Source organism: Bubalus bubalis, chromosome 10 (assembly GCF_019923935.1).
Source record: "Bubalus bubalis isolate 160015118507 breed Murrah chromosome 10, NDDB_SH_1, whole genome shotgun sequence".
NCBI lineage: Eukaryota > Metazoa > Chordata > Mammalia > Artiodactyla > Bovidae > Bubalus > Bubalus bubalis.
The window spans coordinates 91340116-91411585 of NC_059166.1; the positions used below are offsets into that span (position 1 = coordinate 91340116).

Below are 71470 nucleotides of genomic sequence, written 5' to 3' on the forward strand. Positions count from 1 at the left end.
GCTCAGCCTTCTTCACAGTCCAACTCTCACATCCATACATGACCACAGGAAAAACCATAGCCTTGACTAGACGAACCTTTGTGTAGTAGCTAACAATTCTGAAACCACTGTTTATGTAATCTGGAAAGTTACAATGCACAGATAAATGGCAGATAGTGGGAGCCTGGTTCCTCACTGTGGGAATGGAAGTTACAGAGAAGCAAAGGGACATAAGATATATAGATAAGCCCTCCACATCCTGGATCTAGACTTCCTGGGAGGATGGTGTGGGGAGTTGACTACCTAGGGAAATGCACAGATCTCAATACCTGGAATGCCATGCAGATGTAGTAACCTCACACCCTATCCTTCCACCCACACTAGCTGGAAATGAGGCAGAAGAGAGATAGGCCCCAGACAGAAAACCTGGAGTCTCTACTATGTGGATATATACTACAAGATGAAGACAATAGCAGGAGGAAATAGGACCCAATCCCTGTCCAGATAACAGATAAAAGACCATAGAGTTCTCATTCTCAAGGTCAAGGAGACCTTTTCCACTACACATGTGGAGAAAAGTTCCCAAGGGTCAAAGACGAGTGGGCGCCACTCTACGGTCAGTAAGTGACATCAACTACCCTTAGGCTTCCTTGCTAGAACCTGACTTGGCTAAGTGATGCACACACATGGGAAGGATCCTGAGATAAATCAAATACGGACTCAGAACCAGACAAAGCAAGATGATTGATCAAAAAACCTGAAAAAAACACTGCATATAAGTGATTTAAGCCACCACAATGGTGAAACCTCTTTCAGAGTGCACAGTTTTGTCTATTCACACATACCATTTTTTGACTTAATAAACACTTTACTTGTTTCAATACTTTCTGCTTCTTTGCGGAAATTCATTTCCACAAAGCCACTCAGCCATGGCCTTGTCACTGACCACTGGTCTAGTGGTTAGGATTCAACTCTTTCACTGCCATTGCCTGACTTCTGTCTCTGGTTGGGAACAGAAACCCTAATTCAGGCAATGCTGGTACAGGCTTCCCAAGATCAGAAACACTCAGACTCTTATAGATATGCTCATGTCCAGGCAGATAAATGAGTATGAGGGTCTTTCTACCCCAAAACCATCCCGAATTCAGGCCCTGGGGGGTTGAATCAGGATGGGGCTGTCTGGGCCTCTGATCAGCAGGTGAAAAGAAGGATGTGGGCCAGTCCGGAGGGCAGAGGTTCCCTAATGTATGTGAGCCATGGTGTCCTGATGGGACTTATTCCTGGGGTGGACACAGGCATAGCTACCTTGGTTCTCTTTTTAACCCAAGACCCTCTGATAAAGCCATTGGAGTGCTAGGTCCAGAAATCTGGTGGTGTCTCAAACTCTGACACAACAGCTTTACAAGGAACAAGAGTATATGCTTCAGAACCTTCTAAAATGACGGTGAGAAAAGTGAAATTCAGAGAGGTGAACCTGAGGCGCTTTTTCTACAAAGTACACTTTTGCACTCAGCTTTCTGTTTTTTTGCTTGTTCTGGGCTTTCTCTTTGGCCATGCTGCTTGCTGGATATCAGTTTTCCAACCAGGGATTGAACTCTGGTCACAACAGAAAAAGAGTCAAATCCTAACCACTATGCTACCAGGGAACTCTCTCATCATTGGTTTTAAGCATTGCTCTGGCCACCGGGCAAAAGTAGATTTTTAGCAACAACTAAGACACCATTTCTCAGATTACATCATGAGAAATGCTGGGCTAGATGAAGCACAAGCTGGAATCAAGCTTGCTGGGAGAAATATCAATAACCTCAGATATGCAGATGACACCACCCTTATGGCAGAAAGCAAAGAAGAACTAAAGAGCCTCTTGATGACAGTGAAAGAAGAGTGAAACATTTGGCCTAAAACTCAACATTCAGAAAACTAAGATCATGGCATCCGGTTCATCACTTCATGGCAAATAGATGGGGAAACAGTGGAAACAGTGGCAGGCTTTATATTTTGGGCTCCAAAATCACTGTAGATGGTGGCTGCAGCCATGAAATTAAAAGACGCTTGGTCCTTGGATGATAATTTATCACCAACCGAGACAGCATATTAAAAAGCAGAGACATTACTTTGCCAACAAAGGTCCATCTAGTCAAAGTTATGGTTTTTCCAGTAGTCATGTATGGATGTGAGAGTTGGACTATAAAAAAATTGAGCTCTGAAGAATTGATGCATTTGAACTGTGGTGTTGGAGAAGACAGTTGGGAGTCCCTTGGACTGCAAGGAGATCCAACCAGTCCATCCTAGGAGATCAGTCCTGAATATTCCTTGGAAGGACTGATGCTGAAGTCCTCAATATTTTGGCCACCTGATGGGAAGAACTTACTCATTGAAAAAGATAGCAATCCTGGGAAATATTGAGGGCAGGAGGGGAAAGGTACGACAGAGAATGAGATGGTTGGATGGCATCACCAACTCAACGGACATGAGTTTGAGTAAACTCTGGGAACTGGTGATGGACAGGGAGGCCTGGCAAGCTGCAGTCCATGGTGCGGCAAAGAGTCAGGCATGACTGACCAACTGAACTGAACTGAACTGTTTATAATAGTTTTACTTAAAATAGTCAAAACTTGATGGGTAAAGAAGCAAGTGCCCAACAGATGGACAATTTATGTCTAAACAATGAAGAATTTGCTTAATAAGGGAATGAAGTGCTGATACACTTAAAATTCATAAATATCAAAACATTATGCTTAGAAATCAAAGATGACACAAACAGATGGAGAGATACACCATGTTCTTGGATTAAGTGAATCAATATTTTGAAAATGACTATACTTCCCAAAGCAATGTAGAGAGCCAATGCAATCCCTATAAAATTACCAATGGCATTTTTCACAGAATTAGAACAAAAATTTTCACAATTTGTATGGAAACACAAAAGATCCTGAATAGCCAAAGTCATCTTGAGAATGAGAAGTGAAACCGGAAGAATCAGCCTCCCTCACTTCAGATTATACTACAAAGCTACAGTAATCAAGACAGTATGACAGTGGCACAAGAACAGAAATAAAGATCAATGGAGGCTGAAACATAAAAGACGACTTTGATGTCTTCCAAAGAAGACATGCTGCTAAGGCGCTTCAGTCGTGTCCGACTCTGTGCGACCCCATAGACAGCAGCCCTCCAGGCTCTGCCGTCCCTGGGATTCTCCAGGCAAGAACACTGGAGTGGGTTGCCATCTCCTTCTCCAATGCATGAAAGTGAAAAGTGAAAGGGAAGTCACTCAGTCGTGTCCGACTCTATGCGACCCCATGGACTGCAGCCTACCCGGCTCCTCTGTCCATGGGATTTTTCCAGGCAAGAGTACTGGAGTGGGTTGCCATTGCCTTCTCCATAAAGAAGACATACAGATGGCCAAAAACCCATGAAAAGATGCTGAATACACTCACTATTTTGTCAGTATTAGAGAAATGCAAATTAAAACTACAAATGAGGTATTATCTCACACAAATCACAATGGCCATCATCAAAAAATCTACAAACAATGCAGGAGAGGATGTAGAGAAAAGGGAAACCTCTTGCACTCTTTCTGCGAATGTAAACTGATATAGCCACTATGGAGGGCAGTATGGAGGGCAGTATAGAGGTTCCTTAAAAATCTGAAAATAGAACTACCATATGACACAGCCATCCCACCACTTGGCAATACCCTGAGAAAACCATATTTTGAAAAGACACATGCACCCTATTCTTCATGGGGTTGCAAGGAGTCAGACAGGACTGAGCAACTAAGCACAGCATATGGAATCTAGAAAAATGGTACTGATGGATCTATTTGCAGAGCAGAAAGAGAGGTACACACATAAAAAACAAACTTGAGGACACAGCAGGGGAGGGAGAGAAGGGGACGAACTGAGAGAGTAGGATTGACATATATACACTACCATGTGTAAAATTAACACAAATTACTAAAGGTAATCAATGAATATAGTAAAGTTGCAGGATATAAAATTAACACACAGAAATCCCTTGCATTCCTATACACTAACAATGAGAAAACAGAAAGAGAAGGAAGTTAAGGAAACAATTCCATTCACCATTGCAACAAAAAGAATAAAATACTTAGGAATATATATACCTAAAGAAAAAGAAAGACCTATGTATATAAAACTATAAAACACTGGTGAAAGAAATCAAAGAGGAAACAAACAGATGGAGAAATATACCATGTTCATGAATGAGAAGAATCAATATAGTGAAAGTGAGTATATTACCCAAAGCAATCTATAGATCCAATGCAATCCTTATCAAGCTACCAATGGTATTTTTCAGAGAACTAGCACAAATAATTTCACAATTTGTATGGAAATACAAGAAAACCTTGAATAGCCAAAGCAATCTTGAGAAAGAAGAATGGAACTGGAGGAATCAACCTGACTTCAGGCTCTACTACAAAGCCACAGTCATCAAGACAGTATGGTACCGGCACAAAGACAGACATATATATCAGTGGAACAAAATAGAAAGCCCAGAGATAAATCCATGCACCTATGGACACCTTATCTTTGACAAAGATGGCAAGAATATACAATGGAGAAAAGACAATCTCTTTAACAAGTGATGCTGGGAAAATTGGTCAACCACCTGTAAAAGAATGAAACTAGAACACTTTCTAACACCACGCAGAAAAATAAACTCAAAATGGATTAAAGATCTAAATGTAAAACCAGAAACTATAAAACTTCTAGAGGAAAACATAGGCAAAACACTCTCTGACATAAATCACAGCAGGATCCTCTATGACCCGCCTCCCAGAATAATGGAAATAAAAGCAAAAATAAACAAATGGGACCTTTTTAAACTTAAAAGCTTTTGCACAACAAAGGAAACTATAAGCAAGGTGAAAAGACAGCCTTCAGAATGGGAGAAAATAATAACAAATGAAGCAACTGACAAAGAATCTCAAAAATATGCAAGCAGCTCCTGCAGCTCAACTCTAGAAAAATAAACGACTTGATCAAAAAATGGGTCAAAGAACTAAACAGACATTTCTCCAAGGAAGACATACAGATGGCTAACAAACACATGAAAAGATGCTCAACATCACTCATTATCAGAGAAATGCAAATCAAAACCACAATGAGGTACCATCTCACACTGGTCAGAATGGCCGCTATCTAAAAGTCTACAAAAAATAAATGCTGGAGAGGGTGTGGAGAAAAAGGAACCCTCTTATGCTGTTGGTGAGAATACAAACTAGTAGAGCCACTATGGAGAACAGTGTGGAGGTTCCTTAAAAACCTGGAAACAGAACTGCCTTATGACCCAGCAATCCCACTGCTGGGCATACACACCGAGGAAACCGTGTACCCCAATGTTCATCACAGCACTGTTTAAAATAGCTAGGACATGGAAGCAACCCAGATGTCCATTGGCAGACCAATGGATAAGAAAGCTGTGGTACATTTACACAATGGAATATTACTCAGCTATTAAAAAGAATGCATTCGAATCAGTTTTAATGAAGTGGATGAAACTGGAGCCTGTTATACAGAGTGAAGTAAGTCAGAAGGAAAAACACCAATATAGTATATTAACACATATATATGGAATTTAGAAAGATGGTAATGATGACCCTATATGTGAAGCAGCAAAAGAGAAACAGATGTAAAGAACAGACTTTTGGACTCCATGGGAGAAGGCGAGGGTGGGATGATTTGAGAGAATAGCATTGAAGCATGTATATTACCATACATGAAATAGATAGTCACTCCAGTTTCGATACATGAGACAGGTTGCTCAGAGCCAGTGCACCAGGATGACCCTGAGCGATGGGATGGGGAGGGAGGTGGGAGGGGGCTTCAGGATGGGGGACATATGTACACCCATGGCTGATTCATGTGAATGTATGGCAAAAACCATGACAATATTGTAAAGTAATTAGCCTCCAATTAAAATAAATAAATTTACAAAAAAAATATGAATACCATGGACAGCATAAATAAGTAAAGTGTTATACATATATTTCTAATGAATGTTATAATGAATTGAGACATTTACTTTTCAGGAAAAGACCTGAAGATTAATAGAAATAAATTAAGGAAATTTAAAAACAAACAAAAAGCAACAACAGAGAACTTACTATGCCAAACAAAATACGTCAGACACAAGGAAAATACATGATCTGATCTGTATGAAATCCTTGAGAAGTAGATCTAATCTCTGGTGATCAGCAGATTATTGGCTGCCTGGGGTTGATTGAAGTGGTTGGGAAAAGGACAAGAGACTATTTCGGGTAATGGATACACTCTGTATCTCTTACATATGTAGGTAACCCTCAAACAACACAGGTGTGAACTGCACAGGTCCTCTTACACCTGGATTTTTTTCAATAAATACATACTATGATATGACCCATGGTTTTTGAATCTACAGATGTGAAACTGAGGCTACAGAGTTCTGGCTGTAAAGTGTACACATATTTTTTGACTACATGGAGGGTCTTAATACTTTTTTGCTTTCAAATAACTAAATTTTCTAAAGGGAATGGTGCTCAGAGATACAAATTGTTACGTTCATCTCCACCTGCCTACCTCCCATCTTCATGTTGATATCTAAGAGATGCCTCAAGCTCAGGCAAGTGAGTGAGTGACTTGTCATTTCCCATCTGTTCCTCCAGGGGCCTCCCCCATAGTTGTCACTGCTTCTTGTTTCTTAGGCCCAAACAACGGTGTCATTCTTGGCTAATTCCTTTCCACCAACTCCAGATATGAAGACATGAATTGAAAAACAAAGTTGATTCTGTATTTCAAATGTATCTAGTCTTATCCATATATGAGCACTTGCTTTATTACACTACTATTACCAGTCAGCAGTGAAGTGGATTTTCAATCAATGGTGCTTTATTAACTGTCCATGTAGATGAAATAAAATCAATCCAACAAAAGTCAGTTCCAAGCGAATAGTGAATCTAAATGTAAGGCAAGAAAAACTGGAAGATGACATGTGGGAATATCTTCATGATCTCAGGTAGGCAAAAATCCAAGGACAGGAAACTGTCTGCTGTGTTCATGCTGTATCTCCAGTGCAGATGCCCAGTATTTACAGAAGGAACATAAAGGAAACCTCAACAAAATCTGTAGACATCTACACACATGCAAGTACTCGGGTCATTGTGAAGATACACGGTGTTCTTAATGATCAGAATGAATGTTAGAAATGTCACTTCTTATTAGTCTAACATCTAATGTAATCCTAATTAAATAACATTCAGGCAGATTTTCAGGATAAACTGAGTCTAAGCTTCACACAGAAAAACTGAGCAAGAATACTTCAGGAAACCCCTGAGGGAAAAAAATCAGGTCAAGTGATGAGGGGTGATAACACCTACCAGGAGATAAGACAGATTTTAAAGCCATGATTATTATCATTGTGTTGAAGAATCCAGGCCACTATATAGTACAAGGTACATTATTGGCTCATGAACCACTACTGAAAATACTGCCTATTATTAAGCCTCCCCATTCAGAGATCTCAGAAGTGTGAAGACACATGTGCCTTGGACTGGCCTTGATGCATGGATTTTCAGAGAGATGAAGAGAACAATGAAAAAGCCAGATACAGACTCCCAAACATGCATAGTTTTAGTAGATTAACATAATATATCAGATAGTTGGGAAAAGGGTGATCTTTTCTTGACTGATAGTGAGAAAACTAGGTAGTCATCTAGGAAAGAATATTCTTGTCTCACACTTTATACACACACACACACACACACACACACACCCTACAGCTGGCCCAAAGGTGTGCAACCAAAAAGCAAGAGACAAGCAGTTTTGTAGAAACCAAGGGATAACAATTATTAGATCATCAGAATAGGAAAGGCCTTTCCAAATACGCCAAGAGTCTAGAAGCCACACAAACTGATAATCTGCATAAAAACAAAATCCAGTGGTGAGGCCAACTCTGTCCCAGAATTGAAGTGAAAATCCAAAAGGAAAGCTGGGAGGTAGCCTAGCCCCTCGCCCCAACCCATTGTGTTTTCAGGGTCCTCATTCTCCCCATAACCCCACCCACATGGCTGGTGCTGTTCCAGTTTATATGGGACCTCAATCAGTTCCTAGAAGGAGAGGGTCACTTTCTGTAGAAAGCAGGTTGAACGGTGTCCCCAAAATATGTGTGCCCCAGAAACTGTGAAGGGATCTTGTCTGAGAAAAGGGTCTCTGATATCAATAAACTTGCTCCAAAGGGCTGCTACAAACCATCGATTTGTTTAAAACTTTTTTTCCAAGGGACCGATGTGTGAAGGGCGATATATCAAGACTCAGTAAGCCGAGACATGCCTGCACTTAATGCAGCCTAGAAGGATGCCTCCATGCCCCCTAGCCACTGACCTCACAGAACAGGGTCATCCAGCATTGCAACATTGAAATCTTTTGGAGCTGGCCTATGCTCTGCCTCCCCTGATGACCTACAAGCTTTTCTGCTTTTAAGGAGGACTTAAAGTAACAGCTCTATTGAGATAAAATTCATATTAACATACAATTCATCCATTTAGAGCTTACAATTCAGTGGTTTTTATTATATTCAAAAATAACCGTTACACTATGTAATTTCAGAAACTTTCATCACCTCAAGATGAAAACCAGGGACTTTCCTGGTGTCCCAGAGGTTGAGAGTTCACCTTACAATTCAGGGGACTTAGGAACTGGAATCCCACATGCCATGAAGCAACTGGGTCTATGCCCCAAAACTACTGAGGCCTGCACACTCTGGAGGCCATGCGACAACTGGAGAGTCTGTGCACCACAGCACGGGATCTGGCAAAATGCAGTGAAGATCCAACATGCAGCAACTAAGACTTGATGAAACCAAATACTTAAAATTAAAGAAAAGAAACATCATAGTTAAGATTGTTTAAAATTTTATTATGTTTATAGAAAGATTTCTAAACTCTAAAAGGTGCTCTACAATTTTCAAAAGTTTCACACATGATTTCACCTTATCTCCTATATTCCTATAATAACTTTTTTTTCTCCCCACCCCTATATTGCTCTCCCCACCAATATATTTTATAGATATACAAAATCATGAACTCTGAAAAATATACGCAAAAAAAAAAAAAAAAACCAACTAATGTAGTGTGCCATCTTAACAGGGCAGGGTGATGCTTGACTTCCCTAGTGATTAGTGAGGCTGAGTATCTTTAACTTGTTAGACATTTGTGTGTCTCTGGAGAAATGTCTATTTAACTTCTTTGCACATGTTCTAAACAGCTTATGTTCAGTTTTAGGAGTTCTCAATGTTAGAGGTATAAATCCCTTATAAGATGTGATATTATCACACTAGACTTAATGTTGCTCATTATGGTCAGTGGTCATTATGGACTCAGACCCTCCTCCATGCTGACATCCCCTGTCCTCACAGAAATAAGCCTGGTTCACTACAGAGAACTTTCTGGGGCACTTGTGTATACTAGAAACCAGCAATGGCCAAATGCGAGAAGAAGACACAGAAAAGGACACCTGCCTCTGGGGTGCTCCACAAATTACCAAAGACCTGAAGTCCTTGCTACTTGCGATTTTGAAAAATGCTTCTTAATATATAACTAGAGAAAGGAGGCCCATTAGGATGATGTAGTATCCATTGGGAAAATAAGTTGTATCACTACCTGACAAAACACCACCAAAGATTAGACACATACCAAGAACCAACACTTCAAAGAAAAAGTTGACAAATTTTAGAACAATTTTTGATGAGTATCTTTAATTGAGGTATTGTTGATTTTTAATGATTTGTTAGTTTAAGGTGTACAGCAAAGTGATTCCGTGATTCAGTGTCTCAGGTGCTTCCTTGGACAAAATTCACTCCTTTTGGGAGGCCCCTGGGCCATGTCCTCTATCAGAACAGCTAAGAATCCTGAAAACAGAGGAGGAACTGGTGGCACTGGGCGGGGGGGGGGGGGGGGGGGGGGGGGGCGGGGGGGGAGGGGGGGGGTCCGATGGGGGTTTGACTGAATAAATTATTCTAATATGACACACAAAAAAACAAGCCTAGAGGCTAGCAGAGGATCTCTAAACCTATCTTCAAACAGGCCTTGCTCCCTTGAAAGTGGTTGTGTGGAACTGCCCTTGGGAAGGGAAGAGGTGTGTCATGAATATTTTGTCAGCAGAGAACAAAGTGGTGTGTGGCGAGGATGGGCAGGCACATCCCAGGACACTGAGCACACGGACACAGTGACTGGACTCTCAACCCTGCTCTTGCTGCTAAGTCACTTCAGTCGTGTCCGACTCTGTGCGACCCCATAGACGGCGGCCCACCAGGCTCCCCCGTCCCTGGGATTCTCCAGGCAAGAACACTGGAGTGGGTTGCCATTGCCTTCTCCAATGCATGAAAGGGAAAAGTGAAAGTGAAGTCGCTCAGTCGTGTCCGACTCTTTGCGACCCCATGGACTGCAGCCTACCAGGCTCCTCCATCCATGGGATTTTCCAGGCAAGAGTACTGGAGTGGGGTGCCATTGCCTTCTCCAAACCCTGCCCTTGGGGCATCGCAAAGTCTCCCACCCTTGACACAGCTCAAACGTAAGTCTTGGAGAGTATGGTCACATGACCTGGACCTGGCCAATCGGTGTGTTCCATCCTCCCTGGCCACCGTGATTGGCTCAGGGCTGGGGCAGTGACCAATCGGGGCCCAGCGCCGGGCCTCACGCTGGAATCAAGGGGAAGAAGAGCGCTCATTCTGCCGGAAGGGGCGGGGCCAATGAGATCAGGCTATAGTAGTGGGAGGGGCGTGAGGTCAGCCTGGGGCAGTAGGTGACCTTCCTGCTCCTGTCAGGGCAGAGCCGCAGGGCTGAGGATGAGGGCACTGCTAAGCCCAGGGGTTGAGAGCGCCGGTTCCTGCTGTGGTCCCGGAGCTCCACCTGAGACCTGAGGGAAGTCGTCTGCCCTTGAGTCCTCTTCTGCATGTCTGTCAGCTTTTTTGAACCTCGCTGGGTTTTCTTACAAGCTAGCTAAGTGGAGACCTTGGAAATGCAAGTGTGTGGGTTTTGGCTGGCTTCAGGGAAGAAATGCCAGATGACACTGGGAGACTCCAGTTTAATCTGGATTCAGGTGATATCTCTAAAGGGCTAGATATTAATTCTAGGATAACCCAAATTAGTCTTCACAGGATTAAGATAGCAACCTGCTAAGGTGGAAATCGATGTCCTCATTCTAGAGGATGAAACTGGTGCTCAGAGAAGGGGACATCTTGGCTACAGCAAGGAGGTGTGTACCCACACAGAACCCCCAGATCCTGCCATTTGAACTCAGGGAAGCCACTGGTGTAGTTTTTCTCTGTGACAGGGGCTAAGGCACCAGCCCACACTGGATGCTGTCCGGGCCTGACTTGGTAACTGCCATCTGGGAGCTTTGAGACTCACAAAAGCAGTTTGAACTGAAGAGAAGAAGGGCACCTCCCTACAAGCACCCCACCACACCCTCCGAATTCCCACACACCCTGACCCCTTTCTCTTGCTTTCTGAGGCAGTTACAGAGTCATGCTCATGTGACCACATTTGCTGTCCACTGTTCACGGGATGCCATCTGGAGCCACTACAGGAGAGGCCAATGGCCTTTGCTCCTGAGTACCACTCTTCCTTTGGACCTTGGGGGCCCTACTCCCCACTTGCACACCACAGGCCTTTCCAAGTATTGTGAGGACCCTCACTTAGTTTGAGGCACGTTGTATCCATTGGTGTCCTTTCAATGCTTCCCTTGAAACTCAGCTTCTGAGCTCCTTTGCAGTGTGGCCCACCTGGCTGCTACCAGATGGTCAGAGCTGACAACGAAACAACAGCTTAGAAGCTCTGTAAAAAGGGACCTCAGTCTTCACACCATAGAGGCTGTCGTGGCCTCCAGGGTTCTGGAACCAGTGCTTGGGCCACAGTGACTCCACAGGGGTGGAGTTTTAATGCCTGGGGAGGGTTCTGGCTACAGTGGGAATGGCTTGAGTCTCTTGAGGTTCTGAAGGCCCACTGTGTGCAGGTTCATGGTGAACAGAGAGGAGAAGGTGGAGGCCTGCCCTGGAGGTAGTTGCAGCTCATGGATGAGCCAGACAGGCAGGCAGGTCCCGAAAGCACCTGAGCTGCCTTCATGAGGGAGTGGTGTGGGGCAGAGGAAGAGACCCAGGTCTGCTCCCTCGTGTGGTGCCTGGGGCAGGTTGTCACCAGACCAAACACTTACCATGGTGATGACCATCACTGCTGTCTGCAGAGGGTTTACACTGGTGTGTGTCTTCCTCTGAGCAGTCAGGCCGTCTCTAAACTACACTGGCCATGTGCACTGCCTCTCTTTGGAACTTCCCGTGTGTTCTATTCTTTGTGGAACATTGATTTTCTTCAGGGATTTGGGCCACAAGGATGTTGGGTCATTCTCTAGCCTTCTCTCATGAGGAATGCTTTACCAGTTATTGTTGTGGTTTCTTTTTCCAGCTTTCTTTCTTGGCTTATTTTGTGAGTTTGTTTGTGCCACAGGAAGAGCTCAGCATTTGCCTTCTGGTTGAGATGTCACATTTACAACAGTAATGCCTGCCTGGAGATTATGACTACATTTGCCAAAAGGGCTTCATTTGGCCCATGATATCTTGAAAGTAACTACACTGTCCTTTCAGATACCCAAAGGTACTTCAAATGAAACAGAAACAAGAATTCTCAAATGTAGTTTTACACTATGTGGGGAGTCAGAAAAAAAACTACTTCTATCATTTCACTGATAGTCATTGATTGGGGACACCCAGAATATAGGAAGAAATGTAGAAAGAAAAGGATTAATGTGTGTTCAGGGACAAGGAGAGCGATGAACAGGGACATGAATATGGGATTTGTTGGAAAATGGGTGGAAAGATTGAAAGGGTCTGACACTAAAAAGTGGTGATGGTTACACAGCATTTTGAAAGTCTTCAGTGTTCCCAAACTGCAAGAATTAGAATAAATTTTATTAATAAAAACTCAATGGAAAAAAATACAGAAAGCTGAAAAAAAATAAAGCAACACAAGAAAGTTGCAGAAAAACCAAATGAAAAGACTCTCAGGGGAATGGAACCCAATCTCCCCTGGGTTGGGAGCGAGTTGATGGCGTCCATGGGGGGCAGACAGGGATAGAGGCTGCAGAGCCAACCCTTCCCTTGGACATGGTGTTTCTAGAAATGGAAGTGGAAAGGGATCTGGGTCTCTGTCCAGAGCGGGGGCCTGTTCTCCCTGCAGGGGTGGGTCAGTCATGGTGGGCATCTGGGTCTTGGGCAGGAGCCAGGGCAGGCTCTCCCTGCAGAGGTGGTGACTCATCCCCTGACTCAGGTTCTCCTGCCAAAGCCCGAGCAGGTGCAGGTGCAGGTGGAGGTGGAGGTGGAGGTGGATGTTCTCGCTGAGGGGGTGGGACATCGGTGCCTGGGGCTGGGGGTCCTGCAGGCACAGAGCTGCGATCTGCCCAGGGTGCTGGCCAGTACCCAACTGGCCCGGTGTCTTTGGGAGGGGAAGTCTCAGGTCTCGATCTCCCTTCAGTGGATCCCTGGTTCCTGCACCTGGAGCAACCACCTCTGTAGGGACAGGATTTGAAAGTGGAGCCTGGTTGACTTTGAAGGCCGGTGTTAGAGCTGTGAGAGAAGAAAAGATTAGCCACAGGCCAGCCTTGTCATTGCATATCCGAAGACAGAAACTTCCCAGAGAATCCCAAAGAATACCCAGCCTAGGATGCCTTCTCTGACTGCAGTCTGCAAGATGGGTGGTGTGAGGCCAGCCTTTGCTCCAGGCCTAGACTCAGCTCTGGAGGACTCCTCCCTGTGTGGCTCAGCACCCCCCACACACACACTCACATGCACCGGCCGCAGCCTCCTCACCTCTGTGCTCTGCTGTGCTGGGCTCCAGGTCCTCCTGCTGCCTCAGAGGCAGGGGTTCTCGGGGCTCTGGGTCGGAGCCGGGTGTGCTGAGCTCCATGGCAGCCTGAAACTGGTCCCTGGGGTGTGTCCTGGGTGGTGTCTGGGCAGCAGGCCTTGCCTGCTTCCTCTTCATTCCCAGTTGGGCTGACCCCTCTGTGGGCATGCTCACCTGGAGCCTGCACTGGGCCTCACGGGCAGGGGAATGGTGGTCCAACTCTTCCCTCAAGGAGGTGGATGGGGTGTCCCCCTCATCAGCCAGATCCAGTGGGAAGCTCTGCAATGACAGTGACGGTCAGCCAGCCCTGCTTGGAGTTTTCCAAGCTGGGCCTGCCCAGTATGGCTGCTACTTCTGCCCACTCGAACTTCTGCTCCCAACAGAGATGTGTGTCTGCTCAGATACCCACCCCAGATGAAGGAGACCCCCCTGAGAGCATGAGGTCAGCCTGGGCAGCTGGCACTGCCTGGATTCTCCCCATCCCACCCAGCCTGCTCTCCCCTGGGGTGTGGACACAACCGGCCCACAGGCTTCTGACCCACATCCGCCTGGGGTTGCTTGTGGCCGACACACCCCGAGAAACCCCCATCCACACTCACAGGGAAAGGACTCAGGGTTACCCTGGTGGGATGGGAGAGGTGGCCCAGTCCAGCCTGGGGCTCCCGTGTTACCTTCCTGTTCCTTCGGGCAAAGGGCCAGAAACCTCTTGGGGGGGCCCTGAGCCAGCGTCGACCGCATTCCCACACACTCTGCCTGTGAGCTCTCCTGAGGCGTCGGCCTCTGTGCAGGGGCAAACAGCAGAACATCTTGGCAGCAAGCGATCTGGCTGGGGGCTCCTCTCCACTGTGGAGGCCTGGATACCTGGGTTCCTGGTTCTGTTGGGTTCTGTTGCTGGGAAGTGACATCATTTCCTGGGTTCGTTGCCGAGGTCCCTTACACAAAGCTCCCCAAGGGAACCTCTGGGTTTCTGACTGTTTACCCACCCCCTTAGGCCATGTGCAGGCACAGTGGCACCCACATAGCCCTCCCCTCAGCCTTGGGAGGCCTGGGTGCAGCCAGGGGGTGAGCTCTGGGGACACAGCTGCTGTCAGACCAGGGTCCTCCTTCTTATAAGTGATGTGGCCCTGGACAAGCCATGTGCCCCCTCAGGGTTTCCCCGGTCTCTCCATCTGCAGAGTGGGGGTCATTCTCCCATCTACTGCCTAGGTCTTTTGGCCTACAAATAGCTCCAGTCCCTGTTCAACCTGTGGGCTGGTATCACATGGAGCTCATGCACTGAGACTTCACAGAGGAAGGATTCAATACAGGGCTGACATAGCACAGAATGGGGCAGAAACAGGCCTGGATGCGCTCTGGGACCTGGGTAAGGCACTCACCTTCCTGCCTATTTTGAGTGGGCAGACCGAAAGTAAGACTATGCCATCATTCTCTCCTATATACAAATTTCTGGTCCTCTTATTAGCATTCATGAAGCCTGGTGTGTCTATATATTGAATATTTAGGCTCTTTCATCTTTCCTTACAGTTTGGAATTCTTTCTTTTAATTCCATGAGAACGTCCCTTGGTATTTTAATAGGAAGAGGATGAAAATTATTAGCTTGATTTCCCGGTTTAAAACATAGCTTGAGACAGACAATTGGATTAATATTTAGAACTAGTTCTGGGATATGTGAGCTAAAGGCAAAATAAAGAAATGGGTTCCATAAAAGGAGATGTCACTCAGGTAAGTCCAGGCATGGGATAGTTTTAAACTGCAATACTAACTGTATAGATGTACCTGTTTTAAAGATTTTTAATGCTCTCTCTCAATCGCTTTATTCTCTATTGCCATGCAGAGACTGATACACAGCTTGCTTGACAAATGATAAAGTCAAATGATAAAAAGAAAAAAGAGAGCAAATAAAAATATGAATATCCAGGAATTCTCTGGTGGTCCAGGTGTGAAGACTCAACGCTCCCAAAGCTGGGAGCCCTGATTCAATTCCTAGTCAGGGAACTATATCCCATAGACCATAACTGAGACCCAGAGCAGCCAAATAAAAAAAATAAATAAAAAATACAAATGCCACAGACAGCATAAAAAAATAACATGGTATCCATATATTTCTGATAAATGTTATAAAAACTGGGGACATTTCCTTTTTCAGGAAAAGACCTGAAGATTATTAGAAATAAATTAAGGAAATTTAGAAACAAACAAAAAGCAGAAAACATATTATGCCAGACAAAAGAAGTCAGACACAAATGAAAACACATGATCCAATTTTTATGAAATCCTAGAAAATAGATCTAATCTCTGGAGACCTGCAGATCATTGGCTGCCTGGTGTTGATCAAACTGGTTGGGAAAAGGACAAGAGAAGATTTGGGGTAATGGAAACATTCTGTATCTTGTCTGTGGTGGCTGTACATGGGTGTATTTATGTCAGAAATCATAAAACTATACCCTTAAATTAAGTTTTATTGCATTTAGATCATCAGATCAGATCAGTCACTCAGTCGTGTCAGACTCTTTGCGACCCCATGAATCGTAGCACGCCCAGCCTCCCTGTCCATCATCAACTCCCGGAGTTCACTCAGACTCACGTCCATTGAGTTGGTGATGCCATCCAGCCATCTCATCCTCTGTCGTCCCCTTCTCCTCTTGCCCCCAATCCCTCCCAGCATCAGAGTCTTTGCCAATGAGTCAACTCTTTGCATGACGTGGCCAAAGTACTGGAGTTTCAGCTTCAGCATCATTCCTTCCAAAGAAATCCCAGGGCTGATCTCCTTCAGAATGGACTGGTTGGATCTCTTTGCAGTCCAAGGGACTCTCAAGAGTCTTCTCCAACACCACAGTTCAAAAGCATCAATTCTTCAGCGCTCAGCCTTCTTCACAGTCCAAATCTCACATCCATACATGACCACAGGAAAAACCATAGCCTTGACTAGATGAACCTTTGTTGGCAAAGTGATGTCTCTGCTTTTGAATATGCTATCTAGGTTGGACATAACTTTCCTTCCAAGGAGTAAGTGTCTTTTAATTTCATGGCTGCAGTCACCATCTACAGTGATGTTGGAGCCCAAAAAAGTAAAGTCTGACATTGTTTCCACTGTTCCCCCATCTATTTCCCATGAAGTGGTGGGACCAGATGCCATGATCTTCGTTTTCTGAATGTTGAGCTTTAAGCCAACTTTTTCACTCTCCACTTTCACTTTCATCAAGAGGCTTTTGAGTTCCTCTTCACTTTCTGCCATAAGGGTGGTGTCATCTGCATATCTGAGGTGATTGATATTTCTCCCAGCAATCTTGATTCCAGCTTGTGTTTCTTCCAGTCCAGCATTTCTCATGATGTACTCTGCATATAAGTTACATAAGCAGGGTGACAATATACAGCTTTGACGTACTCCTTTTCCTATTTGGAACCAGTCTGCGGTTCCATGTCCAGTTCTAACTGTTGCTTCCTGACCTGCATACAAATTTCTCAAGAGGCAGGTCAGGTGGTCTGGTATTCCCATCTCTTTCAGAATTTTCCAGTTTCTTGTGATCCACACAGTCAAAGGCTTTGGCCTAGTCAATAAAGCAGAAATAGATGTTTCTCTGGAACTCTCTTGCTTTTTCCATGATCCAGCGGATGTTGGCAATATGATCTCTGGTTCCTCTGCCTTTTCTAAAACCAGCTTGCACATCAGGAAGTTCATGGGTCACGTATTGCTGAAGCCTGGCTTGGAGAATTTTGAGCATTACTTTACTAGCATGTGAGATGAGTGCAATTGTGCTGGTAGTTTGAGCATTCTTTGGCATTGCCTTTCTTTGGGCTTAGTAAGCAGAAGATATTAAGAAGAGATGGCAAGAATACACAGAAGAACTGTACAAAAAAGAGCTTCATGACCCAGATAATCACCATGGTGTGATCACTGACCTAGAGCCAGACATACTGGAATGTGAAGTCAAGTGGGCCTTAGAAAGCATCACTACGAACAAAGCTAGTGGAGATGATAGAATTCCAGTTGAGCTATTCCAAATCCTGAAAGATGATGCTGTGAAAGTGCTGCACTCAATATGCCAGCAAATTTGGAAAACTCAGCAGTGGCCACAGGACTGGAAAAGGCCAGTTTTCATTCCAATCCCAAAGAAAGGCAATGCCAAAGAATGCTCAAACTACCGCACAATTGCACTCATCTCACATGCTAGTAAAGTAATGCTCAAAATTCTCCAAGCCAGGCTTCAGCAATACGTGACCCATGAACTTGCTGATGTGCAAGCTGGTTTTAGAAAAAGCAGAGGAAGCAGAGATCAAATTGCCAACATCCGCTGGATCATGGAAAAAGCAAGAGAGTTCCAGAGAAACATCTATTTCTGCTTTATTGACTAGGCCTAAGCCTTTGACTGTGTGGATCACAATAAACTGTGGAAAATTCTGAAAGGGATGGGAATACCAGACCACCTGATCTGCCTCTTGAGAAATTTGTATGCAGGTCAGGAAGCAACAGTTAGAACTGGACATGGAACAGCAGACTGGTTCCAAATAGGAAAAGGAGTACGTCAAAGCTGTATATTGTCACCCTGCTTATTTAACTTATATGCAGAGTACATCATGAGAAACGCTGGACTGGAAGAAACACAAGCTGGAATCAAGATTGCTGGGAGAAATATCAATCACCTCAGATATGCAGATGACACCACCCTTATGGCAGAAAGTGAAGAGGAACTCAAAAGCCTCTTGATGAAAGTGAAAGTGGAGAGTGAAAAAGTTGGCTTAAAGCTCAACATTCAGAAAACGAAGATCATGGCATCCGGTCCCATCACGTCATGGGAAATAGATGGGGGAACAGTGGAAACAGTGTCGGACTTTATTTTTCTGGGCTCCAACATCACTGTAGATGGTGACTGCAGCCATGAAATTAAAAGACACTTACTCCTTGGAAGGAAAGTTATGTCCAACCTAGATAGCATATTCAAAAGCAGAGACATTACTTTGCCAACAAAGGTTCGTCTAGTCAAGGCTATGGTTTTTCCTGTGGTCATGTATGGATGTGAGATTTGGACTGTGAAGAAGGCTGAGTGCTGAAGAATTGATGCTTTTGAACTGTGGTGTTGGAGAAGACTCTTGAGAGTCCCTTGGACTGCAAAGAGATCCAACCAGTCCATTCTGAAGGAGATCAGCCCTGGGATTTCTTTGGAGAGAATGATGCTAAAGCTGAAACTCCAGTATTTTGGCCACGTCATGCAAAGAGTTGACTCATTGGCAAAGACTCTGATGCTGGGAGGGATTGGGGGCAAGAGGAGAAGGGGACGACAGAGGATGAGATGGCTGGATGGCATCACCGACTCAATGGACGTGAGTCTGAGTGAACTCTGGTAGTTGATGATGGACAGGGAGGCCTGGCATGCTGTGATTCATGGGATCTCGAAGAGTCGGACACAACTGAGTGACTGAACTGAACTGAAACTCATGAAAAGATACTTAACATGATTTGTCACTAGAGAAATGCAGTTTAAAACCACAATGAGAAACCACCTCACATCTAAGATAGCTTCAGTGTAAATATCAGAAACAACAGCTTATAAGAGTGGACAGGATTAACAAGTGGTGGGAGAATGTGGAGACACTGGAACCCTGTATCTTGCTGGGGAAAATGGAAGATGATGTGGCCACTGTGGAAAACAGTTCACAGATTCCTCAAAAAGTTAAAATTACTGTATGACCTGGCAATACTACTCCTAGGTGTACACCCAAAAGAATTGCCAGTAGGGACTCCCAACAGATACTTGCACATGAATAGTCATACCAGCACCGTTCACAACAGCCAAAAGGGTGATGCAACCCAAACATTCATCAATGGGGCAGTGGATAAACAAACTGTGTTACATACACAGTTACCCCTCAAACAACACAGATTTGAACTGCACAGGTCCACTTACAACTGGATTCTTTTCAATAAATACATACTATGACATGTCCCTCAGTTTTTGAATCCACAGAAATTAAACCGAGGTTATAGAGGGCTGACTGTAAAGTGTCCACAGATTTTTGACTACATGGATGGTCTTAATACTTTTTTGCTTTCATAGACCTAATTTTGTGAAGGGAATGGTGCTCAGAGATACAACTTGATACTTTCGTCTCCACCTGCCTACCTGCCATCTTCATTGTGAAGTCTGAGAGATGCCTCGCTGTCAGCAGGGTCCGCAGCCATGACTTTCCGCCTCTACTCTGTCCCTCTATGGCTCTGCACCATAGTTGTCACCACTTCCTGTTTCTCAGGCCAGAACACGAAATAACCATTTCATTCTGGGATCCTTCCTTTTTCACCAACTCCAGACATGAATTAAGTTGATTCTGTCTTTGAGACACATCTAGTTCTACCCATATATGAGCACTTGCTTTATTACACTACTGGTACCAGTGACTTCCCTGATAGCTCAGATGGTAAGGACATGTGTGCAATGCAGGAGACCCTGGTGCGGTTCCTGGCTTGGGAATATCCACTAGAGAAGGGATAGGCTACCCACTCCAGTATTCTGACCACTGTACAGTCCATGTGGTTGGAGAGTCGGACACAACTGAGTGACTTTCATTCATTCACTCACTGACTCAGTACCAGTGAGCAGGGAAGTAGATTTTAAGTAAATGCTGCTTAATTAACTGCCCATCTAGATGGAATAAAATCATCCAACAAAAGTCAGTTCCAAGTGAATAGTGAATCTAAGTGGAAAGGTAAGAAAAACCAGAAGATGACATAGGGGAATATCTTCATGATCTCAGGTAGGAAAAAGTCCAAGGGCAGGAATTTGTGCCTTCTGTGTTCATGCCACACCTCCAGTGTAGGTGCCCAGTATTTACGGAAGGAACATAAAGGGAACTTCAACACCGTCTGGAGGAAATGACACACATGCAATCATATAGTGTTCTTACTGATCAGATTGAATGTCATATAAATGTCACTTCTCATTAGTCTAACATCTAATGCAATCCTAATTAAGAACCATTCAGATGGATTTTCAGGATAAACTGATTCTAAGTTTCACATAGAAAAATGAGCAATAATATACCCAGGAAAGGCCTGAGGGAAAAAAAGCCAGGTCCAGTGATGAGGTATGATAAGGCCTACCAGGACATAAGACAGATTTTAAAGCCAGGATCATTATCTTTTTTTTTTTTTTTTTTGAAGAATCCAGGCCACAACTATTACAAGTTCCATCATTGACTCAGGTACCATTACAAAAAACACTACTACTAAGACTCTGACTTCTTAGATGCCTCCTGATTCAGAGATCTCCACTCTTTTTTAGTTTCTTGTTTCTCACTCAGATCATTTATTAAGAGTGAAGTTGGGTCACCCTGTTTACACTTAAAAGTAGCTCAGTTGGTAAAGAATCTGTCTGCAGTAGACCCAGGTTCCATCCCTGTGTCTGGAAGATCCCCTGGAGAAAGAAATGGCAACCCACTCCAGTATCCTTGCCTGGAAAATCTCACGGACAGAGGAGCCTGATGGGCTGCAGTCCATGGAGTCACAAAGACTTGGGCACGACTGAGCGACTAACACTTACTTAACCCTAAAAGTCACATACATACCGAGTGTTAATAGCCTCTGTAGGCTGGTCAGAGGTGCCCAAGTGGCAGGAGGAATTAAAACTGCAATTGGTGGAGTTTTTAATTCCTTTTTTTGCTTAAAATTCTGTGTTGTCATGACAATACCTGCTTCTGCCTGAACTTAACTTTATTTGAAATCTTGAGCTTACCAATGCATTTTTCTCATGGAAATATCTTCCTTCAGTTCAGTTCAGTTCAGTTCAGTCGCTCGGTCATGTCCGACTCTTTGCGACCTCATGAATCACAGCACGCCAGGCCTCCCCGTCCATCACCCGGAGTTCAGTCAGACTCAAACTATGTTAATGTGTTAAAAAAAAAAAAAAGTACGTATTTGCTTGGAAATCTACCCTTCTTCAAGATTCTGGTCAACTGTTTTATGGCCAGGCATGGCTCAGCTTGTGCCAATGCTGTCTCAAAATGAATGTTGTTGGTGAGGTGCCCGGTGCAACTCTCTCAGCTTAGAGGTGTTTCTTTTCTCTAATGAGCAGCTTGCTAATAGGTGTATAACTCCTTGCTAGAAACTAGCAAGGGAGCACTCTTTTTGTCCCCTTCTGATGTCTATGTCAGAAACTGTCTCTATGTCTTTTATAGTTTAATAAAACTTTATTACATAAAAAGTTCTGAGTGATCAAGCCTTGTCACTGGCCCAGATCGAATTCCTCTTCTCTGTAGGTCAAGAATCCCGGTGTCATTCACAGCTCATCACAGCAACATTTCAATACTTAAGAGAGCCTCCCAGAACTTACAGTCTTTTAATAGTTCAGAGCCATAGATTACAAAATGAAAAAATATATGAACGCCCTAACTTGTGCAGCTTCACAGGTGGCACTATGTGGGTCAGGAAGATCCCCTGGGGGAGGGCATGGCAACCCACTCAAGTACTCTTGCCTGGAGAATCCCATGGACAGAGGAGCCTGGTGGGCTACAGTCCCTAGGCTCGCACAGAGTGGGACACAAGTGAAGTGACTTTGCACTCATGTACCCTAATTTGTCAGGAAATTATTGTCACAGACATTATGAGGAGGCCTGAAATAGAAGTGCAGTTACAAAATGAACAATAGAAGCAAATTTGTACCCCTAAACACTCTGATAGGCAGAACAGATAACAGACATGTGAAACAGGAGATATACCCAAGCTCTGTCATTGCCAAAGATGTGTTCATTAAGTGAAGGCCATGGAAGGGCTTGTGTTTGAAGTTGCAAGCTCGATGAAAAAGTCACCTGTAGACATGCCTAGGCTAAGAAAAAGTGCCACCCTGCCCCTGTCTGGATTCCACTTCAAAAAATGAGGTCAACTTCACCCTCCCTAACCAGAAATTTGGAAACTATAATAAAATGGAAGGAACACAAAGGCACCCCTGGTGGACCCACTCCCCAGGGTGTGATCCGAGCTCACCTGTCCTTCAGTCCACCTGCCTTTCTCTCCAACTGGGATAGGATGGCTTATGGCAGAGCCACAGAGCTGTGTCTGCTCAAGTCAGGGTCACCCAAATGACCCGCCTGAAAGGCTGAAGTCTAAGCCACAGACCACAGAGCGAGTGTATGTCGTGAATGTTCAGAGTCTAGGACAACACATTTCCCACCAGGACAGTGGAACGTTGGACTTCAATCATAGGCTGCTCTATTCTCCCCTCCCATTCATTTGGCAACACTCAACTGCCTTCCCAGCCTTGAGTCTAGCAAGTTGTTTCAGTCTCTGCGAGCCAGGCTGGCCTTGGGAACCTCTGCTCAGGAGCAAGGTCTGGATGACCTGATGTGCCCCTACAGGCTGGGTTATGGCTGTGCTGCACGTTGGGAAGTGGATGAGCACCCGCCACGTCAGGAAGGCAATAGGCTGGTCCAGACGATGCCCTGGTGCCTGGGCAAGTCTTCTTGAATTTCAGATTCCCCATCTCTAAAAGTCAATGACCAGTTTCCCCAACACCAGTTATTGAAGAGACTGTCTTTTCCCCTCCATTACATATTGCTTTTAATTCTGTGTTTTAAGAAAAGCTCTTAGCTATTAGCCTAGCCCACCTTCACTGAAAACCTATCTATAACCCACATTAATGTGCTTTTCAATTATTTTAATGCATTTTGAAGCAATGAAATTTAATACAAAATTTATTCTTATTGCATACACCTTTTGACGAGTGTTTGTGGTTCTTGTATTATGAACGTATTTCCTGTCCAGCTTCTGACACATGATACTTGACACAAGTAATTATTATACAGGGAACAGAAAACTGTACACATAACTACAGAAGAAAGTTTGGAACATGATCAACGTAGCTTTCATAGAAATGAACTTTCCCAAGATTTACTTGGGCCTGGGGAGGGAGGCTAAAATGTAACACACAGTTGTTGCTATTTTGGTCTATGAAATTCCTTTACTGTTTCATTTCAAAGTATTAAGAAAAATACCACCAAATAAAACACTGTGCAAGTCAGAAAGACAAATATTGTATATTAATGCATGGGTATGGACTCTAGAAAGATGTTACTGATGAACCTATTTGTAAGGCAGAGATGGAGATGCAGACATAGAGAACAGGCTACAGACTTGTGGACACGGTGGGGGAAGAGAGGGTGGGGCCAACTGAGAATAGCATGGAGACATATAAATGAACGTATGTAAAACCAGAGCAAGTGGGAATTTGCTCTGTGACACAGGGAGCTCAATCTAGTGCTCTGTGACAACCTAGAGGGGTGGATGGGCAGGGAGAAGGGAGGGAGTTTCAGCAGGAAGGGGATGTATGTATACCTGTGGCTGAGTCATGCTGATGTATGGCAGAAACCAACACAAGATTGTAAAGTAATTGTTCTCCAATAAAAAAAAAAGAAACATGATGTGGTAAACACAGAATTAAAGGCTATTGAGAAAGACAGACCAGACTGCCTTTTTATTATAGAAAAACATTTACTGTGTTAACATTTTCACTGCTGTGACAACATCTGAATAAGATTTAAATAAACCCCTTAGACTGACCTTCACATGGCAACATTACAGGAGACAAAATTTACTTTTTTTAGTAAAGATACTAAAAAGTGAAACTTTAATGCTACATTCTTTAATATCCATAAAAATTTCAATTCAAGTTTAAATACTTTTTGCTTTATTAAGGAAAGTATAAAATATTCAATTCTACGTTTTAAACACTATTATTTTAAGATTCAGATATCTCTTCATACTGCCAGCATGTTTCCAATACTTGCACAGTACCTTAAATAACTGTAACTCTGAAAAATCTTGAACTCTGAAAAATAAACACACAAAAAACACATATTAATGTAGTGTGCCATCCTAACAGGGCAAGGTGATCCTTGACTCCCCTCGTGATTAGTGAGGCTGAGCATCTTTAACTTGTTGGACATTTGTGTGTCTTTGAAGAAATGTCCATTCAAGTCCTTTGTGCTTGTTCTAATCAGGTTGTTTACATTCAGTTTTAGGAGTTCTTTATGTTATAGATATTATTCCCTTATGTGGTTTTCTGCATTGTTTATTCATATGGCTCTGTACTGCATATTTGCGTCCAGGGGAATTACTGGATCAAGAGGTGTATGGGGAATTCCCTGTTTGTTCAATGGTTAGGACTCAGTGCTATCACTGCTGGGGACCGGGTTCAATCCTCTCAGGGAACTAAGATCCCACAACCTGCAAAGCATAGCCAAAAACCAAAATAAAACAAAAAGGTATGTGAAGTCGCTCAGTCGTGTCCGACTCTTTGTGACCCCATGGACTGTGTAGCCTACCAGGCTCCTCTGTCCATGGGATTTTCCAGGCAATAGTACCGGAGTGGATTGCCATTTCCTTCTCCAGCAGATCTTCCTGACCCAGGGATGGAACCCAGGTCTCCCGCATTGTAGACAGACGCTTTACCATCTGAGCCACCAGGGAAGTCCATAAAAAGGTATATATACTTACAATTAATACACTGCCACCTAACTGCTCAGATGTAAGAGGTTACACTAATTTACACCTCCACCAATTCCATTATATTCCATTATATGCTTAATGATCTCTCCAGACAATTTAAAAGATTTTTTCTCACTTTTGAATTAATAATTCTAAGATATATTAACTAGAATTTAGGGAACAGATAAAGAATAGAGGCGTGGGGCATGTGTGGTTGTGTTCAACTCTTTGTAACCTCATGGACTGTGTACCCTGCCAGGCTCCTCTGTCCATGGAATTCTCCAGGCAAGAATAATGGAGCGCGTAGCCAGGCCCTTCTCCAGGTATCTTCCCAACCCAGGAATCAAACCTGGATCTCCCACAATGCAGGTAGATTTTTTACCATCTGAGCCACAGGGAAGCTCAAAAGTTTCATGGAATTCTCCAGGCAAGAATATTAGCGTGTGTATCTGTTCCCTTCTCCAGGGGATCTTCTCGATCTAGGGATTGAACCTGGGTCTCCTGTATTGCAGGGAGATTCTTTATCATAGGCCCCAAATAAAGAATAAGACCTGACTTATTATGTTAATAGATCTTAGAGATAATGCTGACTAATAAACACACTAACAAAACCTAGCTAAGGAAAACAGGCATTTGAAAGTCCATGAGTTTTTCAAATTTTACCTTTTGTAGTAGGCTGGTACCACTTTTCTACACAGACATTAATGATAAAACTTCCTGGGTTTTCCTTGGGGTCTTCCCCATTTGTTTTCTGTTTCTTTTTTCAGTTTATTTGCTTTGTATCTCTCAGCCATTGAGACAAGATCCTCTGGGACACTCTGAAGCCAATAAATGTCTTATTAGGATTGAGATGATTCCTTTAACATATCAGCTTTTCTATAACATGCTAAAATGCCTCCAAATAGTCCAAGAATCTCCACAATTGGTTGCAGATACCTTCCAAACAGAATGGAATGTGTTCCTCTGCATAGTCAACACTGAATTTTCAAGGTATAACCACCAGTCTGGTGGTAAAACCCCCTGTCAGTAGGTAGCCTTCCTGCTCACATGGCCCTTCAGCTGCTTCCCAGCGCCTTTATCTGGTGCCATTTTCTCCTCTTGAGGCCTGAGGACGTGCCCTGCTTCCTCTACACTCTCCAACCTCCACCCATGGGGCTTTTCTTCAGCAGCGTTCAGTGACGCTCCTCCACATTAGAACAGGCTCCCCAGTTATACATTATATTATACCATCATATTATATTATAGCACCTCATCTTTGCCATGTTACAACCCTCAAAACACACATAATTATTTGCTTAATATCTGTATTCCCTGACAGGCTGTAAGGCCCAGTACTTAGAATAAACCTTGAAAATAAACTTAGAAAATAGAGTTGCATATTCTCACCTGATTTGCTCTTTCCAGAATATTAATTAATTCACCAGCAATCTTCCAATCATTTCTAGTGATAAGGGTAATAGATACCCCGGTCCTCCTTCAAGGGGGGATAAAAGTTAATGTAATTTGATTTATAATTTATATTAATGATTCAGCTAGCAAAACTGAATAAAACTATAGCAAAACATCAGTTCTTTCACAAGCCCAACTATGTAAGATGCAGTAAGATTTAGCCATTCAGACAAAGAAGATGTAGTACATATATACAATGGAATACTATCAGCCATAAAAAAGAATGAAATAATACCACTTGCAGCAACATGGATGGACCTAGAGATTATTACAATAAGTGAAGTAAATCAGACAGAGAAACACAAATATCATATGGTATTATTTATACGTGGAGTCGAAAATATGATACAAATGAACCTATCTCTGAAACAGAAACAGAATCACAGACATAGAGAACAGACTCATGGTTGCCAAGAGGGACGGATTTAGGGGAGAAATGGAGTGGGAGGTTGGGGATAGCAGTGGAAGCTTTCATACATAGGATGGCTAACAGCTAGTTCCTACTGTATACAGCATAAAGAACTATTAATATATTCAAAATCCTGTGATAAACCATAATGGAAAAGAATATTAAAATATGTATATATATGTATCACTGAATCACTTTGCTGTACACCAGTAATTAACAAAACATTGTAAATCAACCATACTTCAGTTTAAAAAAAAAATTTAGGCATTGAAATAGCAATTTGGGATCTAATCTGCAGCTGATCAAACAGCACATCACAGGGGTTTTATGACTCTGCTCGAAGAGAAAAGCAAAAGTCTTCTTTTTCAAGGTAAGGACAGTCTGTGAGAAGAATGAGGGGTCTCCCTGGGGTTGGTGGGCAGGCACCACAGACTTACCCTGCTCTCCCGGTACGTCCCACTCTGTGGACATATTCTTCGATGTTTCGGGGAAAATCATAATTATAGACATGCGTTACATCATGGACATCAAGACCACGAGATGCTAAATCAGTAGCAATCAGTATTCGCACTTTACCTGAAGAGTGAAACCCAAAGAATACAGACACATTCTGAAAGAATACAGACACATTCTGGTACAAACCAACCCAAGACATATCTGTCCCCCATTAGCTAATCAGGTGAAATATTACTGCTTTGAATATTAAAAAAAAACTTAAAGAGAGTGCATGGGGAGAGGTTACTTAGTCTTTCTTTTTTTTGGCCACAAGGCATGTGGGACCTTAGTTCCCCAACCAGGGATGGAACCTACACCCCCTGCATTGGAAGTTAGAGTCTTAACAACTAGGCCACCAGGGAAGTCCCTACTTAGTCTTTTTTAACTGCTGGCAATTTACAACAGAATAGTTAACCACCATCCAAATGGTTCATGAATCATGTCAAAGATATATGCCTTTCAGATAAATTAAGACAACCATCCCCCACTGCAAATTCTTATCTTGATATCTAGGTTTTAAACATGGGCTGGAGAAAGAGAATCTGATTAACATTTAGAGCTAGTTCTGGGATCTGTTAGCTGAAGGCAAATATTAGACATGGGTTCCATGAAAGGTGCTATCACTCAGGAAGACCAAGCATTGGGCAGTTTTAAACTGCAATACTAACTGTATAAATGTACCTGTTTTAAAGCTTTTTAATGCTCTCTCTCTATCACTCTGTTCTCTATTGCCATGCAGAGATTCTACTGCTATACGCCGGATACCCAGGTCACTTGATAAATGATCAGCCCTAAAACAAAAAATAAAAGTCAGGGGTCTAATTGCTTATTTGAATACCACAATCAATTCATTACTGCTACCTCCCCTGGCAAGAGTCTGAAGTAATGTACATATTGTAAGACATACACCCTTCCCTCGTTTGAAATGATTATACAAATAGAAACAATGCTAAAACAAACACATGACTGATGATTTCAATGTAAAAAATACACTCACACAGCTTTCCGGCTGACAAATATTATGACTTTGTCCTTGGGAGACATGCTGTCGATGAAAGCTTGGATATGTGATCTTTTCTCATCTTCTGTGGTGACAATTATATTTTGTGTCACGGTACTTACAGCCTAAAAGATTCACAGATCATAGTACATCAACATTAATGGGTAAACCCCTTAATGGCTCAAAATCCATCTTACTTCTGTCAATGGTTAAATGTTTTAAAAATAAACTGCCAGCAGAAAAAAGGGCAAGTTCTTCCAAAAATCTCCCGTTCCTACTCAAGGATTTAGAGCTCGGTCTTTGATTTTTACCACTTAGTTACCCAAGATAAGCTCGGAATTTCGAATACTTGTCAATGAGCTGAAAGCAACTAGTTGCTATCATATGAAAAGGAATAACCATGGTTGAGGCCAAGCTTACATTAACCACTGCCATAAATTATGGCTATAGCCTTTACAATGTTCAGCTTATGACACTAAGAGCTTCAATTAAGTATTGTGACAACTTAATACAAAATTTCCAAATATCATTGTTACCATTTTTCTGCCCCCAAGATGAAATAGATTCTAAAGTCTTTATCCTGTCTTTTGTGAAATCTAATAAAATGAGCCTAGGCAACAACTTGTTATTAATTACCACTGAATAAGTAAAAGGTCAATTTTCATTAATAATTAGTTAAAAGGCCAATTTCAATTATGAAGTGAAAGGCCAATGAACTTTATAATGGCAAAACAGTTACAAAATTAGTAAGATATAAATAGTAATTAAAAATAAGCTTACGACTAGATCCAAAGTACCAACATACACAATCATGGGCTCTTTCAAATAAGATTGTGCGAGTCTACGAACAGCATATGGCCATGTTGCACTAGAGATAAAATGTAATACAAAAATGTTAAAATGTTTATTAGGAATCAAACATTACTAAGTTTCCCTAAGAATGCTATGAACCAAATTATCCAGGAAAGACAAACAGTCCTTTTTAATGAGGCTCACTTCACAGAAAATATATGCTTCATAATGAACTGCTCAAAGAAGCTACTAAATTAAATCTTCAAGTAAATTTAATAGGTTTATAAACAAAAGGTGAAGGAGAGGTATACCTTTCCCATCTATGGGGAGCTAAAATGAATTCAGGTGTTAGATTAGTTTTTTCTTGGCCTTTAAAAATGGTAAAAAATAAAAGTAAAAACCCAGCATTTTTCATACATTGTGTGTGTGTGCATGCACGCTCAGTTGTGTCTGACTCTTTGCAACTCAATGGACTGTAGCCCGCCAGCCTCTTCTGTCCATGGGATTTTCCAGGCAAAAATGCTGGAGTGGGTTGCCATTACCTACTCCAGGGTATCTTTCCAACCTAGGAATCAAACTTGAGTCTCTTGCATCTTCTACATTGGCAGGCAGATTCTTCATCACTGCACCACCTGGGAGCCCTTTCATACATTGTCGGCAGACAAAACCAAGAGCTTGAGCCAAATAAAAACATTTTAACTGTAATGATGATGGATATGTAAATTCAGATGTTTCTTCAGTCATATGAAAACAACCACCTTCTGTACTTTCATACTAATTAACAAGGTTTACTTAGGAAACAAAATGAATAAATTTACTGTATTTCCCCAGTTATATACTCTTCCTTGCTTCAGTTTTATCTTGGCTAAAAAGTGTTCTGTGATCAAATATTCACCTCTAAGGACAGATGGTTACTTTTTCCAATCTGAGACCCCCTATAGAAGAGTTTCTCCAGGATGTTATTTTTAATTCAGGAAACCCAATAGTCATTGTTAAACTGTTGCACTGAGTTGCTATACTAAGTGATAACATATCTTTCATGAAGAGATCTCAAAATACTTTTAAGTAAGACCATTCCCATAGAAAAGAAATGCAAAAAAGCAAAATGGCTGTCTGGGGAGGCCTTACAAATAGCTGTGAAAAGAAGAGAAGCGAAAAGCAAAGGAGAAAAGGAAAGATATAAACATCTGAATGCAGAGTTCCAAAGAATAACAAGAAGAGATAAGAAAGCCTTTTTCAGTGATCAATGCAAAGAAATAGAGGAAAACAACAGAATGGGAAAGACTAGGGATCTCTTCAAGAAAATCAGAGATACCAAAGGAACATTTCATGCAAAGATGAGCTCGATAAAGGACAGAAATGGTATGGACCTAACAGAAGCAGAAGATATTAAGAAGAGGTGGCAAGAATACACAGAAGAACTGTACAAAAAAGAGCTTCACGACCCAGATAATCACCATGGTGTGATCACTGACCTAGAGCCAGACATCCTGGAATGTGAAGTCAAGTGGGCCTTAGAAAGCATCACTACGAACAAAGCTAGTGGAGGTGGTGGAATTCCAGTTGAGCTATTCCAAATCCTGAAGGATGATGCTGTGAAAGTGCTGCACTCAATATGCCAGCAAATTTGGAAAACTCAGCAGTGGCCACAGGACTGGAAAAGATCAGTTTTCATTCCAATCCCAAAGAAAGGCAATGCCAAAGAATGCTCAAACTACCGCACAATTGCACTCATCTCACATGCTAGTAAAGTCATGCTCAAAATTCTCCAAGCCAGGCTTCAGCAATATGTGAACCGTGAACTTCCTGATGTGCAAGCTGGTTTTAGAAAAGGCAGAGGAACCAGAGATCAAATTGCCAACATTCGCTGGATCATAGAAAAAGCAAGAGAGTTCCAGAAAAACATCTATTTCTGCTTTATTGACTATGCCAAAGCCTTTGACTGTGTGGATCACAATAAACTGTGGAAAATTCTGAAAGGGATGGGAATACCAGACCACCTGATCTGCCTCTTGAGAAATCTGTATGCAGGTCAGGAAGCAACAGTTAGAACTGGACATGGAACAACAGACTGGTTCCAAATAGGAGTTCGTCAAGGCTGTATATTGTCACCCTGTTTTATTTAACTTATATGCAGAGTACATCATGAGAAACGCTGGACTGGAAGAAACACAAGCTGGAATCAAGATTGCCAGGAGAAATATCAATCACCTCAGATATGCAGATGACACCACCCTTATGGCAGAAAGTGAAGAGGAACTCAAAAGCCTCTTGATGAAAGTGAAAGTGGAGAGTGAAAAAGTTGGCTTAAAGCTCAACATTCAGAAAACGAAGATCATGGCATCCGGTCCCACCACTTCATGGGAAATAGATGGAGAAACAGTGTCAGACTTTATTTTTCTGGGCTCCAAAATCACTGTAGATGGTGACTGCAGCCATGAAATTAAAAGACGCTTACTCTTTGGAAGCAAAGTTATGACCAACCTAGACAGCATATTCAAAAGCAGAGACATTACTTTGCCAACAAAGGTTCGTCTAGTCAAGGCTATGTTTTTTCCTGTGGTCATGTATGGATGTGAGAGTTGGACTGTGAAGAAGGCTGAGTGCCAAAGAATTGATGCTTTTGAACTGTGGTGATGGAGAAGACTCTTGAGAGTCCCTTGGACTGCAAGGAGATCCAACCAGTCCATTCTGAAGGAGATCAGCCCTGGGATTTCTTTGGAAGGAAGGATGCTAAAGCTGAAACTCCAGTACTTTGGACACCTCATGTGAAGAGTTGACTCATTGGAAAAGACTCTGATGCTGGGAGGGATTGGGGGCAGGAGGAGAAGGGGACGACAGAGGATGAGATGGCTGGATGGCATCATTGACTCGATGGACTTGAGTCTCAGTGAACTCCGGGAGTTGGTAATGGACAGGGAGGCCTGGTGTGCTGCGATTCATGGGGTCGCAAAGAGTCGGACACGACTGAGCGACTGAACTGATCTGAAGGCTCTAAAATCAAATGAATTCTGTTCCACTGGTTCTACTTTGCAGACTGGCAAATTAAACATATACCTACCTTGTCATAACTGTCTGCCTGTCTGGACGTACATCTAATAAAATCTTCATTATCTGGGGTTCAAATCCCATATCCAGCATTTTGTCAGCTTCATCTAATACCTGCATTAGAAAGGGCCAGATTAGGGGAGTTTCCTGGTGGACCAATGGTTAAGACTCCACCCTTTCACTGCCGAGGATGTGGGTTCAATACCTGATAGTGGAACTAAGATCCTGCAAGCCACACAGCAAAGCCAAAAAAGGGCTAGATTAGATGTGGACGGTAGCTAACATATATGTTCTTTCCCTATGAATATTAAGATAACTTTCTCATTTCCTCCACTACCTAAACTATATGTACTTGCAACACCACTGATTTGTTTGACAACCAATAAGTTTCTAAATATATTCAATGAAAATATAATTTAAATGTCTAAAGTATTCACGTGGAATTCTTTTGTACTTATCTGCATTTTCTAACATTTATAAAATATTAAAATGGAATTATCTTTAAAATGTGTATTTTAACAAACTAGAGGGAATGAGAAGTATTCCTAGGATTTAAAACTATTATGAAATGGACAGACATTCTAAAAGGTTTGATGAGAGCTAAGTTCTTCCTCCCAGGGCCCCAAACCCCTGCTCCAAGATTACCAGGTAGGTTATGCTTTTCAGGTACACAAAGTTATTCATCTGTAGATCATGGAGTCTTCCGGGAGTGGCGATGATAATGTCTACACCTTTTGATAAGTCTTTTATTTGTCCATCTCTATTGCCACCACCATATATACAAACACTTAAAAAAAAGTACAGAGGTTCATGTTCAGGTGGGGAATACCCCTTCACAATTCAAAATCCCAACGAACCTAAGCCCATTTGGGGTATAAAATTTAAAAAAGTATATAAATCAAAAGTATCAGGCTAAGTATAGTTCTGGCCCCTTTCTGAGAACGATCCATAGCTATCAACCCACACTGATGTGTCCTACAAGGTCCATGTTCGAATCCTCGTTACCTGACCCCACCACCCCAGCTACAGTCAATTTGAATGAAAGGTAATCAATGCCTGGCCACATACTGAGCCAATTGGCGTCTCATTATGTATGAAAACAATGAGGAGGATGTCTAAAGCTACAGAGGATTAAAATGCTGGTGCAGGATGGCCAAAGAAAGCAACTCACCTTTTAAGACCTCTGTATGAGTATTCAGAGCACTCGGCATCCACCTGCAGAGCCAACTCGCGAGTTGGGGTGAGGACTAACATACCAGGCCCGTTCCTGGCTCTTTGGAGAAAAAGCACATCAGTATCCATCTCAGGCACACAGGACCTTCGTCCAGTGCCTTCAAAATCGGCAGCAATGAACATCTAGGTCATCAACATGCACCTCTCATAAAAAGCGGAGAAATAAAAAGAAAAACAGCCTGACCAAAGAATCCTAGAGCCCAGACACGAGCCTTCTCGTGGAACACAGCCCATGCTTTTCTGTGTCAGACATTCTCAGAGGACTGTACTGAACTCGGTCATTTGAATAACCTGTTTCCAACATCTCACTGTGAAGACTTGTGGTGGATATTACCTGCTGCTTCCTGAAAATGTTTCATCCATTTATATCCACCAACACAACAGAAAGTGATTCTTTCCTGAGATGAGGCACTCCCCTTAGACCAGTGCAATCAAACATTGCAGTTTTTGGAATTCTTATCTACTAAACCCCTAAAGAGTACCCAGATGTAGAAATTCTTACACAGGTTGGGAGTCAATATGAATAAATCCAGGCATTAAGTAGGACAATGTCTTCCCTGTTCCAGTCTGGGCTACTCCTATTAGATCTATTCCTTGTAGGATGATTGGCCACGCCTGTGACTAGAACAGAATGATATATATATTAAAATAAAAAGTGCATTTCTTTCTGTCAAGTATTCCTCCTCTCCCAGCCCCAAACTTCTCAACATTTTGAGTGCTAGGCAGTGGTGGGTGTGCTGGGAGGATGCTTATAAGAGACAGCTGTTCCTGGTGTTATAAGTTCAAATGACCAGAAATTGGCAGGGGGAGGAGGGGAGAGCCAGTGAAATGTTAGAATTAAAGAAAGCATACCTGAATTGGTGTTGGCTTTTGAAAACCTGCCTTTTGAAAACTTCTCATAACTTCAGGGTAACAGTGAAATGCATCCTCAAAATTACAAGTAGGGTTAGGAAGAGGACGTTTCTCACCATCTTTCAGGTCATCGCAAATTATATTATAATTTTCCTTCCTTTAAGAAAATAGAACAAGGATTAAGGATTAGTGGCTTTGATCACTTTACTCCCCAAGCAAGAAATTTTTTCTAACATTAAGGGCATATCTAGGAATTTAACGGCAACTGATTGAAATCAGACTGTTGGTTAAATTATAGTAAAAAAGTAATACGAAATAGAAGCTAGTTCATCTTTTTTTTACCAGAACAGTTCCAGAGAAGAAAAATAATTACATTGTATGCATGAAAGCCAATGAAAATTTCATGAAAAGGTTGAGAATAGAACCTGAAAATTATATGCTTCATGAATCAAAGTCAGATTTGGCAAACACCTGAGGGCTTATAACATTTCACACACATTTCCTTAATTAATCCTCAGCAATCCTTTGAAGTGGGAATTACTCTCATTGGACAGATGGTCTTTAGTTATTTGTCCATGGTCAGAGCCCTACCCAATCCTAGAATAACTGCTCTGTCTGCTGTACCATACTATCTTAGTTTTATAAAAGATATTAATAGGAAAAAATGTTACCACTAGGACTTTTAGTTCCATATAATAAGGATTTAAAAGTAAGAAATTATTCTACTATTCAGATATCAGATCAATTTCTTATGATTCTCAACAGTTGTAGGAATAATTCTATAAAATTACTGCCAAATACGACAGAAACTAACTATGTCTCTCTTTAAATTTAAACATTAAAATTCAGTTCCTCAATTATATGGGCTATATTTTAAGTGTTTAATAACCATATATGGACAGTAACTACTCTAGACACAAATACAGCCCATTTTCCCTCTTTGCCAAAAGTTGTACTGATCAGCAATCTCTAATATATGATTTCAGATGCAACCAAGTTTTCTTTTGAATATGGAAGCTAAAGTTTCAAATGCAATCATTTAAAGTCTTTCCTGAGTGAGCTAATTTACTAGCCTAATTCTGCAAATACTCACTAAAAAGTATTAAAACTAACCCACCTCCAATTGTCTACTTGTTCTTGTGACATTGAACTTGTTTTTTCTGACTCTATGTAAAAGTTTTTCTTAACCGGAGGCAAACCTGGGGAAAAAAAAAAAAAACAAAATTTAAACTTCAATGAATAATGAGAATTCACATTTTATTGTCATTTATTCAAAGCAATAGAAATCAAACTAAAATATATATCAAGGTTGCCTTGCAGACATGGGGATTTTAGACAGTTGTTCTATACTTTGCCAACCTCTAGATCTCCATTTTTGGTTTGTCTTTCAATTACATTTTTCACCCAAGAAAGAGATCTTGAATAATTAAATACAAAATAAAATAAACCATGCTTCATAAGACACTCAGTCATCACAACTGATGAATCTTTTCTCATAGCAGACTAACTTTCTTTGCTTTGAAGATCCATCCCATTAGTGTTAAGGAATAAAATATTTACCCTTATTCCATTCTCTGAAGCTACTTTGTTTTCTTTTTTAAATGCTCATCAGGACTCCACCAACTTAAATCCTTTTTCTGTCCCCTACCTCTGCCCCAAATCTTCTAACACTTGTGTTGTGATGGCATTGGACAGGCCGACCACCGTAGTCACATAGTAATGGTCACTGCTTAACTTTAAATAAATGGTGTTGTTTTTCTGTCTCATTCTGATCAAATGAGGCTTGAATTTACTCTGAAATTCAATGAATAATATGGAACATTATATTTCATATATAATTCCAAGTGAGAATTAAAAAAAATCTGTTTCCTCAAGAACTGTATGTACTTATTAAATGTTTTCTCTCTTTTATTTTGCCCTTCTTGGTTAAGAAACCCCAAGATCAACTTTTGCTCAGTCACAGCAAAATGTTAACTTACAGTTGGCAGGTTTACTCACTTCATTTCCCTTTTGTCCCAATTTTCTAATTTTATTAAACTTATGCAGTGAATTATCTCAAAGAAGATGAGATATCAATATAACATAAACCACAACACAGACATAGAAACTATCATGCCCTAGGCACTACTTATAGCATTTCAAATTATACTGTCATTTTGCATATACATTTCATTACTAAGAGCAACACTTTTTTACAGAGGCTGCTGCTGCTAAGTCACTTCAGTCATGTCCAATTCTGTGCGACCCCACAGATGGCAACCCACCAGGCTCCTCTGTTCCTGGGATTCTCCAGGCAAGAACACCGGAGTGGGTTGCCATTTCCTTCTCCAATGCATGAAAGTGAAAACTGAAAGTCAAGTCGCTCAGTCATGTCTGACTCTTCGTGACCCCATGGACTGCAGCCCACTAGGCTCCTCCATCCATGGGATTTTCCAGGCAAGAGTACTGGAATGGGTTGCCATTGCCTTTGCCATTTACAGAGGCTAAAAACCTGAATTAAGAGGAACAACAATAAACTATAAAAAATGCCGGGATCCAGCACTAACCTGCCCACTTTTTCTCATTCCATTTCAAAATGTTTTCTCGGAATTTATCCCAATCAATCAATTTCTGCTCTCCTGAAACATCCTTCATTGCATCTTTTCCATCTGAAAGTTGGACAGCAGCAACACCTGTTAAAAAATTCCACATCAGTTTCCAAACAAACCCTCCCAATATAAAATCCCAAGCCATTTTACAATTTTCTGTTTTAATAACCCAACAATAATAATGCCTGAAACATAAAATTTAGGAATTTGGTACAACAGTGCCATGACAATTCTGGTCATGGTTTGTCAGTTATTTACTTCAGATTTCTGAAAGGCAAAAAAAAATAAAATAAAATAAAATAAATACTGGAGAAGTTAAAAAGCATGAGAGCCTAGTGTTTGCTAATAAATCACACATCACTAAATCTTTATAATAATCCTGTGTGGCAGATGCTACCCCAGGTAAACAGAGGAAATAGTATCCTAGAGGCTTTTTAGAGGTACTTTCCCAATAAATACCAAGATGCAAGGTTGCCAGCTGAACACAAGGCTCTCCTGGAAATGGCTTAATAATGGCTTTCTCTCTAGTCCAAGTATATTTGAGATTTTTTAAAATATCAAATACTTAAACAGTTTTCAAAGTTAGTCACATTCCAGGGAAATAACCATAGACAGAAGGCTAGGACTAACCCTTGCTCTACTATCAACAGTGAAGTGTATTATAAGGTTATTCTGTTTTACTCCAAAGTAAAACTGCTAGACTTAACCACAGATATTAAGTGTTTCAGTTTGAGGAAAAGTATTCTGGATTTCATAGAAAAAAATTCCTTCTATAACATACTAGATTTAACGATGGCAAGCCAAAGCTTTGTTATCAGGAAAAACAGCTATAATATGGCTTATGACACTGAATAAAACATTTAAAATTTTACAGGGCTCTAGGGGGCAAAACAGACTTACCAAGTTTGGATTCTGTTTTGTGTTCTTCTTGTTTTTTAACAAGATCATCTATCACTGTTTTTGCTTTGCTCTGCATTGCCTTGGTGCCAAAGATTCTTACTTCTGCTTCAGGATACCCTCTTATTATCTAGATTCAAGAGGGAAAGCAGATGAGACAAGTTCCCTTACCATTCCTCTGGCACTCAGCCTCATGTAGTATAAAAATGTAAAGGAAATACAGGATTGCCTTCAATCACCATCTAAGACATAATGAATGGACTACAGCTTAGATGAGTTCTTAAAAAGAAGTAAGAAAAACTTTGTCAACTTATCCCACCATATGTTAGTAACAGGACAGAAATTAGAGTTAGGAATGACCATAAGTCACCATCTTTAATGATTTAAGAACATAGAAATTTTACCTGTATTTTTGTGTATGTTGAGCTCTGGATCTCTTTTATATTTGACCCACCACGACCTGTTTTTAAAATAAAAGAATTTTTTAAAAATGAAATGAATTACAGGGAACCTACTACCTACTCTGCCTAAAGAACCTTCTCCAGTTCTTCCCAAATCGTCCAAACAAAGGCTCCCAAGTTTCAGTAATCATGTTCAGTTTGTTAAAAGGGAAGCAGAAGCTTTTTATTCCAAATTGTGTGGGTGACAGGAGGCCCCTTTCCCTAGACACAAAGAATTCATCATCAGCCCAAGCAAAGACTAACTGGATAAAAGAATGTGGATAAATTGGAACCCTTACACAAAACTCAACCAAAAAATTCCAATTAAAAATGTTCAAAGGTCTTGAATAGACCCTTCTTTGAAGATGTATGACCAACGCATGTATATTAAAAAATGATGAAATCATTGGATATGCAAATCAAAACCACAATGACGTATCACCTGTTAGAACGGCTCATCAAAAAGACAAGGGTTAACAAGTTGGTGAGGACATGGAGAATGGGAACCCTTGTGCACTGTGGATAGGAATGGAAATTGATGCAGCCACTATGGAAACAGCATGCAGATTCCTTTAAAAACTAAAAATAGAACTACCTGTGATCCAGCAATCCCACTTCTGGGAATTTAATACACAAGCATTGAGGGACTTCCCTGGTGGTCCAGTGGCTAAGAATCCACCTGCCAATGCAGGGAACACCGGTTCCATCCCTGGTCAGATGAGGCTTAAATCCCTTAAGCCTTAGAGCAAGTAATAAGCCAATACACCACAACTACTGAAGCCCACTACTCTAGAGAAGCCTGCAACAAGCCAAGAGGAGCCCTCACTCTCCACAACTAGAGGAAGTCCATGCACAATCAAAACTAAATTAATTAAATAATTTTTTAAATCCTTTTTAAAAAAGAATCAAAACTAGGATCTCAGGATGATAGCTGCATTCCCATATTCATTTCAGCATTATTCACAATAGCTCAGAGGTGGAAATAACCTAAGGATCTGTAAACAGATGCCTGGATGAAGAAAATGCGGTGTATGCATACAATGCAAGTTTTCAGCCTTAAAAGGAAATCCTGCCATTTGTGACAACAAAGATAAACCTTGAGAGTGAAATGAGTCAATAACAACAACAACAAAAGATTGATATTTGGCATTGATATTTGGCAAAACTAATACAATTTTGTAAAGTTTAAAAAAAAAAAAAAAAAGACCCTGCATATTCCACTTCTACGAGGTGTCGTATGTAATCAAACTTACAGTAACAAAGTAGAATTGCAATTGCAGGGGGGATGGGGGTAGGGGGGATGATGGGGAAATGAATTTTTGATAGGGAGATTCAGTCATGCAAGATGAAAACCTTCTATAGACCTACTACAAAAATTGTTCTCACAGTCAACAATACTGTAAGTGTATGTTGTTTACCACAATTCTTAAAAAAAGGGGAAAACCTTAATTCCAATAATTTCTAAATGCTTTTCAAAAATGGATTTGTAAGACTCAATATATATGAAGAAAAATAATCCTGTTTTTCAGCAGATAAATCACATTCAAGTTAATACCCTACACATTCTTATCTAAATTGGCTGTCTTCTTTGTTGTTCACTGCGGGGTAAGCTGCCAAAGATCTGACCTTTTTCCCCAAAGATTTCATAAGCCTAAGAGTTGGCTCTCCCAAATCACAGTCTCTATAAACTATCACCTAACCTGCCTCTTGAGAAATCTTGAGAAATCTGTATGCAGGTCAGGAAGCAACAGTTAGAACTGGACATGGAAAAACAGACTCCTTTTCCAAATAGGGAAAGGAGTATGTCAAGGCTATATATTGTCACACTGCTTATTTAACTTATATGCAGAGTACATCATGAGAAATGCTGGGCTAGACAAAGCAGAAGCTGGAATCAAGACTGCCGGGAGAAATATTAATAACCTTAGATATGCAGATGACACCACCCTTATGGCAGAAAGCAAAGAAGAACTAAAGAGCTTCTTGTTGAAAGTGAAAGAGGAGAGTGAAAAAGTTGGCTTAAAGCTCAATATTCAGAAAACGAAGATCATGGCATCTGGTCCCATCACTTCATGGCAAATAGATGGGGAAACAGTAGAAACAGTGACAGACTTTATTTTTGGAGGCTCCAAAATCATTGCAGATGGTGACTGCAGCAACGAAATTAAAAGACGCTTGCTCCTTGGAAGAAAAGTTATGACCAATGGCACCCCACTCCAGTACTCTTTTGCCTGGAAAATCCCATGGACGGAGGAGCCTGGTAGGCTGCAGTCCATGGGGTCGCTAAGAGTCGGATACGACTGACCGACTTCACTTTCATGCATTGGAGAAGGAAATGGCAGCCCACTCCAGTGTTCTTGCCTGGAGAATCCCAGGGATGGGGAGCCTGGTGAGCTGCCGCCTCTGGGGTCGCGCTGAGTTGGACACGACTGAGGAGACTTGGCAGCAGCAGCAGATAGCATATTAAAAAGCAGAGACATTACTTTGCCAACAAAAGTACATCTTGTCAAGGCTATGGTTTTTCCAATAGTCATGTATGGATGTGAGGGTTGAACTATAAACAAAGCTTAGTGCCCAAGAATTTATTCTTTTGAACTGTGGTATTGGAGGAGACTCTTCAGAGTCCCTTGGACAGCAAGGAGATCCAACCAGTCCATTCTAAAGGAGATCAGTCCTGAGTGTTCACTGGAAGGACTGATGCTGAAGTTGAAACTCCAATACTTTGGCTACCTGATGCGAAGAAGTGACTCATTTGAAAAGACCCTGATGCTGGGAAAGACTAAAGGTAGGAGGAGAAGGGGACGACAGAGGACGTGATGGTTGGATGGCATCGCTGACTCCATGGACATGAGTTGGGTAAACTCTGGGAGTTGGTGATGGACAGGGAGGCCTGGCGTGCTGCAGTCCATAGGGTCGCAAAGAGTCGGACACGACTGAGAGACTGAACTGACTGACTGAACTGATCAACTATCAGTTGCATTCAACGCCATAGTTTTAGCAGCAAAGTACGTCAGAAACCTCGGGCTGGGGTGGGGGGAGGGGACAAGCCCCCTCGCGGGCAGCTGACTGAAGGCGAGGTGGGCGGGGCGGGAGTGCCGTAGGCCCCGCCCCGCACCTTCCAGCGCTCCGCTACGCTCTCACCGATCACGGCGCCCACGCAGTCGTTCTTCAGCTTGAAGGAGAGCGGCGGTTCTCGAATACCCGCGCCCTCAGGCTGCTGGAGGCCAAAGGAGCCCCTCTGGCCTCCACCCGCGCAGGTCCCCTGGCCTCTTCCACCGCCTTGGCTCTGCTCCTCTGCCGGGCTCGTATCCGGGGCCCGAGGCAGCGCCTCATCCCGCCGGGAAGCAGCAACGCAGGAGTAGGCGTTGGCGCCGGTTTCCAGCCGAGACATGGCTCCGCGAACAAGATCCGGCCCTGCACCCTCGGAGTGCCGTCGAAGGCTGGTCCTAAAGGGCCACCACGCAGCCTCGGCTCGGACCTTCGCGCACCGGAGCCCCGCCCCGGCCGCCTCCCATTGGCGGATGCCACGTCCTGAGCGGGGCCGGACCAATGGCCTCCCTCCGTTCTGCGTCCTTGCCAATGCGCCCGTCTCGCGTGCCTTGGGCCTTCCGCGCTCGCATGCGGCCTGGCCGCTGCGAGGACCCGCGTCTCAGTGATGCAGACGCAACAGTCATGTTCACAGCGTTTGTTGTTTTTGAAAGCATAATGCGCAAGTGTTTAATTATCCCTATTTGAATGGTCTTATTTTTGGAGAACAGCAAGGCATTTTGTACTCTTTACATTCTTTAAAGACTTCCACAGGTTTTGGCAAACACACGTGATCCTCCCACCTGATCCTTCAGAGTAGTTCTAGGTGTGTCAGTGGACTCAGAATCAACCTACCTCACCAGCGCTTTAAGACGTGTTTAAGGTGGAAGCCATAGCACTCTGCAACTTGCTTAAACTGATGGGGCAAAGGTCCAAGGGGCTGCTAGCTTCTTCCAAGTGGTTGAAGCCTTGCATCAGGCATGCGAGACCCTGGAAGTGCTGCAGTCCAGAGATGTGCCCAGTTTCATGGGTTAAAGTCTTACAGACTTAATGAAGATAGTCTGACTTGGTCATATTATTCCTTTATTATCTTTTTTCTTCTTTATTATCTTTTTAAAGTCAATGGAATCTGTAGCGATGTCTCATCTTCAACCCATTTATGATATTGGTAATTTGTATCTTCTCTTTTTCTTAGTTTAACATGGCAAGAGGTTTACACATTTTTATCTCCCCAAACCCATTGGTTTTCTCTTTTGATTTCCTGTTTTCAATTTGATTTTTACTTTTATTATTTCTTTTATTTTGCTTACTTTGGATCTAATTTGCTCCTCTTTTTCTAACTTCATAAGGTGCAGACTTAGATGACTGATTCTAGACCTTTCTTTTCTAATATATGAATTTAAGGCTATATATTTCCATCTAAGCAGTTTTCACTGTATCCGACAAATGTTGAGTTGTGTTTTCATTTTCATTTAGTTCAAGCTGTTGTTACCATCAGAACTTCCTTGGTCAAGTGATTAAGACTGCACTTTAGTGCAGGGGCCCAGGTTCTGTCCTTGGTTGGGGAAGTTCCTCAATGCCTCTGGATACAGGAAAAACAAACAATAAAAGCCAAAAACTATTGTTCTGAAACCAAACTTGAGTCCACTCACCTGCCACACACCAAAGCCAATCTACTGACCCTAGGTTATGGTGAAGAAAATTAGTGTTTATTTGTGGGGCACCAAGTAATAGGAAATGAACCCTGAATACACTTTGGAAGGACCGATGCTGAAGCTGAAGCTTCAATACTTTGGCCACCTGATGTAAACAGCTGACTCATTGGAAAAGACCATGATGCTAGGAAAGATGGAGGGCAGAAGAAGACGGTGACAGAGGATGAAATGGTTGGATGGCATAACTGATAGGTTGGACATGAGTTTGGGCAAACTCCAAGATATGATGAGGGACAGGGAAGCCTGCATGCTGCAGTCTATACGGTTATGAAGAGTTGGACATGACTTGGTGACTGAACAACAACAAGTAAGGAGAATAGGCAGCTCATGCTTAAAAGGCCTGAACTCCCTGATGACTTTCAGGGCAGAGTTTTTAAAGGCAGTATTTGGAGTGAAAGCTGAGGCTTGTGGAATTTCTCACTGGTTGGTGGTGATGTAACAGGGTGTTTTGGGAATCTTAGTCATCAACTTTTGGTTCCGGCCAGTCTTGGATCTACACATATTCAGCATATTGTCACCATCCTCCACCTGGGTGGGGGTATCTTGGTTTCTGCATAACCCTCAACGATATGTTTCAGACTGTTACCCATCTCTCTCTCTCTCTCTTTTTTTTTTTTTTTACCTGTATCTCTTGAAGAGGAACTGGAACTATTTTATGGCTGACAAACTATTCAGGCTATCTTGCTTACCTGCTGGTTCTGGTCTTAACCAAAGTCCTGGTTCCTCCTCAAGGAATAAAACAATACGCCTTTGAGTTCTTGTGGAGGGACTCAAGCCCCACCCGGGTGGAGAATGGTAAATTACAGATGAACAGAAGATTCCTAGAATACAACACTGATAGAGTACAACCACCAACCAATCAGAAGAAAGTCATACACCCTGCAGTCCTCACTCCAAATTTTGTTTTTAAAATCTTTTCCCCAAACCGTAGGGGAAGTTTGGGTAATTTGAGCCCAAGCTACCCATTCTCCATGCTTGGCCCTTGCAATAATTTTTCTTTGTTCCAAAGAGATATTTTGGTTGTTTGGCCTCAGTGTGCTAGGGCACACAAACTTAGGTTGAGCAACCTAGGTATGTCTTTGTATTCAAATAGGCTTCTTATAGACAACATACTGTTGGGTCTTGTTTCTTGATCCATTCTGACAATCTCTGACTAAACTGACCACTTTAACATTAAAGTGATTACTGAAATCGTTGGTTAATATCTGCCATATTTGTTACTATTTTCTATTTATTGCTGAGCTTGGTTACAGCTCAGGAGTTTTATTTGGTAAACAAAGGATAGTACACCCCCAAAGCATGAAGTGGGCCAACCCTGAAGGAGCAGCCTTAACCTGTCTAGGCTCCCTCTTTTTATACTTTTTGTCTTCTGCCCTGCAAGCCTGCCATATGCAAATTAGGGCATCATCATCAATCAGGATGATAGAGTAGAAGTGGGTATGTTTGTTTCACCTAAGTTTCCCACTCCTGTCTGGGGAGTTTTCCTTCACTTCATTTTCGCAGGCTTTTCTCCTTTCTTCATTTTGGACTCCTTTTTCTATTCTACCTACCTAACATTGCCGTTGTCCTTTATTCTTGTTTTTGAACTTTCATTCTTTTCAACATTTTTTGGTTTTAGTTGTGCAAATTAATTTTATTTTCTTTCCTATCTTAGTTGAACAATTATTTAGCTTATTTTTAATTGAGTTGTTTTATTATTGCAGTCCATGGGGTTGCAAAGAGTCGCACACAAGTTGGCAACTGACTGAACAAAAACAATTTTATTGAGTTTTAACCATTCATTGTCTAGTTTGTATACAAATCCATTATTAGAAATGTGTGTTGCAATTAGTTTATCCAAGTCTGTGGCTTGTTTTTTTCTTTTTTCTTTGAACAGTGTCTTTCACAATGAAGTTGTGTTTTGGTGTTTTTTTTGTTGTTTTTGTTTTTTTTTTCCTGCACTGTGAGGCTTGTGTGATCTTAGTTCCTGACCAGGGATCGAACCTGGGTCTGGCAGTGAAAGTGCTAAGTCCTAACCACTGAGCTGTGAGGAAATTCCCAGAAATTTTTTATTAATTTTTATTATTTGACTTTCTGAAGAATTTTCTTCACTTTGTTCTGCCATATAAAGGTGACATCTACAAACATTTAAAGAAGAAATTTACTAGTGATCTAAAATCTCTGCAGAAAACAGAAACAGGGAGGATAGTTCCTAATTGAGATGAAAATTACCCTTACACCAATATGAACTCTAAAGTTGAATATGGGTTTTGAGTGGTAATGACGTGCAGATGTGGGTTCATCATAGTAACAAATGCACCCATATGGTGAAGGATGCTAATGGGGAGGGAGGTTCTGAGGGAGGGGTGGAGGGTTGCTGCTAAGTCGCTTCAGTCGTGTCCAACTCCTAGCGACCCCATGGACTGCAGCCTACCAGGCTCCTCCGTCCATGGGATTTGCCAGGCAAGAGTACTGGAGTGGGTTGCCATTGCCTTCTCCAAAGGGGTGGAGAGTTAATGAGATGTATATGGGAAGCCTCTGCACTTTCTGCTCCATTTTGCTGTGCACTTAAAATTACTCTTTTAGGTCTATTTTAAGTGGAGCTTTGTGTCTGTCCAGCTTCCCTTTTTTTGTTTTGTTTTGAATTATCTAGTTCCTTCCCCTTGGGTGTTTAATTAGGAAAATTAACATTCTGATACTTTTTTTTCACTTGGTGAGAGATGGTGAAGAAAGGGACATCTAAGATACTAATTCCAGATAATATAAATCCTTGTACTTTTCTTATATTTGCATTTTAAATTATTCATAAAATACAGCAAAATGCATCCCCACCCTATCTGTGACACTAAGCCTTTTGTAATAACCAACCGGGAATTAGAAGGGCCAACCAGTCCATTCTAAAGGAGATCAGCCCTGGGATTTCTTTGCAAGGAATGATGCTAAAGCTGAAACTCCAGTACTTTGGCCACCTCATGCGAAGAGTTGACTCATTGGAAAAGACTCTGATGCTGGGAGGGATTGGGGGCAGGAGGAGAAGGGGACGACAGAGGATGAGATGGCTGGATGGCATCACTGACTCGATGGACATGAGTCTGAGTGAACTCCGGGAGTTGGTGATGGACAGGGAGGCCTGGCATGCTGCAATTCATGGGGTCGCAAAGAGTCGGACATGACTGAGCGACTGATCTGATCTGATCTGATCACTTAAGCAAGTAAAAAATCGGTATGATTATGGGGATTTAAGGTGAGGTCTATCACATACTTGCCCCCTCTAGCATGGATGGAAAAGGAACAAAAGCATGAGTTCAAGCATGACTTTGACCTGAAAGGCCCTGGAGGCTGCACTTTCTGCAGACAGAAGTGTGTCCACTGGCTCACATATTGACCTGGGGTATGACAGGTGACATTGACTTCCAGCTCTGGAGTGGGGCAGGGACTTGTCCTGCTCCAAAGGCAGGTGCTGAACTAGCACAGGTCTGCCAAAGTCATACCTGGGCCCTTCTCCACTGCCAAATGCTCAAGCCTCCCAAGTCCAAGGCTGAGAAGCTGCGTGGTGGCCCAGCTGCCAGGGTGGGGCTGGAGGTCACCTCTGTATCAGTCCCAGGACCCAGCAGGTTGAGGAGTCTCTCTCCTACAAGGGAACTCAAATACTTCCTAGTCTCTTCAACACAGGGATGAACAATTGTACTCGAATTTCGGCACACATCAAGGTAAGAACTCAGTGGGAACTGTGATTTTGGAAAACAGACCCTGCAGGGCTTAATTTGTCATCTGGACCAGGGAGAATCACACTGTCTCATAGAGAGTCCCTACCACCGGCTGGGTTCTTCTCATTTAGTTCTTAGAAGACTCCTGTGAGGCGGGTGTGCATGTCTCCATTTCACAGATAAAGAAACTGAAACTGGGGGGCACTGTACTTGAGGCCCAGGGGGAGGTGAGGCGCAAACCAGGCTTTTCTGCAGTGCCATTTTCCTGGCTTAGTTGGTAAAGAGTCTGCCTGCAATGCTGGAGACCTGGATTCAATCCCTGGGTCAGGAAGATCCCCTGGAGAAGGAAATGGCAACCCACTCCAGTATTCTTGCCTGGAGACTTCCATGGACAGAGGATCCTGGCAGGCTATGGTCCATGGGGTCACAAAGAGTCAGATTTGACTGAGCAACTAATACTTCTATTTTGCCTCTCAGGACCTGTGGGAGCACGATTCCAGCTTCAAACTGCAATTGCTGTACAAAGAAAAAAACTATCGTCCCCCTCAGGACATTTAAATGTAGTTTTAAGGTCATTATAGAATTAGTGGGTTCATTACATATGATTTCAAAAAATAAAAAATATAACCAAGAGATAAATTTATTCCTTCCAAATTTTTTACCAGGCAAACTTACGGAAATTCTGGAAACTGGAAACCATATTCATAACATGCAAAGAAGTTTTATGTGTGTAGATAATGGTAATAGCTGGAATTTATTGATCATTTGTTATTTGCTTGGCACAATTAAGGGCTTTAAATGCATGAATTCATTTAATCGTAACAACTCTAAGATGGAAGGACTTTTATCACCACCACCCCCATTTACTGATGACAACTGAAAAACGGAGAGGTTAGACATCTTGCCCAAGGTTGCACCCAGCTAGCTGGAGTCAGGGATTGTACCACGAAGGGTAAGCGGAAGTGGAGTAGGCTCCAGGATTCAGAGCAACTAGTCATTGTTGTCTGCAAATGTCACAGGCAGTCTAAGTGTGCAAGTACATCATCGTGCATAGTGGAAATTATCTGTTGAACTAGGAAAATACTGTGAGCTGGAAATTGTGCTGAGTTCTCCGCATACAATGTTTATTTAATCTCCTAAACGCTCCTACAAGTATCACTATTTTTACTGTCCACATCTTACAGAGGAGGAAGTGGAGGAACAGAGAAGTTACAAACACATCTCCAAGTCACAAATCCAATAAACGGCAAGGGTAGAGCTGAAATGCACATTTTTCTATTCCTTCCATAAACATTTCATGCCAGGAATGTAGTAGGCATACCTAGAGGTAGAAGACTTGGTCTCAGTTCTCAATGACCTACAGCCTATCTGAGCAAACAAAAGCAGATCCAATTGTCCTTTTGATCCCTTAGTCCCCAGAGGCTCCTGAGGACTGAGTTGGAAAGCCCGGGGCAGCACCGACAGGGGCGGGCGGGGCCAGCGAGGAGCAGTCCTCCCGGAACACTTGGGTACCACGTACTGGGGCTCGTCCGCTGGCAACAGGCACACCCTTGAGAATCCCGGCCCCCTGGCACCAGGTCTGGCCTGATACTAGGTTACTGGGGTGGCCCAAGCCCTGCGCCAAAAACCCCAGCGCCCCCCCCCCCCGCCCCCGCCCGGGGGCTTCGCGGATTCCAACGGGCTGTGGTATCCACCGTCCACCAGGACACTGCGGGGGCCTCGTCCCAAGAGGAGGAGTATTTATCTGTATTCATGTGTCAGGCACACATCGACCTGGGCCTCCTTCTCGACTGGTTCCAAGGAGAACACTTGTAAACCAAGTGGTCTTCGACCTGCCCATAGAGCAGGTGGAAGAGATCCTAGGTGAGTTCTAGGCGAGGCACGCTCCACCCGGCCCTCTCGGGCAAGCTTCTCCACCTCCCGCGCTCCTGGCCGCGGGTACAGTCGTTTACCCGCGCCCAGAGCAGTCCGGCCTGCTCCCTCCCCGCTGGGCTCACAACCCAGGCACCAAATCCTGCACTTCAAGCAACTGACCGAGATCCCGCTGCAAATGCAAACTCTGGACCCCATGGGCCTGGCCGGGATCTCGATTTTCCTGCCGCCCTAGAGACAAGCTCAGTCCACTGTCCTTGGCAGAAGGAGGCAACTGCTCCTCGCAGGAACGTGGGAAAGGGCTGCGTGCTTCAGGCCTCTGGGCAAGTTCGAGGACGAGGACAGGTAGGGTGGAGACAAACTGGGGCTGTGGCCTGATTCGCCTTTCCGCGAGGTGTTGGGAGCTTTCCAGGGTTCCCTCACTCCACCCTGCGCGCTCTGCCAGGGGGAAACTCTTCTACAAAGCCCCTGAAGACCTCGCGCGAGCTAAGATGGAAGGGGGGAAGACGGTGTGGCCCTCTGCTCCGCTCCCACCCTCCTGTGTGTGCTCACTCAGACGCGTCTGCTTCCTTGCGACCCCATGGACTGTATGTAGCCCGCCAATCTCTTCTGTCCAGGCAAGAACACAGGAGTGAGTTATGCCATTTCCTCCTCTACGGGATCTTCCAGGGATTGAACCCGCATCGCTTACGTCTCCTGCATCATCGGCAGGCGGATTCTTCACTACTGCTGCTACCTGGGCAGCCCCTTACAAGAGATTGCAGACATTTAAGGGAACGATTTGTCTGCCTTGTTCTCACCTGAGCCTGGTGTCCCAGTTGCTCCCACTCTCCCTCCTCTGGAAGAGCAGTGGAGGGTTAAACCGGTTACCTGGTGCGAAGGAGGCGGAGAAGGCCCGTTGGCCGCGTCTGATCCTCCCAGATCCTCTGTGGTCTGTGTGGTTCTCCAGGCTCTTTTGGTTCACGTCCAGTTTTCTGGCCCTCGGGCTATGCTGACAGAATCCCATGCCTGTGAGGCGGCTCGGTTTAAAGAGAGTCCCTGACTACTTCGGGCAAGCCTGGGCTCCTGGGAGCGGAGGCGGGTCGCCAGGGCCTGCCAAGTCGTAGTTCCCAAATGGCGTTTCCGTCTATAGGTCAGCTGGAGAATTTCCCGATCGTGATGTGGGAGCGGCCCAGGTTCAGCGGAAGCAGTCACGAGCCTCCAACGGGTCTCAACTTGGACGTTCCCTGCAATGGTCGCGTGCCCCAGGGAGGCCTCAAGGCCCCGGTTGCCCACTGGCCACTGTCGAGGGGGGAGGTTAAACATAGCTTCATTCCAAGGCTAGGAGTGGCACTCCGCTCCCCCGCTCTCAGATCTTGCGACCGGTGTGTAAAATGAGGAACCCGTTTTTAAAGCCGGGTCATGATGCTGCTGCTGCTAAGTCACCTCAATCGCGTCCGACTCTGTGCGACTCCACAGACGACATGATGACTCCAGGCCAAGTCTACCTCTTCTCTCCTACCCTTGACCCCAATCTCTACGGAAACCACTTTCCCTCCAGCCCGTCAGCACAGAAGCGCCCTTTTAAAACTCTCAGATCAGCGGGGAGTCCTAAGTGAATCGATTTGCATTAAGAAACAATGAAACCCAAAGCAAAGCGAGGACCTGCGAGCACTTGTTTCCGACTTACTGTGGGCCCGTACGGCCGGATTTGGGACTTGTAGCCCGCAGCCAGGCTCGCCCCGCAAAGGGCCTGAGGCTTGGAGGGTGCCTCGGCAACATGGTTCCGTTTCCTCCCAGTCTCGAGGGCTTTCCTGGCCTCCTCCGGTCTGAGCTGCCCGCACAGGATAGAAAAGCAGCCAAATTAGAATCAGAAGCACGTGATATGAAGTTTAAAACAGGCATGCGACCTCCACATCCCACAGCCCTAAAAAAAGGCCAGGAGACCCCAGTTCCTCCCTCAGGCGGAACTCTGTCCACACGCGGGATGTACGGATGGACGCTAAATGTTTCTCCCGGAGAGTCTCGGTTCTCAGAGGCGCAGAAGTCAGCTTCAGGGGCTTTTCGGGAAGGAGACGGGCAAATTTCCCTTCCCACACAGACTTACGCAGAGGCCTGCCCCCCACCCACCCCAAGCCTCTCTCTTGCGTCCTGGCTGCATCGATACCACTCGACCAACACCTGGATAATCCATTGTGTCCTCGAAGCACCTTGGATCTCTCTAGAGGAGTGCTGAACCAGCGCTCCGTTTGGGGGAGGAGGCCCCACCCGGGCCTGAGGGAGGAGTAGGGATGGTCAGGTCTGGAGAGCTGGGCTCCGGTGCTTGCGAGGCCAGGAGGCAGGAGGCAGCAGCGCTTGGAGGATGTCCCAGCAGCCCCAGCCGGCTGTGGTCGGCGGGTGGGGCGGGGATACGGGGAGGGAGGGAAGTACCCTGGGCTACATGCATCCTGAATAGGCAATAGGAGTTTTGACCTGCTCCTGCTCTTAAGTTAAAGAGGTTGTAATACTCCCAGTACTCATGGTTAGCTGTTGGCATCTGGCTCTGCGGGAAGGTAGAGATGGTGATAATGAAGTTGTGGAGGTGAGTAGATGGTAATCAGCTGAGCAAAACAAGGTTCTGACTGGAATTGCTGCCAGAATGATTCAGAGTTGGATGGTCATATAAAGAAATATAATTCAGAGCTGGGTGGTTTTATAAAGAAATATAAACAAGAGACTTTAGAAGAAGCCTTGGGTTTGCTGACATCTTCAAAATGTCCTTATATTTTTGTAATTCTAATAATCTTGGCTACTGCTTTTACTGAGAGTCAATATTGGCTAATATTTGTTGAACACCTTGTGAACCAGGCACTGTTTTTTAAAACTGCTATGTATTCACTAACTTAATCCTAACAGCCTTATAAGATAGATATTATAGGTACTATTTTCCTCTTATTACAGCCTTGGACACAACTAGTAGTTGCTAGAAAATGAATCTGAAACCAAGCCGGTCTGTATTCAGAGACCACATTCAGCTGTGGTGCTATTCTGTAACGGTTCAGTGCACTGCTGCTGCTGCTGCTAAGTCACTTCAGTCGTGTCCGACTCTGTGCGACCCCATAGACGGCAGCCCACCAGGCTCCCCCGTCCCTGGGATTCTCCAGGCAAGAACACTGGAGTGGGTTGCCATTTCCTTCTCCAATGCATGAAAGTGAAAAGTGAAAGTGAAGTTGCTCAGTCCTGTCTGACTCTTAGCGACCCCATGGACAGCAGCCCACCAGGCTCCTCTGTCCACAGGAGTCTCCAGGCAAGAATACTGAAGTGGGTTGTCATTTCCTGCTCCAAGAAATCTAATGATAGTTGAATAATTCCCCATTCTGAGCTACTGTTGAAAGCCACCCTGGGCACCTACGGGGCTCTCTAACCACGTACCGCATTCTCCTGCTCAGTCTCGTGGTTCAGACATGGACGGAAAGCTGGGTCTTTAAATCTTCTGGCTCTTTAGAGCTCTGTGGGGCATCAGTTTGCTCCCGCTGCTCTCCCACCGCAGGACCCCTGCAACCGGGAGAAGCAGCCTGATTAGGAGGACAGGTGTTCTGGCTCCGGGAGCCACCGCCTTGGGCAGAGCCCCTCCCGGCCTCGCAAAGTGGCTGTGATGGGACTGGATGCCACCCCATTGGTAGGAACCACACAAATATAAAAGATTGGAAGAAACCTATCAATAACTTTGGCAGAAGTTATTAATTATACCATGTCTGCTCTAGATGGAACAGAGATCAGTTTCTCAACCCACTGGCCTGAGTAAATGGACAACTGCATTGCTTTGGATCCCTTCTTGGCTGGTCACGGTGCTGTCTGTGTCATTGCTCATACTTCTTGTTGTAGTATATGGTCAATGAAACAGGCAAGATGGAACGGCTATGTATTGCCTTAAGGAAAAAGCAAATGACTCTCATGGTCTATTGGGTTTGTTCTCTTGGCCTAGCTGGAGCAGTGAGGATACTGGTTCCAAATCTTTTTACAGAAATCAGTAGTTGTTCTTGTTTTTATCATAGTGGTCATATGTTGATCCACTGTATTTGTTAAAGAGAAACCAAAATGGAGGCCGAGGCCACAGTATGAATACACTCCTAGCCCAAACACTGAAGGGTCATTCAATTAAAACTTAGAACTGTTCTGATTTCCCTGAAATGCTGACTCTGATCTTAAAACTTAAGCTTTATTCATGTCAGTATAACGTAGCTAATCTACTACAGTTAACAAAGTGAAATCGCTCAGTCATGTTTGACTCTTTGCGACCCCATGAACTGTAGCCTACCAGGCTCCTCTGTCCATGGAATTCTCCAGGCAAGAATACTGGAGTGGGTTGCCATTTCCTCCTCCAGGAGATCTTCCTGACCCAGGGATTGAACCTGGGTCTCCTGCATTGTAGGCAGACCCTTTACCAGCTGAGCCACCATTAATCCTCTCAAAAGAGTGTAAGTTTCTGGCAATTACAATCACAATACATGATACATGGTTGTTCCTCCTCATGCTTCACAAGCTAAGATGTAACTGCTCAGTGTGGAGCTTCAAGCCTGTTTGTGAACAGTTTGTTTCTCCCTCAGTAAAATGTTCATCTCAAATAAAGCTCTCTGAATTTTCTTTTGAAACATTCTATCCAGAGCCTGAAGTGCTTCTACCTTCATTCTCTCATCAGATGATCTCCATGATGATAGAACAAAAAGGGCAAGCAGATCTTGCAACACAGTTGACCATGAAGACAGAGAAGCAATCTCCAAGCAGCGAAGATCTGGGTCTTCAGCCATCCCTGAATTCACCTACCTCCAGCACATGAGAGAATGGTCAAAAGCAGGGACCAGTAGTTTAAATATACAGACAATGGCCAGGCCAAATATAAAAACAGAATTCTGATTCACATTCTGCAGCACTCAGTCCAGGAAGGCAAACAATGCCTATGACAATCAACACAAGAGGCCAGGACTTGATTAATGACTGACAGCTTCACTCATTTTCCTTTGGGATCAACTGAGACCCAGCTGGGAAAGTCAAATATGCACCCCTACTCAATCACATACAATGCTGTACTTCCAGTTAGCCCATCTACAGTTTCCCCAGGCCAACACCTCTTCCTTCAGGCATACCTTTTTTCCATTTTATATAAACTTTTCCCTCTCCTCTGCCTGCTTTTGAGACTCTGCCAACACAAATGATGGTAGCTAACTCCCTTGCTATAGCAACCTCTTAATAAAAAGCCTTCACTTGTTCCCATTTGGGTGATCTTTATTTCCCCACAAGATAATCCATGAGTTGATATTTTTTGAAGTTGTGGGACTAGTATTATTGATCATTCATTTATGCTATCCTCTCTACCTTTGTATATGTTTGAAATTTCCCACAATAAAAAATTTAAAATATTTCAAAAATGTCAGGGTCATTAAACAATAACAACAGCAGAGACTGATTCTATATTAGCTAAAAGTACATTATTGGAAAAAAAAACTGGGAAATCGAAGTTGGATCATATATTAGACAAGAGTTTAGACTAATGTTAAATTTTCTGAGTGAACAATTTTACATGGTTACATAGGAGAATGTCCTTGCTTTTAAGAGGTAATGATGAAATACTTGAGATAAAGTCATGATGCCTGCCACTTACAGACATTCCATGAAAAAGGTAAAGAGGGAAAATAAACAAAACATTAACAACTGGTGAAACTCAATGAAAGGTATAGAATGTAAATTTAATGTTCTTAGATTTTTTTCCATTGGTTTAAAGTTTTTCAAAGCAAAAAAGTTGGTAGGAAAAGAGCACAATAAAATACATGTATTAGGTTGCTACAAAAGTAATTGCGGTTTCAGACCATGCATTTTAAACCATAAGTATGCTCAAACATCTTTATTAATCAAAATAGGAAGCATTACAATCAACACATTTTTGCCAATGAGAAATAAGTTTGTTTATTCCTGTAGCATAAAAATCTGAGCTTCAGGATTTGAAGAGCTCTTGGAAAGGATTTTCTGCCTCCTGCTGGTTGCGGAAGTGTTTTCTCTGCAAAAAGTTGTCAAGATGCTTGAAGAAGTGATAGTCATTTGGTGAGAGGTCAGGTGAACATGGTGGATGAGGCAAAACTTTGTAGCCCAATTCACTCAACTTTTGAAGTGTTGGTTGTGTGATGTGTGGCCAGACATTGTCATGGAGAAGAACTGGGACCATTCTGTTGACTAATGCTGGCTGTAAGCATTGCAGTTTCTGGTGCATCTCACCGTTCTGCTGAGCATACTTCTCAGATGTAACGGTTTTGCTGAGATTCAGAAAGCTATAGTGGATCAGACTGGCAGCAGACCACCAAACAGTGACCATGATCTTTTTCTTTTTTTTTTTGATGAAAGTTTGGCTTTGGTAAGTGTTTTGGAGCTTTTTCTAAGTTCGACCACTGAGGTGGACACTGCTGGTTGTCATATAAAATCCACTTTTCATCACATGTCACAATTCAATCAAGAAATGGTTCATTGTTGTTGTGTAGAATAAGAGAAGATGACACTTCAAAATGACAATTTTGTCAGCTCATGAGGCACCCACTTATGAGCTTTTTCACCTTTCCAATTTGCTTCAAATACCAAATGAGGGTAGAATGGCTAACGTTGAATTCTTCGGCAACTCCTCGTGTAGTTGTAAGGGGATCAGCTTTGATGATTGCTCAATTGGCCATTGTCAACTTCTGATGGCCAGTCACTGTGCTCCTCATCTTCAAGTCTCTCCTCTCCTTTGCAAAATTTCTTGAATCACCACTGCACTGTATGTTTATTAGCAGTTCCTGGGCCAAATGTGTTGTTGATATTGTGAGTTGTCTCCACTGCTTTTCAACCATTTGAATTCAAATAAAAATACATCACTCAAAAATTTGCTTTTTTGTCTAACATCATTTCGATAGTGCAAAATAAATATAAAATAAACAGCAAATAATAAGTCATTAGCAAAAAAAGACAAAGTGAGAAATGTGCATTAAAATGATATATAACATTTATTTAAGAATGTATACCAATATCAAATGGCAAAGTTCAACAATGCAAAATTGCAATTATTTTTGCAGCAATCTAATAATATTACAAAAAAAGTAGAAGCAAAAATTCTAACATTCTTACCTACATGTCTTCTTAATGGAAAAGTGAAAGTGAAAGTTGCTCACTCTTGTCCAACTCTTTGCAACCCCATAGAATATACAGTCCATGGAATTCTCCAGGCCAGAATACTGGAGTGGGTAGCTGTTCCCTTCTCCAGGGGAAATTCCAAACCCAGGGATCGAACCCAGGTCTCCCAAAACTACTACTAGTTAAATATATAGGGAAGGAGGGGACAGGATAGATAAGAGGGGATTGCAAACTAGATTTTTCAGAACGTACACTAACCATACTGTCTGGTGGCTCAGACAGTAAAGCATCTGTCTACAATGCGGGAGACCCAGGTTTGAGCCCTGGGTTGGGAAGATCCCCTGGAGAAGGAAATGGCAATCTACTCCAGTACTATTGCCTGGAAAATCCCATGGACAGAGGAGCCTGGTAGGCTACAGTCTATGGGGTCGCAAAGAGTCGGACATGACTGAGCGACTTCACTTTCTTTCTTTATGCTAACCATAATATTTTTAAAATGTACTTTGTAAGTTATTGTTATATTCTAAATAGCTTGTCAGTAATGATTTTCATTTCTTACTTTGCCTGAATATTATTCAGTTGTATGGTATTATATCTCCTTATTTATTAATTTATCCATCTATTCAGGGGAACCAATATGTAGTTATTGTTTGCAGAAGCTCCTAAGGATTAGAAGACTGTCCTCAACTGTTCAGAACACAGCCTTTATTGCATTCTTTTTCTACATGATTGCTTCTAGTCTGAATGATTTAATATCACCTTACTAGTTCATTCTCCTCATTTTGACCACTTTTTTCTAACTATCTGTGAGGTATGTTTTGATATTATTATTTGGTACAAAAAAAAAAAACACCATGCTTTGTTACATTTTTCATTGTACAGAGATTACATCTTGAGAACTGAAGATTACATGAAGTGAAGAACAGAGACTCTCAATGAGAAATTACAAAACCAGACACTCCCTGGTGGTCTAGTGGCTAGGATTTGGTGCTCTCACCACCCCGGCCTGGGTTTGATTCCCCATCAGGGAAGCCTGTCTTCAAGATTTCCTGTTGGCTCAGATGGTAAAGAATGCGGGAGACCTGGGTTCTACCCCTGGGTTGGGAAGATCCCCTGGAGAAGAAAATGGCAACCCACTCCATTATTCCCGCCTGGAGAATTCTATGGACAGGCTACAATCCATGGGTTTGCAAAGAGCTGGAAAAGACTGAGCATCTAATACTTTCACTCACATACTTTATTGACAGAACCCAAATACTCTGAGACTGGTCATTCCAGGGCTAAGCAAGAGAAAATGAAAGCAAGTGCAGAAAGTTCAAATAACCTGTATTCGGTCACACCACTAGAAAATATTGGAGCCAGTATTCAAGTCATGCTCTCTCTCCCACCAATCAGAGTCAAATCAGCAAGCTTTAGAGGTATAAAATGATGGAACTGATTCACCTTGGCAGATTCAGCTAAATCCTAAAAACCTTGCAATTCTGTTCTGAAGCTGACACGGATCAGCTACTAAAACTCAAAGTTTGCCAAGTGTAGGAAACAATGTGCATTCTCTGTATAAGACTGCAAATGACTATACTTCCAAAATAAACTAAGTCAGAAATAAACTTTGCCATCCAGATGGGAATGCCAAAGGAATTTTTCATGACCTTGCCTTTCTCAAGTATGTCTTGACCTAATAATTAACTACCACAAACCAGCCTTGTGGCTAACTCATGCTACATGTAGGAATCTGAAATTTTTCAGGGATAGAATTTGAAGAGGCCTCAAGTTGGATGCATTCTGAAGAGAATGGCTCAAGGAAAAATATTAATAATTTATAAAAAGATGAAATTATATCTATATTATGCCCAGCTGAAAAAATTAACCCCAGGTGGTTTGGGAATTTTAAAGTTATGGTAGAAACTTGAGCATTCTTAGTGGAAAGTATAGAGAATGTCTTTAGACCTCAGGGCAGAGCAGGACTTAAGAAAGACACAATGAACTTACCTTAAAGACTGATACATCTGACTATATTAAAATTCAGAACTGTATTCCTCAAAAACACCTTAAAAAAGGTGAAAAGACAATTTAAACTAGAAGACATTCACAGTATACATGATTGAAAAGTAATTAGTAATACTGAGGGAGAATATATGAAAGGGAGAACTTACCCATATTACTTTATATCCTCAAGGCTTTTTTTTTTTTACAATATGCATGTATTATTATGTTCATTTTAAAAATTAAATTGAAATAAAAGTATCCAGTAAAGCTAGATTCAGTATCTCCTCTTGGATTACTGTTAAGGCCTAGATGATGCGGATGAGGGAATTCAGTACATTAATACCATCCCCCTTACATAAATGATCAACATCTTTCATTAAAAAGATGTAAAAAACAAACACATCTTAACTAATTGTAAGTGCCCAGTCGTTTGTATAGCAGATGCTGTCTATACAACAATTATCAAACAATACTTGTAGAAATGCACTATGGAAAGAACAGGAACGCGCGCGGTCTACTCACACAACCTTCAGGACAATAATTTCCTGTGGGGAGAGAGGAAAGGTCTTTAGTGGCATCTGTTTTAAAGACGAGAGAAGGCAAATGCGGGAAATATTAACATCTTGTTAAATGGGGCAAGGGGAGGTGGTACATGAGCGTTAAACAACTTTTTAAACCGTGAGAAATCTTCACAAGTTAAAATTTTAACTAAAATTAAGAACACTGAGAATAAATGTTCATCAGTACTCGCTGTTTGAGGATTTTGGAAGTAAACGACTTTTGTCTCCACCTGCTACATCTCTTGGAACGACCATGTCTGATGACTGCATTTTAGACACGACGCACTTGCAGAAATGATTCTGAAGCGGCAACAAACCAGAGTTGGAATATGAGAAAGAAGATACGGATTCCAGGAGCCCGCCCGCGGCCTGACCCGACCGGGCCTAGACGGGACCCCACTTCATACAACCACACGATCCGGGAACTACGGACGCCTCGGGGTCGACCGTTAATTGCCTGGCAAAGCCTCCTAGAGCCTCCAGGGCTCCACGGTGAGACATGCTAGGGGACCGCGCGGCGTATATGCGGGAACTCCAGGCGCCGGGATATCGGCGCGAGTCCCAGCCCCTGGGCCGCGCTGTGGCTGGGCGCATGCGCACCGGAGGGGGCGGGGCAGGCCGCGAGCAGTAAATGGCCCAGGCTTCGCGCCTCCCGGAGTCCCGCCAGAGCTGCTCTTCTCGCCTGTGGTTGGAGCATGGTCGACAACGCTGGCGACTCCGAGGCCCGCGGGGACAGGCTGCTGGGGTTCCCGCTTCCCTCGCAACGGGTTCGCATCCGGCCGTGGTGGTTTCCTGCGCAGGAGTTGAGGAATCCGCTGGTGTTCTTCCTGGAGGCGTGGCTGGCCGACTTGATCTTTGGTGTGCGACCCTGGGCCTAGCGGGCCTCTCAGAGCGGTCGAGGGCCCCGAGCCGCGCCGGGTCCCAGGCCGTTACATCCCTTCGTGGCCAGCGTCTCCTGCCCCTCACCCACACTCTTCTCTGGCTTTCATTTCGTTTTCAGGGCCAGACCGAGCCTTGGTTCCAGAAATGGAGTGGATGAGCCAGGCCCTGCTGATGGTGGACGCTGTTGACGCTGGGAACGTAGTCGAAGTCACCGTTTTCGCGCGGCCGGCAGTCCAGCGTCAGGTGAAGACCGTGCTTCTGAGCCAGGCGTCGGTGCACCGGGAGCAGCGCGCCCGAGGTGAGGGGCTTGGCAAACACGCCTGGGAGGAAGGCAGGGGGAACTGCCTGGCCTTACCTGACTTCCTTCCAGCCTCTCGTCTTCCCAAAACTCCTTGCAGTGTCCCAACTCCATTTTGCTGGTGATCCCTGGGCCTCCCTTGAGAGAGGAGTCCAAGCAGGACCCTGAGAAAGCAAAGCTGAGATGTGCATTCAGACACCTACCTGCTGGTGCTGGCTTCAGTTCCGTCAGCCCACTAATTTCAGATCCTAGATTTAGAGCTTCCAGCCCGAGAAATGATACTGCCAGCACACCCCTTCCCCCTTGGAGGAGGAGTTTGAAACCCAGCATTTTTTCCTTATCCAGCTGAGAAGATGGAACAACTCGAGGAATTCCTGAAGGCCCAGGCACCAGGTCCCCAGGTGCCCCAGCATCCTGTTGCATGAGTGTTGTCAGGAACGTGAGAACAGTCCTGCTTCTGCTGCTAATGTTCAAGAGAAGCAAATATCCTTAAATCTCTGCCTTTCCCCACCCGAGTCTTGATGAAGTATAGTGGTTTGATTATTTTGCTTCAAACCTGAGTTTGTAGTGCCATTCTAGTTAATAAATGAATTTCATTTTGTCTGAAGGCATAAAGATCTTTGCTCACTCAAAATTAAGCAAATTTATAAAAGACTGTTCATTCATGTCTTGATGTGAGAGGTGGGTAAAAGGCTGTTAGGTGATGGGTTTCTTTTTTTTTTTCTTAGTAGTTACCATTTTGAAGCTATTAACCCTTTTATGATTTTTATGGTCAGACTCAGGCCCTTACATGCAGAGGCCAGAAATGCAGGGTCAATCAGCTTTGAGTTTCTTTTGCATCATTTGTTCTCAAACTTTAAGAATCATCTTGAGAACTTTCTGCAACATAGCTTCCTCAGCCCCTTCTGCACTGATTCTGAGTCAGTACATCAGGCCTGTGAATTTGCATTTCTAACAAGCTCTTAGGTAATGCCAGCACTTCTCCTATGAGGCTCTCAGTTTTAAGCTGGTATTTGGCTTCACAATAGCACTCAGTGTGCCATGTGTTTTCTTAGAGTGGAGTCTCTGACCTCAAATGTGGGAGGGCATTTCAACATGCAAGCTGAGGTGATCAGCATTCCTCCCTTCTGCTGGGGCTGTAATTCACCAGAGGAGCCAGGGTCCAGGGCAGCTGGTGCACTGAGTGGTGTCCTTCCAGCCAGCTGTCTCCCCAGCTGTCCCCCCACCTCCTCCCCAGGCAGGTGTCCTGCATGGGCTGAGTTGTTTTTCTGTTACCTATACAGTGATGTGACCAATCTGTGCAAAACAGTCTCAACCCCATGCTGCTTCCACTTTCAGGAAGCAGAATTGTTGGAGGAATGATTGCCAAGAGCTCCATGGTTTCAGACACAAAGTTGGAATTAATTTAGCTCTGGCAGTTTCTTCACCCCTTGTCAGTAAGGGATAATAGCACTTTTCAAGGATTTTAAGCACATACACACAAATCTTGGGTTTCCCAGGTGGGACAGTGGTAAACAATCTGCCTGCCAGTGCAAGAGACACAAGAGATGCCTGTTTGATCCCTGGGTTGGGAAGGAACAATGGCAATGGCAATATTGGAACAATAGGAAATGGCAATCTAGTATTCTTGCCTGGAAAATTCCATGGACAGAGAAGCCTGGCACCCCACAGTCTATGGGGTCACAAAGAGTTTGACACAACAGCTGTCCCCCCATACACCCATACACATACACACATATGCAGGCATTAACTTTACTCTTAGTAAAGTCTTCTTTTATCCACACTCAGAAAAGTCTGCAGTAAACCTTCTTTTATAAGCATATAATAGACTGCAGTCATTAGATTAAAATACACTTGATCCTTGGAAGGTAAGCTATGATAGCCTAGACAGCATACTAAAAAGCAGAGACATCATTTTGCCAACCAAGGTTTGTATAGTCAGAACTGTGGTTTTTCCAGTAGTCATGTACAGATGTGAGAGGTGGACCATAAAAAAGGCTGAGTACTGAAGAACTGATGCTTTTGAATTGTACTGGAGAAGATTCTTGAGAATCAGTTGGACTACAAGGAGATAAAACCAGTCAATCCTAAAGGAAATCAACCCTGAATATTCATTGGAAGGACTGATACTGAAGCTCTAATACTTCACTACCTGATGTGAAGACCAACTCATTGGAAAAGGCCCTGTTTCTTGGAAAGATTGAAGGCGAAAGAAGAAGGTGGCAGAAAATGAGATGGTTAGATAGCATCATTGATTCAGCGAACATGAATTTGAGCAATCACTTGAGATAGTAGAGGACAGAGGAGCCTGGCATGCCATGGTCCATGGAGTCACAAAGAGTCGGACATGACTTAGTGACTCAACAGCAACACAAATCTTTGATTACAAGTGATACTGAACATTATTCTACTTTGCTTCACATTTTTGTTAAAAGCTTTTTACATTTTTCTTTATTCTTTTCTGTCATTACTTCTTTCAACTCTGAAGATAAGGGTTTTTATTATCTGTGTAAGCTTTTATAACAAATAATGAGCCATTATAACCAATATTGTCCACCCATTTGCTGCTCAAGTCTTTTGCATACAAAAATTTTTATCGTATGTAGTTAAACCAATTACTATTTTCTGTGTGATTTTCCCCTCATCCTCACCTTTTACAGTTAAGCTTAGGAGTGCCTACTTTTACTCCTTTTGTAGAAATTTGATAAATACTCCTACAGGTATTTACTAGTGGGATTTTTATAAAAACTTTTGGATGTATTTTGACTATTCAGCATTTAAAGGAAGAAGGTTATGCTTAAAATTATTCCAATTTTCCAAAAATTATCCTAAACTAAGTTACTGTATGATCCTGTTCTCTACTCTTTATACACATTGACATGTTGAAGTCCTAACCACAGTACCTCAGAATGTGACTCAGTTTGAAATAGGGTCTTTAAAGAGGTGATTAACGTTAAATGAGGTCATCTGTGGGCCAGTATGACTTTTATTAATAAGAGGAAATACAGATACAGGTATGTGTATGACCAAAGGAAAGACCAGGTGAGGCCACAGCAAGAAGGCAGCCATCTCTGTAAGCCAAGGAGAGGGGCCTCAGAAGAAACCAAACCTTCTGACACCTTGAGCTCGGGCTTATAGCCTCCAGAAATACTCATTTTAAATAAAATAAGATACTTATTTTATTTGAGAAAATAAGTATCTGTTGTTTAAGCCAGTTCAGTTCAGTTCAGTCACTCAGTCATGTCCGACTGTTTTCGACCCCATGAATCGCACCACGCCAGGCCTCCCTGTCTATCACCAACTCCTGGAGTTCACTCACTCACACTCACATCCATCGAGTCAGTGATGCCATCCAGCCATCTCATCCTCTGTCGTCCCCTTCTCCTCCTGCCCCAAATCCCTCCCAGCATCAGAGTCTTTTTCCAATGAGTCAACTCTTTGCATGAGGTGGCCAAAGTATTGGAGTTTCAGCTTTAGCGTCAGTCCTTCCAATGAAAACTCAGGACTGATCTCCTTTAGAATGGACTGGTTGGATCTCCTTGCAGTCCAAGGGACTCTCAAGAGTCTTCTCCAACACCACAGTTCAAAAGCATCAATTCTTGGGCACTCAGCTTTCTTCACAGTCCAACTCTCACATCCATATATGACCACTGGAAAAAACATAGACTTGACTAGACAGACCTTTGTTGGCAAAGTCATGTCTCTGCTTTTCCATATGCTATCTAGGTTGGTCATAACTTTCCTTCCAAGGAGTAAACGTCTTTTAATTTCATGGCTGCAGTCACCATCTGCAGTGATTTTGGAGCCCCCAAAAATAAAGTCGGACACTGTTTCCCCATCTATTTGCCATGAAGGGATGGGACCAGATGCCATGATCTTTGTTTTCTGAATGTTGAGTTTTAAGCCAACTTTTTCACTCTCCTCTTTCACTTTCATCAAGAGGCTCTTTAGTTCTTCTTCACTTTCTGCCATAAGGCTGGTGTCATCTGCATATCTAAGGTGATTGATATTTCTCCTGACAATCTTGATTCCAGCTTGTGCTTCTTCCATCCCAGCATTTCTTATGATGTACTCTGCATGTAAGTTAAATAAGCAGGGTGACAATATACAGCCTTGATGTACTCCTTTTCCTATTTGGAACCAGTCTGCTGTTCCATGTCCAGTTCTAACTGTTGCTTCCTGACCTGCATACACATTTCTCAAGAGGCAGGTCAGGTGGTCTGGTATTCCCATCTCTTTCAGGATTTTCCACAGTTTATTGTGATCCACACAGTCAAAGGCTTTGGCATAGTCAATAAAGCAGAAATAGATGTTTTTCTGGAATTCTCTTGCTTTTTCGATGATCCAGCGGGTGTTGGCAATTTGGTCTCTGGTTCCTCTGCCTTTTCTAAAACCAGCTTGAACATCTGGAAGTTCACGGTTCATGTATTGCTGTTGAGCTATTTCAAATCCTGAAAGATGATGCTGTGCAAGTGCTGCACTCAATGTGCCATCAAATTTGGAAAACTCAGCAGTGGCCACAGGACTGGAAAAGGTCAGTTTTTATTCCAATCCCAAAGAAAGGCAATGCCAAAGAATGCTCAAACTACCGCACAATTGCACTCATCTCACACGCTAGTAAAGTAATGCTCAGCAATATGTTGTTTAAGCCACCTTGTCTGTTATTTTGTGATGGTAGCCCTAGCAAACTAATGCAATATTCAATATATAAAAAGAGTAGTTGCTCTGTCATTCTAATTTTCAGAACTTGGAAGTAATTCTAGTTATATATGTATTGATAAGAGCTTGTGTCACATACCAGGCCTTGTGGTAAGCATAGGATGCTTGCAGTCTCAGTAAATTGCTGAGGTCACACAGCTAGGATGTGATGATGTGTGAGATTTGAACCAAAACATTGATTCTAGCATCTCACATCTCTATTATACTTTCCCATGTGGTTTTATTTTTCTCCATGATTGAATTTAGTCCCATTCTCTTTGTGTGCATGTGTGTTTTAAGAGGAGTTAGAATAAACTTAATTTGTTAAGAATCCATAATATTTGTTACTCTATTAAGGGACAAGATAATTTTTTTTCTAACATGTTGCCAGAATAGAAATACCTATTAGTACCATGTTCAAAAATAGCATTGTTGATTTTTCTGATGACAAACATACTTACATCCTCAATATTTTTAAATAAGGTGATATATAAAATAATAAAGTAATTACAAAATCTCGCTGCTCATATAGTCCCTTTAAGAAGTTTTCTATTACTCCAAATATTTTTCTGTAATTTTGGTAAACATTTTATTGATGTAGAGCATTCTATTCATACCAAAGCCATGTATATCCACAGTGGGAAAAGATTCATCAAAGAGAACACATCCATTAAGCCAGAAGCCAGAGGGGAAAAAGGCATTAGTTACACTCCAGAAGCCCCTGCTTGCATCCCCAAGGATAACTACTGTTGTGACAACTATAACTGGACTCATTGTAGGATTTGTTCATGTTGCCAGCAGTTATATTTCCATTGTATGAAGAAACCTTTAGTTTTCCATCCTGTTGATATGTACTTTGATTGTTCCCCATTTGAACTTATAACAAATAGGGCTACTATGAAAATTGTACATAATTGGGTGCATACATATGTGCATTTCTATTGAGTATATATCTAGGATTGAAATTGCTAGGTGATAGGGTGTGTGTAAGTTCAAGTTGTCAAGGTGACTGAACCAATTTCCATTCCTTTCAGCAATGTATGAGACTTCCAGTCGCTCTACATCTTTGTCAACAATCTTTATTTTAGAGAATTTAGGTATTAAGGCTGCTGCTGCTGCTGCTGCTGCTAAGTCACTTCAGTTGTGTCCAACTCTGTGCGACCCCATAGACAGCAGCCCACCAGGCTCCCCCGTCCCTGGGATTCTCCAGGCAAGAACACTGGAGTGGGTTGCCATTTCCTCCTCCAATGCATGAAAGTGAAAAGTGAAAGTGAAGTCGCTCAGTCGTGTCTGACTCTTCACGACCCCATGGACTGCAGCCTACCAGGCTCCTCCGCCCATGGGATTTTCCAGGCAAGAGTACTGGAGTGGGGTGCCATTGCCTTCTCCGAGGTATTAGTGCTATTGAACTGCAATTTTTAAAAATGCACTTAGTTGGTTACATAATATGAAAATGTGAGTGTGCAGTTTACTTTCTTTTGAGTTGTGCCACCATCAACACAGGCCAGCTTGGGAACTTTTCCATCACTTTACAAAGTCTGTCCTCACTCCTGCCTCCAGCGCCAGGCAGTCTGCTGTCTGTCTCCACTAAGTCACATTTTCTGGACATTTAAGTATTGATAGAATACTATTCTATATAGTCTTTTGCATCTGTCTTTATCTAGTTGGAATATCTCTTCTTTTTGAGTGGGGGACTTAGCCCGTTCTACTTTAATGTAATTATCAATATGATTGAATTTGTCTGCCATTTTGCTTTGTTTCCTATCATGTCTTTTTTGTTCTTTTCCTCTTTCATTATTTTATGTTAGATAAATTTTTATTTATCATTGTAACAATACTTTAAAGAGATTTTCCCCCTCTGTTTTACCTTAGGGATTATAAAAATACTAACTTATTACGTCCTGCTTCACATTAATGCACAGGGTGGAAGGAGGAAGGATAAACAGCTGAATAAGTGAAGACACTATGTTCTTGGCTAGCAAAGTCCAGGGTTGCACATTTGTGGTCAGTCTTCTCAGAACTCAGTGCAATTCCAGTTATAATCACAACCACCTTTTTAGGTGCTGAGGCTATAAGATGAGAGCCTTTTTTAGAATCTGATTTTACATGTGCTTCCGAAGGACCCGAGAAGGCTGTAATAAAGTTTTTCCTTAGGGTCTAGTGAAAAATTCTGATGCTGTAAATAGTGAAAATATATATGAAACTGAAGCATACAGGTGGACATAACAGAAATAACCTGTCACTTATGCTCCATAGCTATATTCCCAAGATATCCAGAGAATGCATAAACAGCTCACATTGTAAATTTTAATAGCTCTAGTGAGCCCACTGAAAGACACCCTCCACACTAAATGATTCGCTACCAATCTGTATACATTGCCCCTAAAGTGTGCAAGCAGGATTCACTGTTCTCAAACAATCTGCTTTTATCTTTTTCTTGCTCACAAATCCTGTTGTTTTTTGGTGCTTCCTCATAGTTTGGAGAAGAAAATGGCAACCCACTCCAGTATTCTTGCCTGGAAAATCCCAGGGACAGAGGAGCCTAGTGGGCTGCCGTCTATGGGGTCGCACAGAGTCGGACACGACTGAAGCGACTTAGCAGCAGCATGGTTAGATCTAGGTTGTATATTTTTGGCAAAAATATTGGGTAAATCATACTCTGTCTTTCACAGTGCATCACATCAGGAAGCACATGTTTGGTTTCCACTCTTAATAGTGATATTTTAAGAGGCCTTGTTTTGATCAAAAGTGTGGAGTTAAGGAATTCTGATAAGGGAAATAGGGAAATAGTGAAATAGTGCCAACCTCGCACAGCCGAGCAGGGGGCCCTGGCCAGGCTGTTATGTGAGCTGCATGGCTAGCTCAGGCGTTTTCCAGTCTGTCAACAGCGAACCTTTTTCTTTGGTGCCTCTATTCAGCCTGTTAAAAACCTGTTTAGGCTGACTTCTTTACTAACCCTTAGTCATTTTACTTGCAGAAATGTGCAAGTCAGTGTTTCCAGAATTCTTCAGGATTAAGGAAAAAAAAAACCTTTTTAGAGTTTAAGTAGAGTTGATTTAAAATATGTTAGTTTTAGGTGTACAACATAGTAGTTGTACAACATAGTGGTTCAGTAGTTTTACAGCTTATACTCCACTTAGTTATTACAAAATAATGGCTATATGTCCCTGTGCAGCACAAGAAGAGACTCTTGTTGCCTATCAACTGTATACATAGTAGTTTGTATCTCTTAGTTATATTCCCCTATCTTGCCCATTCCCCTACCTCATCCTCATTGGTAACCACTAATTTGTTCTCTGTATCTGTAAGTCTATTTCTGTTTTGTTATATATATTAGTTTATTTTTTAGATTCCATATACAAGTGATAACAGTATTTGTTTTTCTCTGACTTAACTAAGCATAATACTCGAGGTCCATCCACGTTGTTGTGACAATTTCATTCTTATGGCTAAGTAATATATCATTGTGTATGTATGTACTACATCTTCTTTATTCATTCTTCTGTTGTTGGACACCTAGGCTGCTTCCATATCTTGGCTACTATAAATAGTGCTGCTGTGAACACTGATGTTGGTGGATCTCCAGTTAGGAGGACTGAAGGAGCAAGTAGAAATTAAAGGCAGCGTTTGTAATTGAGTAATTTGGGAAACTAATCAACCACTAAGGGGAGGGCTAAATGAAACTGTAACCATCCTCAGGAAAATCAAGCTGCTAGAAGGAGAAAAAAGGTGTATACAATTATGTAAAGTGCAAGTTAAACTGTTGAAAGGTGTGTACTACTTAGAGCTGGAGGGAGGGGCGGGGGGGGGTGTGGATCAAGGATGAGTCTTAATTCTTCTCTGATGTAGCTTCAGTTGGACCTTTCAGTCTATTGTGTCTTAAATGTTTAGAGCTCACTCAGCCTTGGCTTCCCTTGGCTCTTCTGAAAATAGTTAATAACCTATTTGTAAATTCAGCTTTGCATCTTTATTCCCTCATAAACCAAAAGCTTATTTAAAATTGGAGTGGTCATTAGTAGTGACTAGAGGGTCTACAACAGACATACCACTGCCTGCTCTTTAAAATTGGGTTTCCTTGTATTTTTAAAATGAAAATTTCATAGCACTAAATTGATTCGTGCTTTGATTTATGGGTTTTTTTTTTTTTTTTAATCCTAACACCCAGCTGTTAACAGTTTACTTCTAGTGAGGGGACCAGCATCCCAGTCGGCAGCCAGGAACAGGAAGCCAAACTGATAGAGGTGTTGTACACCTAAACTTACACAGTGTAACATGTCAAGTTAAATGTTGAAAAAGCAAGAGAGTTCCAGAAAAACATCTATTTCTGCTTTATTGACTATGCCAAAGCCTTTGACTGTGTGGATCACAATAAACTGTGGAGAATTCTGAAAGAGATGGGAATACCAGACCACCTGACCTGCCTCTTGAGAAATCTGTATGCAGGTCAGGAAGCAACAGTTAGAACTGGACATGGAACAACAGACTGGTTCCAAATAGGGAAAGGAGTTCATCAAGGCTGTATATTGTCACCCTGCTTATTTAACTTCTATGCAGAGTACATCGTGAGAAACGCTGGGATGGAAGAAGCACAAGCTGGAATCAAGATTGCCGGGAGAAATATCAATCACCTCAGATATGCAGATGAGACCACCCTTATGGCAGAAAGTGAAGAGGAACTAAAAAGCCTCTTGATGAAAGTGAAAGAGGAGAGTGAAAAAGTTGGCTTAAAGCTCAACATTCAGAAAACGAAGATCATGGCATCTGGTCCCATCACTTCATGGGAAATAGATGGGGAAACTGTCAGACTTTATTTTTTTGGGCTCCAAAACCACTGCAGATGGTGATTGAAGTCATGAAATTAAAAGACACTTACTCCTTGGAAGGAAAGTTATGACCAACCTAGATAGCATATGGAAAAGCAGAGACATTACTTTGCCAACAAAGGTCCATCTAATCAAGGCTATGTTTTTTCCAGTGGTCATATATGGATGTGAGAGTTGGACTGTGAAGAAAGCTGAGCTCAGAAGAATTGATGCTTTTGAACTGTGGTGTTGAAGACTCTTGAGAGTCCCTTGGACTGCAAGGAGATCCAACCAGTCCATTCTAAAGGAGATCAGTCCTCGGTGTTTATTGGAAGGACTGATGCTAAAGCTGAAACTCCAATACTTTGGCCACCTCATGCAAAGAGTTGACTCATTGGAAAAGACCCTGATGCTGGGAGGGATTGGGGGCAGGAGGAGAAGGGGACAACAGAGGATGAGATGGCTGGGTGGCATCACCGACTCGATGGACATGAGTTTGTGTAAATTCCAGGAGTTGGTGATGGACAGGGAGGCCTGGCATGGTGCGATTCATGGTGACGCAAAGACTCGGACACGAATGAGCGACTCATCTGAACTGAACATGTCAAGTATGTTTGAATCTTAAAGTGACAAAGAGCACCCCACTCCTGTGGTTACTAATTGGTTGAGAAGAGTCACCAGCACTGCTTGTGTCTCAATAACTTCAAACTATCGCTGAAGATTGAGTGACCCGCGCAGGACTTGGAGAGGACTGCTGGATTGTCCTGGCCCTTTCAGTTTTCCCTCCTAGCCAGCAGTTGCTCAAGTTGGTAAGTCACTTGCACCCAGCCGTGAGGCCCGGGTTGAAACCAAGTTTTCGCGTCCCATGTCACTTTGAGTAGAAACATGGCAGGCTTGGAAAGTTTTCCCGTGAGGACAGACTCGCCGGCCCTGGAGGTCCCTCACCTTGCAAAGCCAGGCGCGCGCGATAAGGGAGCACCGGGGAAGCTCCTGACAGAGGCGGGAGAGATTGAGGCCCCAGGCGGGTGCAAAACTAAAAGCTCTCACCTGTGTTATGGGTAGGGGTCCTCCCAGGTGGCGCTAGCGGTAAAGAACCCGCCTGCCAATCAGGAGACGTCAGAGATGCGGGTTGGATCCCAGTGGGGGGAAGATCCCCTAGTGAAGAGCATAGCAACCACCTCCAGCATTCTTGTCTGGAGAATCCAATGGAATGAGGAGGCTACAGTCCACAGGATAGTAAAGAGTCAGACACGACTGAAGCGACTTAGCACGCATGCATCTAGATGGAAAGCAGTCCAGAGCAATAGCTGCTGCTGGAGGAAGGTGCTTCTCCCTCCGCATCTCTCTGCCAGTTATTAATAACAGACGTTAGGGAAATTTGATTCTTTATTAGAACTCTTCAGATTCATGTTTGCAAACTTTTAGCAGGGAGTGGCGGGGACCAGGGAAACCAAAAATCATAAACGCACACCATTCTTTTCTCAGCTGCTGCAGTAGAACGGGACTTGGGAGAACAGGTTTCCAGGAGGGGCTTTCACTTGGACCTTGCCTGGCTCTCTTGCTCCTGAGCGCGGAACGCCTTCAGAAACTGGTATCTGGATCCTGCGTAACTTCGAGGAAGCTCTGGGTTCCGGCTTTCCAGGATGCGCCGGGGGACCGCTGGGTGGCCGCCTCGCGGGCTGCGCCGGGGGACCGCTGGGTGGCCGCCTCGCGGGCTGCGCCGGGGGACCGCTGGGTGGCCGCCTCGCGGGCTGCGCCGGGGGACCGCTGGGTGGCCGCCTCGCGGGCTGCGCCGGGGGACCGCTGGGTGGCCGCCTCGCGGGCTGCGCCGGGGGACCGCTGGGTGGCCGCCTCGCGGGCTGCGCCGGGGGACCGCTGGGTGGCCGCCTCGCGGGCTGCGCCGGGGGACCGCTGGGTGGCCGCCTCGCGGGCTGCGCCGGGGGACCGCTGGGTGGCCGCCTCGCGGGCTGCGCCGGGGGACCGCTGGGTGGCCGCCTCGCGGGCTGCGCCGGGGGACCGCTGGGTGGCCGCCTCGCGGGCTGCGCCGGGGGACCGCTGGGTGGCCGCCTCGCGGGCTGCGCCGGGGGACCGCTGGGTGGCCGCCTCGCGGGCTGCGCCGGGGGACCGCTGGGTGGCCGCCTCGCGGGCTGCGCCGGGGGACCGCTGGGTGGCCGCCTCGCGGGCTGCGCCGGGGGACCGCTGGGTGGCCGCCTCGCGGGCAGCGCCGGGGGACCGCTGGGTGGCCGCCTCGCGGGCTGCGCCGGGGGACCGCTGGGTGGCCGCCTCGCGG

At 43.3% G+C, this 71470-nt stretch overlaps 3 protein-coding genes and 1 long non-coding RNA gene across 6 annotated transcripts in view; 2 read left to right on the forward strand and 2 right to left on the reverse strand.

The window, feature by feature from the left end:
- Positions 1 to 24312: 24312 nt before the first annotated feature.
- DDX43 (DEAD-box helicase 43) lies at positions 24313 to 51153 on the reverse strand. Of its 2 annotated transcripts, none has more exons than XM_006071097.4 (17): positions 49715 to 51153; positions 38509 to 38564; positions 38108 to 38234; positions 37166 to 37291; positions 35737 to 35818; positions 34620 to 34776; positions 34270 to 34388; positions 33706 to 33807; positions 33180 to 33321; positions 32548 to 32648; positions 29475 to 29562; positions 28692 to 28819; positions 28376 to 28485; positions 27637 to 27775; positions 26728 to 26815; positions 26005 to 26159; positions 24313 to 24682 (listed from the first exon to the last, which is right to left on the reverse strand). In XM_006071097.4, exons 1-16 carry the CDS (start codon positions 49848 to 49850, stop codon positions 26043 to 26045), a joined length of 1818 nt encoding a protein of 605 aa, XP_006071159.2. In that variant the 5' UTR covers positions 49851 to 51153; the 3' UTR covers positions 24313 to 24682; positions 26005 to 26042. The 2 variants fall into 2 exon arrangements, with proteins under 2 accessions (XP_006071159.2, XP_025150667.2); XM_025294882.3 differs by lacking the exon at positions 49715 to 51153 and adding an exon at positions 41686 to 42845.
- Positions 51154 to 51246: 93 nt separating this feature from the next.
- Positions 51247 to 54212, forward strand: LOC123327881. Its single transcript, XR_006542558.1, has 2 exons — positions 51247 to 51404; positions 53502 to 54212. It is a non-coding gene; the product is annotated as an uncharacterized LOC123327881 (long non-coding RNA).
- A 4904-nt stretch (positions 54213 to 59116) lies between these two features.
- LOC102412435 (oocyte-expressed protein homolog) lies at positions 59117 to 60287 on the forward strand. Of its 2 annotated transcripts, none has more exons than XM_044924515.2 (3): positions 59117 to 59267; positions 59501 to 59680; positions 60026 to 60287. In XM_044924515.2, exons 1-3 carry the CDS (start codon positions 59132 to 59134, stop codon positions 60103 to 60105), a joined length of 396 nt encoding a protein of 131 aa, XP_044780450.2. In that variant the 5' UTR covers positions 59117 to 59131; the 3' UTR covers positions 60106 to 60287. The 2 variants fall into 2 exon arrangements, with proteins under 2 accessions (XP_044780450.2, XP_006071158.3); XM_006071096.4 differs by having other exon boundaries at positions 59133 to 59358.
- Positions 60288 to 70553: 10266 nt separating this feature from the next.
- Positions 70554 to 71470, reverse strand: part of KHDC3L (KH domain containing 3 like, subcortical maternal complex member) — a 2169-nt gene continuing 1252 nt past the window's right edge. Inside the window, exon 3 of the mRNA XM_025294235.2 lies at positions 70554 to 71470. This exon is cut by the window's right edge and continues 415 nt beyond it. Coding sequence (XP_025150020.2) covers positions 70762 to 71470 — 709 coding nt within the window. The 3' untranslated portion in view covers positions 70554 to 70761.

Excerpts from the sequence above, each read along its gene's own strand:
- DDX43 (XM_025294882.3), bottom strand. The coding sequence starts at position 41,935 with ATGTCTCGGCTGGAAACCGGCGCCAACGCCTACTCCTGCGTTGCTGCT. Across the intron at positions 37,292-38,107 it reads CAAAACAGAATCCAAACTTG|GTGTTGCTGCTGTCCAACTT; the intron begins GTAAGTCTGTTT and ends ATTTTTTAACAG. Across the intron at positions 34,777-35,736 it reads GAACAAGTAGACAATTGGAG|GAAGGAAAATTATAATATAA; the intron begins GTGGGTTAGTTT and ends ATTTTCTTAAAG.
- LOC102412435 (XM_006071096.4), top strand. The coding sequence starts at position 59,196 with ATGGTCGACAACGCTGGCGACTCCGAGGCCCGCGGGGACAGGCTGCTG. Across the intron at positions 59,359-59,500 it reads GCTGGCCGACTTGATCTTTG|GGCCAGACCGAGCCTTGGTT; the intron begins GTGTGCGACCCT and ends TTTCGTTTTCAG. Across the intron at positions 59,681-60,025 it reads CCGGGAGCAGCGCGCCCGAG|CTGAGAAGATGGAACAACTC; the intron begins GTGAGGGGCTTG and ends TTCCTTATCCAG.